At 42.0% G+C, this 61,793-nt stretch overlaps 3 protein-coding genes across 3 annotated transcripts; 2 read left to right on the top strand and 1 right to left on the bottom strand.

The window, feature by feature from the left end:
- Positions 1-1,151: 1,151 nt before the first annotated feature.
- On the top strand, positions 1,152-11,944 carry SAMD13 (sterile alpha motif domain containing 13). The gene is made up of 3 exons (XM_009274158.1): positions 1,152-1,238; positions 5,346-5,457; positions 10,777-11,944. The coding sequence occupies exons 1-3, from the start codon at positions 1,186-1,188 to the stop codon at positions 10,918-10,920; spliced, it is 309 nt and encodes a 102-aa protein (XP_009272433.1). The 5' UTR covers positions 1,152-1,185; the 3' UTR covers positions 10,921-11,944.
- An 8,521-nt stretch (positions 11,945-20,465) lies between these two features.
- On the bottom strand, positions 20,466-46,533 carry LOC103894871 (uricase). The gene is made up of 8 exons (XM_009274345.1): positions 46,474-46,533; positions 27,294-27,512; positions 26,396-26,512; positions 26,192-26,270; positions 22,743-22,929; positions 22,113-22,236; positions 21,610-21,693; positions 20,466-20,603 (listed from the first exon to the last, which is right to left on the bottom strand). Exons 1-8 carry the CDS (start codon positions 46,486-46,488, stop codon positions 20,466-20,468), a joined length of 963 nt encoding a protein of 320 aa, XP_009272620.1. The 5' UTR covers positions 46,489-46,533.
- DNASE2B (deoxyribonuclease 2 beta) lies at positions 29,634-39,664 on the top strand. The gene is made up of 6 exons (XM_009274144.2): positions 29,634-29,752; positions 33,635-33,812; positions 34,993-35,074; positions 36,111-36,272; positions 37,784-37,981; positions 38,552-39,664. The coding sequence occupies exons 1-6, from the start codon at positions 29,640-29,642 to the stop codon at positions 38,905-38,907; spliced, it is 1,089 nt and encodes a 362-aa protein (XP_009272419.1). The 5' UTR covers positions 29,634-29,639; the 3' UTR covers positions 38,908-39,664.
- Positions 46,534-61,793: the final 15,260 nt, after the last annotated feature.

The following is a 61,793-nucleotide window of genomic DNA, read 5'->3' as shown; positions in this document are numbered from 1 at the left end:
CGAGGGGACCTGCCGCAGGTCGGCTGGTGCGGTTGTCGTTTTGCGGTCACCTCAGGTGAACCACGAAGTGGTTTGAGGGAATGCGTTGAGTTATTCGGTCAGCGGTACAGGAAGAAGCATCTTTTCGATTAGTTTGTTACTGTTTTCTTGGTGCTTTACGTGCTGCTAGCTGTATAATAAAGGGTCTTTTTTCTTCTTTTTTAACGGCAGTATTAATTGCTATCCTCTATTTTTGCAAAGTTTTAGCTGAAGAGCATGATTTCCCTATTCTGTACTTCCCAGAGCTCCGTGACATTTCACTGGCATCCATTAATGCTACAGCAAGAACATCCTGAGTCCTTGGTCAGTTCTTTGGTGCTCTCTGAAATAGAAATGGCTTGCTTGAGAACAGAAAGAAAAGGCTCGGGTCATTTCTGCGTGTTCCGTGGAGCGGTGGAAAAAGCTGTGTGGTGAAAGTACTCCAGCATGCTGTGAGGAGGGAAACAAACGGGATTTTCTCCTGTGTCCTTCGTATGCTCCTTCTCCCTTTCAGAGTTTAGTATACCATACCTATAGAAGAAGCTGTGCTAGCGCAGGAAGGATGGTCTTATGGATAAGATACTGATTTAGGCCTCAGGAGTTTGGGGCTGAATTAGTAACTCTGCTTACCAGCTTTATGTGTGAGTTGGGTATAAGTCACTTTGTGCTCCTCTGTACCCCAGATTCCCCATTTATAAAACAAGGCTATGGATTTCAAAACCTCGCGAGGGATAAGATCATACGTCTGTTTGGATCCTCTGTATAGCAGGGTGACTGAAGGCATAATAAGCCCTCTTGATATCTAGCTATGTATTGCAGGTCAATCTCTAGGTGTATGAATATATAGTTTGATCAAAATTGTATTAGTTTCAAAAAGGATCAAATGTAATCACCTACCTTGATTTTTCAGGCATGAAATATTTCTTGTGTTTGAAGCACAGGTCAGCTTTTCCTAGTTCATTAGCTATTATCCTCGGCTTTGCCAGGCTTCTGAGGAAAGCAGTCTTTGACAGCACCTTTGCTCTCAGGTGGAAACGTGGTTGTGTCCCTGTAGAATGCTTGTCTCTGTTACACTATGTTGCTCTTTTCATACTACCAATAATTAAACACGGCTTTTTTCCCCCCTATTGATCAGTTGCTGAAGTAAAAGAAACCTCTATCCTCCCCATGCTAACTGTTGACATGGAAAACAAGGAAAATGGCTCTCTGGATGTCAAAAAGTAAGTGAATCCATAGTGTTCAGTTTATGTAAACAGCACATGGATTTTGATTGTAGTTTTCCTTTGACTTAATGCGGTTGGCAAGGGTGGGCACCTCCATCTTCGCTCATTTCAAACCTTCCCTGTTCTCAATAACTTTTATTGTATTTCAACTTCGAAATAGAAGAGTCTCGGGCACGGAATTGATTAAAAGTGGTATGTGGGAGGACTTGTATAGCAATGGAGAGATGCAGAAGCCAGTAACTTAAGTTAGGGGTGTACCTTTCTCCATTGATTTCTCCTCTCAACCAGAGACTAAAGCAAGTGGTAGCACTGTAACCAATACTCTACCTCTGCTCACCTGTCTGCTACGGTGCCTGATGGCGAGAAGTGTCCTGTGTGGAAGTCTCCTCTCTCTCTCTTTCGGTGAGGTGTACGTCCTTCTCTGCTCACTGCCCAGCCATCTAGAGCTGAGAAGTAGTAGCAGCAGCATATGTCTTTGGTGTCAGTTCTCTTCTGGAACAGATATTTTAAGCTGTTCGCTGGAGAAGCCCTAAACTGCTGGGGTTTTACTTCAGACCTAGGGTGGGAATAAGACAGAGACATGGTGTGCACTGCTCTACAATTTTCTTCAGTGTGGTAGACTGCAGGCTAAGGGGTAGGAACTGTTTTGGAGGCATTTCCGTATCCTTAAGGGTCAGCATTAGGACTAGCAATTCTGAATGAAGTTATGATCTGAGAAGTGGAGTTCTGTGTGGAAAAACTTGGCCTTGCCGCTTTAGGGTTATAGAAGCCATGCTGAGATAGATATATACATATATAGATACATTAAAAAAAACCCCCACACATAAAGAAAGGTACCAGAGTTCTTAGTCTGTCCTCTCAAACTGCAACACTTCTGCAAAGCTGCACCTCATTCTTCTCCTTCAGATCTGTTTTCCATAAGCCTTCCAAGAAAACTTGACAATGCTTAGGCTCCCAGGCACTAGAGTAATATAAATAATACTAATTATAATGGTCACTTCAGGGTGCTGATAAAACACCTGATTATGACACAGCATCAAAAGATTTGATGGCAGCCATTAAAATCAGCATGCTCCCCCTTCACTTGAGACATTGGTTACACCACACCAACATAAAATGCATTTCCCTATTTGGCAACTATGAATAGATTATACCATGTGTGTCCCTCAGAAGCCACCTTCAGCTGGCAGTCTTGCTTCTACAGTGAGGACTCCGGGAGGGGGAGAAGGGAGGCAGTCAAAGCAAGGACAGTTTGCATTTAATCGTTTTCCCCTGAGGCTTAGGTGATAAAGGCTCGACTACTAATTGTGAAGGTGGCTTTTTAAAACTGATGGGGATTGTAATTAAACTGATCAGGAGCTGTGGTTTCTAAATGAATGTATACTGTATGTATGTGTGCATATCTACAAAGGAAGTATTTGGCACTTTCCTGAAGTGGTTATAAATAGCTTGGATAAAATCTGTTTGTTCGCAGCTATATCCTTTCAGGCCTTGCTGCTTCTGCCACATGATGGCAATAAAGGCACAGGGACAGTGGTGAAAAGCAGACAAGCCTAATCTTTATTCACTATCGGTGCATCTAGTATCTCATTACAAAGCCTAAAATGCCAGTCCTCTTAAGATTTTACAGCATCCAGGATGTCTGGCATAAACCGGTGTATGGCTAAGCCATGGCTGCTAGGCGTTCCCTTTTCCTGTCTAAAGAATAGAGCCATGTGCAACAGCAGGGCAAAGAGGATACTGTCAAAGTCTAGAAGCCAAATGAGCATCTGTGTGGGTAGATAGACTCCAACAGTCTGCCACATGCCTTTGAGTCTTCTGCAGCTGTAGCTGTGGAAATTGGCTCCACTTGAGGTCCAGCATGATGCTATTCCTTGTGGCAGGAACTTGCAATTATTTCCTGTGATTAGTTAATGACTAAGGTAGAGCCCCTGAAGTCGTTGCAGTTGGGCCTGGGATGGGGCTGGACCAAATTGTAGTTCCCTACTGGTAATAGAAGAGCTACATGAAGAACTAATGCACCTGGGCTGAAATACAAAATTGTGGGAAGGAAGGTTTGGGACCATGTTTAGTTTGAAATTAAAGTGTTTTGGGAAGTAAGCAAAATATGGTTAGGAGGTACTTTTACAGATTGAATCTTTTATTTGCTGTTTAGAAAGAATTAAATTCAGTATCTTTTAGGATTTATTATATTTTTTTAAAATACTGAGTTGTTGGGGTTTTGTTTGTTTAATTTTAAGTAGAAGATGAGTCATTGAAAGTGATAGTCTATGTCTTAGGGAAAATGCAAAGATTTAAATATAATTCTTCAAATGCTGCTTTTACAAATATGTGTAGGTTTTGTGTGGTGCTTTTCACATTTTACTTCTTAAGCCTCAGAATGTGCACAACACCAAAAATCTTAATTGAAAGGCATTCTTTGATTTAAAAAAAAAAAGCGCAGCTCTGATAAGGCCAGATAGTCTCATTTTCAGTTTTGCTGAGTGTTGCCCTTCTATGTAATCACAATCAGTGAAGCGATTCATGAAGTCAGTCATTACTTGATGAGAAAAAGTAAGAAACTCTGGCCCTTTGCTCATTGCTCTGAGATATGTGTATATTCCATGTGATAAGTGAAAGAAACTGCTTTTGGAAGGCCAAGTGCAGCATACAGTGTGATATTGAGGTTGCAGTGTTGAGTCTCTAGGGCCAGAATTTTGTTGTCATATTGACAGGTACATTCCAAGAGTTAGGGGAGAAGCAAAAATCATTGTGTTCATGAGCCCTCCTTCCCAGGGCTCAGCTAGTTGTAGAAATTGGGATGTTGTAGAAACAGCAATGGGAGGCACTACATGTGATTCTGTTAACTTCTCTTCATGGCTGGTTGGAAAAATGGTTGGCCCTTGATTCACTCAGTTATTTTGCTGAAAGACATACAGGTCTAGCCAAGACAGAGGTCATGACAGTTAAAAGAGAAAAATTTGAAGGACAGAATAAAAATGCTATCAGGAGAGTATAATCTGTGTTTCTTTTCCAGCTGGTGCTGTTGAAAATCAAAGTCCTGCCTCTAAGCTTCAGGATCTGAAATGGACAGGATTCTGACATCTGCCCTGATCTGTACATTTTCGATATTTCTTCGTTAGCATTATGGTTAAGCATGCAGAACAGTGGAAAATGTCTGGCATGAATTTTGGGACTTCTAGTTGGAGAAACATGTTAAAGAAGTTCTTTATTTTGATGTCTTGCTCTTCATCCTCCCAAATTGCTATAGGAAAGGCAATCAAGCTCACTGTGTGTCTTTTTTACTAAGAATTTGCAGATACACAAAGGTTATTTAAGATAGAGTGATGGCAGGTTGAGGATAAGAAATGCAGGAGAAGGTTAGTAATATGAATGATTGGTTGTTTTTGCTACTGTCAAATACAAAATTTGATACTGTCAAATGTCAAATTTGCCTGAGGTCAATCACAGAAGGAATTCATTCTGATTGAGTTTAACAGATGTTTTCTCAGATTCATAGCTATTTAAAAAGTCCATAGATTTGTCCAAAGATGAGTCCAAAACCAATTTTGGGAAATTTTCTGTATTGAGCAATTAGTGCAATCATTGGTGCCTCTCTTTTTTTTTTTGTTGTTGTTGTTGTTGTTTTGCAAGGTAAAGATGGTTTCCAGTAGTTTCTACCCATGTTACAAGGAAGCACAGTCTCATCTGGGAAAAGAATAATCCACATACTGCAATTCTTTATACGTACTTGGTAGATGAAAACAAGCTGCAGTCTTGAAAGACAGGGATTTGGTAGCTCAGTCATGGTAGTCTTTGTTCTCCAGCTGCAAAGGCAGCACACTTGCAGGAAAAGATCCTGACTGATTGCCTTTGGCTGATGTGAAGGTTCATATACTTTCTTCTTTTCTGAAGGGAGAGGTACCTCAGTTGTCCCCAGCATCGGGTCTTTGAAATGGAAGAGAACAGGAGTGACTGTTCTGTATTGGGGCAGGGGGAGGTGTGCCGAAGGATACTTTTCCTGGAGGAACAAGGAAGGAGGGGATGTACATGGGATGTGCACAAAGAAGCAGCAGACGCTCTGCACACACTTAGTGATTACTTGTCTGGATTTGCACTTTGCAGTTCAGTAGAGAACGGGAGACCTCCGGATCCTGCTGACTGGGCTGTTATCGATGTTGTGAATTATTTCAGAACAGCTGGATTTGAAGAACAAGCCAATGCTTTTCAAGAACAGGTAAATCTGTTAGGAAACACCTTTTGACTGCCACCAGTTTCTCACATTGCACATTTTTGCCATGAACCTGGTTATATACTGTTAAATGGGAGTGAAAATCCCACATTAATGGGGGGATTTGAGTCTGTTATTGGGTGAAAATCCATGGGACTATGGTCTTTGAGTAATAATATTGTTCTACAAGGTATAGATAATGGGTTGCAGTTTGTTTAAAAGTGTCATCTGAAAGGTGAGGAATCTAAACAAATTTTCTGGCTTGGACTCAGTCTCCCTATACAACCCACTCAGTTTCACTGTCGTCTTATTTAAAATGTGAATGGTAATTCCCTTCTTCCTTCGTGTATTTTGCAAATACACTCATGAATATTTATAAAATCTGGGGCTCCTAAGAAGCAAGTTGCTTTTGAAGACCTAGGGTAAAAAAGGGGCTGCTGTGTTGCGTTGAACTTGGCAGTGCAAGTGAACAGGGAAAGGACAAGTTGGCAATAAAGGGAAGAATCTTTTTAGGCACAGGAGCAGCGTGTTTGTAGGACTCAGTGTGAGAAAGAGGTTGGGTCTTCATTTCTGGGCCTTGTACCTGCTGATGCTAATGGATGGCTTCTTTTGGTAGTTTTGATCAGCAAAGAGCTTAACAGTCATATGGCCCCTTGTAACTCACCTGTCAGCACACTGGTATGGTGTATTAGTGGGGCAGGATAGGGAAGTTGGCTTACTTGGCCTACAGCCCAGCTGTTCCATAGAGAAGGAACGTACACCTTCAGATTGTCAGTTCAGCACCTTCCCTGGTAAGTCTATAGGTTTGTGTGCAACTACCAGGAAATTAGTTACCAACACTTGTATTTAGTATCAAAGTAGATGGCTTGACTTTCCAAGGCACTGAGATAGTGCAAGTTGTTGGCAGCTTTTCAGGGAAACAGTACATCCAATGTGAAATAACGTTACTGTTGGTCAGGTTAATCTTGCTGACCTTCAGCACCTGGACAGTGAAATCCCATCTGATTGTAATTGGTAAGTATAACAGAGTATCTAAATTTAGTGTATCCATTCCTTAATACCAGCATCCATGTCTCCTCAACAGCCCTGGAAATGTGGCTTAAAAGACCACACAGGCGAAGTAATTGCAGCCTCTGGGTTTTTTTCCTCATACTGACAGATACCTCTGACTTTCATCAAATATCTTAACCTCTCTGCACCTCAGCTGGCTTGTCAATAATACTGCGGTAATTACTACTGATCTTGCAGCAGCAAGGTGAGGCTAACTCATGAGTTTTGGCAAAGCAATTTGCAAGAGCCTGATGGAAAGCAGCATAGAAGTAGAGTGTAAAGGTTTTATTAGTATTCTGCAGTGAGGGCAAATGGCTTCAGGAGAATAGCTGAAGTAAGCTGCTTTTTAGCAATGTGTTGCCAGGGCTCTGCTAGAATAGCCATGGGTAGAAATGTGGCTGTGATTCTGCTGCCAACTTCACTTTATGCCAAAGCCTTGGAGACAGAGGCTGACAGCTGCCACCAAGATACGGCCAGGAGATGTGGGGCGGACACTCACAGCAGAAGTCATTGCCACTTCTTTCCCCCTCCATTCCCTTAGCAGCATGAGGAGGAGCAAGTGCCTGGTTCTCCATGCCAGCTCTGCCAGCCCATTGCCTGTCTGCACCAGGAACAGCCCCAGGAACAACCCTGTCCCTCACCTCTTATCAGTGGTGGTGGTCTGTTTCCTCTACACAGTTTACTAGCCACTAACTTTAACTCTGTGTATTTATGGTATTCGTTACCAGGATCTCCCAGGCCTTCCAGGTATGGCAGTGCAGTCAGGTTCAATTTGAACCCTTAGCCATCCTCTGTCTATAGAGTGACCAGGTGTGCAGCTGAAGCTCTGACCATCTCCGTTTTTCTCTGCCATTTGTACTGCAGCTTGCCTGGGCCCCAGAAACCTAAATTCGTTTCATCTGCTACTGCACTGAATATGTACTGGAGGGGGAATGAGGTTGTAAATGTAGAGGAAAGTAATCCATTTCACCTACAACACTGGGAAACTGTTTTTCACTGAACTGCTTCAGTAGGGGAAGCACAATGTTTTCCTTACAAAACATCCATAGCCCAGAATGTAATCATGAGATCTATTATCACATGCAGCTTTTACACAACAATAACTGAGTCTACACTTTCTTTTGATGAATCTGAATACATCTGGACTCACCCAAAGCAAGTGACTCAAAGAATTTTTAAGACCTGAATTTTTCTTACAACATTTTAAGGAAAATGAGAAGACATTTTAAGGACTGCAGAATGTTTTATTAAAACTATATTTTAAGTGCTGGTAAGAAATGATGTTTGTACGATGACTATACATTATTCCTTCTTGGAGTTCCACTGATGTCAGCAAGTCAAAAGAGCTCACTGATGAAAACAGATTCAACTGAAAGATGTTGCCCAATAACAAAAAAACATAACATCAGCAAGCAAATCAGACAAGCCAAGAAGTTGGGGGCACAAGATAACACTAGAGAGAGGCAGATCAGATGCAGGATGAGGGTGTGAACACCTTCAAAGAACTGCTGCCTGCTAGTACGTGGCTGAGCTTTCTCTAGGAGCCCTGGGAGCACAGGGGGCTGTGGCTCACTCGAAGACTGAAGCTGTTTGCCATATCTCAAGACATGCTAGCGCTATGCCTGACCTTCATTATTGCCCATGTAGCTTCTTAACCGTTATTATTGCAGTAGCCAAATAAGCCCGAGTAACCCAATGGTAGTTTGCTGGCCTCGCTGCAGTGCCTTACCGGAAGGGAAACGGGTTTGATGGTAGGTTGTGTCCACTGCTGCTTTCTAGCAGAGCCATTGCATGGAGGAGTATGTGGGCATGCTGGCTGCCATGCCATAATCACTCATTTCTACCCGGATATGTTTAGAGAACCAGTTTTCTATTCAATGAAAGCCTTAGTAATTACCAACATTTCTAGAATCCACGAGGAGCCCTGTGGTAGAAGAAGGGAAAAGAATAGATGCTTTTTTCCTATTCTTGGAGTTTCTCCTGTTCCAGGTACTGGATTTACTTCATTTGGATCCTACCAAGTTGGAGGCTGTTCTTCCTCCATAGCATCGTTGAACAGCAGCAGAAAAGACAACTTCAGATCAGTCATAACAATGAGCAAAATACTCACTGGTGTCAAAATTCCCACAGAAAGAATTGTGATAAATAGAAAAGAGAGAATAGAAACTGGTTTTAACCGTTAACATTCTCAACAGTAATTGGAAAGAGGCAGCTGCTATAATTGGGTAAAAAGTTATTGGAAACTTCTTTCTTTTAGAAATACTGTTACATTGCGCGCCTCTGGGGGATTAGCAGTCATATCTCTTGGGGAGATTTTAAAGAAATTCCACTTTCAGCTGATCTTTGACTCTGTTGTGGCTTGTCCATGTATTTTGTATTTATAAACTTTATCAAATCATAAGAGAGATCAGTCTGGACAAATTCATGCTAATATAAGTCTTCCTCTTTTCACGTTGAATTGTAATCAAGGACGGGATCTCTGACATTTCCAAGACAACGTTTAATATTTCGAAGGAAGATGGTGCAGTGGGATAAATTGATGTGTGATGTTCATAATATTTATCAAAATACAAAATTTTGGCAATATATTGTCATGGACAACAACAATATATGCAAGCATTTGAACTGGTTGTTGGCTACTGATAACAAATTCAACATTTAATGGTGTGGTTTTTATTAAAAGTAAAAAAGAATGTAACAGCAGAGTGAAGTCCGGTGCAGGAGAATGCCATAAGGCTATATACTTCTTTGGGCTATGACAACATTGGGAGGTCTAGCTGTGTTGAGACACCAGTCAATGCATTGTTGTGTAGGTGTAGCTCCTGTTTCCTGAGTAGTGCAGTGTGATTGAACTGTAGGAATGTGTAAAGAAAAGGATGGTCCCATGTCTAAAATGCAGATGGGAGTTGAGAGATGTGGATTCTTTCTCTTCCATTTTGACCTTTGAAAAATCATTTACAGGTAGTTTTCAAACATACAACAAGTTTTGAGGTGGAAAAAAACCCAAAGCCTACAGGATTTCTAATCTAAATAGGTCAGACAGCCAAGGTTTGAGAGAAAAAAAACCCAAAACATATCTGTGATTTTGTCCTGGTTTCGGCAGGGATAGAGTTAATTTCCTTTCTAGTAGCTGGTACAGTGCTGTGTTTTGGATTTAGGATGAGAACAAAGTTGATAATGCACCGATGTTTTAGTTGTTGCTAAGCAGTGCTTACACTAGTCAAGGACTTTTCAGCTTCCCATGCTCTACTGACTGAGAAGGCTGGAGGTGCACAAGAAGCTGGGAGGGGGCACAGCCAAACTGGCCAAAGGGACATTCCATACCGTGTGATGTCATGCTCAGTACATAAACTGGGAAAACTGGCTGGGGGGGGCTGCTGCTCGGGGACTGGCTGGGCATCGGTCGGCGGGTGGTGAGCAATTGTACTGTGCATCACTTGTTTTGTGTATTATTATTATTATCATATTATTATTATCATTTTATTTCAATTATTAAACTGTTTTTATCTCAACCCGCGAGTCTTTCTGACTTGTGCTCTTCCAATTCTCTCCCCCATCCCACCGGGTGGGGGGGAGTGAGCGAGCGGCTGCGTGGTGCTTAGTTGCCGACTGAAATTAAACCACGACAGATTTAAAAGTGGGAATTTTAAGCAGGAACAAGTAGAGGTTGTTGAGACCTAAGCTGGGAAATTGCTGCTTTTAGCCTCTTCCTTTGTAAATGGAGGAGGAGAAGTTCTCTCAAGAGTGTTGAGCTCCACAGTTAGGCCCTTCTAAAACTCCTGATTGCAGGAGTCTTTTTTCTTTTCTTTCTTTCCCCCGCAGGAAGCATGGGAAGGTTGGCCTATTAAGGAAGCACCTGAAGTTGTTAGCAGATACTGACTAGTCCAAACTTGCATATTGCTGTTAATGGTAATTCTTCTGAAATGCACTTCATAAGCCACCTTCTTAAGAGTATCCTTCCCTTAATGGCTGATAATGAGGCAATCTGTGCATATACCTATTAATTTGAAACAGATTTACAAGGAGGGAATTTTGAAATTAGGCTCATTTGGGTTTTGTGCTTGACTAAATAGTATTTATGCCTCAGTCAGCACAGGTGAGCACTTGAAAAGCAGACAGTAGGATTTAGCAGCTCTAAACATAGTTTCAGGAAAATAAAGGCTACTATTTCTTTTCTCATTGCTCCTCTGTAGTAGTCTTCCGTTTGTTGCATGACTGTTCTCATCTGTTAGATTTGTACATTTGTCTTTATCAACTCTTTAATTCTTCTTATAGGAAATTGATGGCAAATCATTACTGTTGATGACAAGAAATGATGTACTGACTGGACTTTCATTAAAACTGGGGCCTGCGCTGAAAATCTATGAATATCACGTAAAACCTCTACAGACACAACATCTAAAGAACAACTCTTTATAGCGAATTGTCTAATTGGGGTCATGTTGTGCCTCAAACAATAAATAAGCAATTTGGTTTCATGTGATGGAACTTTGTAAAGAGAGAATATATCTATTAAGAATTTAAACCAAATTACAATATATATCCTATTGGATAGAGTTGGCAATATACTATATACGGAGTCTGAACTGAGAGAGGTGGTGTGTATTTTTTACATAGTACATAATGATTTTCTCTTTTAGGAATTGTCAATGAGCATGTTGAGATAGCTACATCACTGTATCCAGAACAAAGGGGAGGTATGTCATTCTCATTTTTGAGCCAGACATGTTCTTGATTTCGTGAATTAAAATACCAAAAAGAAAAACCAAACCCAAATAAAGTTTACATGCATCTTTGGGAGAGAGAAACCAGTTAAAGTAGGTTTTGGTTTACATTAAAGACCTACTAAATTTACTACTCATAATTTTAGGATGGGACTGATGCTTGCCAACTCACCCTTTTTTGCAGAGGGTCCTATTTTGACCTTATTAAGGTTTACTCGTGGTATGCTGCAATGTTTAAAGCTGTACATACAACTAACATAACCCCTTCAATAGCAGAAGGCGTTGCTGACAGGTGAAACTGGGTTGTGTATTTTTTGCTGTCCTTTAAATTTTCAGCTTGTTTTCACCTGTTTTTAATAGTAGTTCTATGTAAAGTATAGTTGGTTTTAAAAAGTTTGTGTTGCTTTGCAAAACAAAAAACCTTCATTTTACTCCTTTTTTAATTTATGATAACTTGTTTTCTAACAATATGCAGAAATTTGTACGAAGTAAAATTCTGCACATTTTTAATATTGTCTGTCATTTGGTGTTGTAATGGTTGATTTTTTTTTTTAATGCTTTACTTAACGGTTTGAATAATTGTTTTAAAAACTGAAAGAAGCTGTCTCGTCACCATACATCTCTGTTAAAAGAGAGTCTTGTTCAATCTGTTTGTACCAGTTCCCTATTTGATAGGTTGCTTGCTATATCCCAATAAAGCATTGCTTATGTTTGGATTCAGTTTACTTTACAGATCTTTTACTTTTTTCTGTTTCTTTGTTGTGGTATATTTGAGCTCCTGTTTTTCTCCATTTTCCCATTAAAAAGGTACCAAAACCTACTTAATATTCTATGTTCTTGTGATTACTTTTAACACCACCTACCAAGATATTTAAAGATTTCATTATTTTTGCCTTTCCTTATCTAGTGTTATATACCGCTGAAGGAGAGAATTTGAAGCCCTGGTCACAGCTCACCAGTAACATCTGTGCTTCTCTTACCCCTTTCTAGAGCTGTCAGTGGTGCGGAGGCGCTGTGCTGGCCCTGGTACAGCAGGGTGATTTACCCCAGAACGCCTGGGAGATAGCCCACAGATGGTGCTAAGCACTGTCTGGGCTCACCATCTTCTCAGGCCCAGAGAGCTTTGCGATTACCCCTGGAACTCGGTAAACCCCCCAGATGTGGGGTTGCATCAGTGAAGCTGAGCAAAGGAACTGGGAAGAAGGAAATAAGCAGGAGAGTGTGGAAATAATAATAAGTGGAAATGGTGCGGGAGGAAATGGTGAAGGGGTGCAGCTGAGATGGGAGAAGGTAAGAGAGAGTGGTGCTTTCTGCCAAGTGGGGACAGGATTCAGGGAGAGGAAGGAGAAGCTCCTGTAATCTCCTGCCTAGGTGGTGGCCCTGCCTTCTCTTCTGACTTGGCCAAGTGCAAGGTGGCTGTTGATGCTACAGTGCTATGAGAGTTGCTTATGGTTTCTGGTGTTGAGATTTGAGAGGGGATAAAGCCACATTAATAGCTGTGCTGTAGGTAAAGCTCACAGTATATGGTATAATACGTAAACTATACAGCAGTATGCTTTCTTGTATACTTTCTAACCTTTACATTGTACATATTTATTTGGAATTTGGGACACATTATAGGAGACAGGGATGTATTCACCATTTCTCCTTCTGTCCCTTGTACTGTGCTCACTTCAGGTATTGGTCTGTTAGTAGCAGGTTTGTAAGTCACAGTCTGAATTCTGCTTATGATTTTATTTATAGTTTGGTAGCGTCCAGAGATACCTACTGGGAGTAGGGATCTTCTGGAAGACTAGATTCAAATAGAGAGCATCTTCCCTGCCTTGGGGAGTTTTCAGGTACAGTCTGTATCAGGCTAATTACAGGCTTCAATTGAAAAATTATACATGAAAGTCCTAAATATTTTAATATAGGAGTAGGAATGTTTATGAAAAGGATTATGTGAAGCAGCTGCCTGTAGCAGTCCGGAGATGCCTACCAGCCCTATATTTGTAGAATTATTGGTGGAGTAGAACACATAGTGCTATGTTGCTGAAGGATGAATTGAATATTCTCTTTTTCCCTATTTGCATGTTTGGTGTGGTATTGACGCATTTTGTAGATCTATGGATGACACAGAATTAAAAATAAAACATATTTACTCCATCAGGGAGTAAAAATCTCCACTGTACAGCCATGAGAGCTCATTTGGCAATTACTGAGCACTGCTTTCTTTTAACATGTTTTAATGAGCAAATGAATTGTGTTCAGAAATGTCCAGATTGTATTCCCATTCTGATCAGCACCGCTAACTGGTTCATGCAAGTAGAGGCCTAACAGAAAGCTCGCTGCAAGTGTGAAAGGGAATTTGGAGGATGTTACTCAGAACTGTAACAATTTCTTTTTACTGTCCCTGATCTTTATTGTAGTTTCCTACTGTTCTCTGAGCTTTCTAATGCTGCTGTTCTCTTTGTGCAGGTGACGGTTCTGGTTTTTGTCTGTGATGTTCTCCTTGCTGTTTCTGGGAGAACAAAAAATCTTTTTAAGAGACTGGAGGGTTTGAAAGAGGAAGTCAAAGCCAGATTATTTTTAGCTACCATTCCTCTTGCAGAAAACACAGCTGCTGTTGAGATGAGGAAGTGACTGATGGGCATTACTGGATACCATGTCAATACTGCAGTTCTGAGACTCGCAGAGCTATGCAGGAATCCAGTTTATAACATGCCCTTAATGTGCCTGCAGCTAGGTGAGTCCCTCTTCCTTAAAAGCCCTCCCTGTGCTTTGGGTGGTGGTTAAGCTGCCAGGTGTCCAGCTGCTCAGCTGATACCGTGTGTGAGTGTGACAATGGTCTCAGTGCTGCAGGTCGCCTTGCTTTCACATTGAAACAGCAATTTAGAAAGTGGCCTCCTTCTCCTAGAGGCAGCTTTAAGGAGCAAAGCAGCAGTCAGCTCCCCTGCCCCGCTGCCGGTCAGCACAAGAACAGAGACGTGCTGCAGCCAAGGACCTCCTATTCCATCTCCATCCTCTTCCCTGTCCCTCCTCTTACTCTTTTCATAATACCACTAGTGCAGAATCTTTCATAGCACTTCTAAAAATCATTTGAAAGTGTTACGGTATTCCTTTTGTGGTATGATGGTTGTGAAATATATATTGGTATTGTTCATCAGCCCTGACGTTCGCTGTCCTCTCAAGCTGTAGATACACAATGCATAGCATGTTCTCTTTGCATCCAAATATAGTGCCAAGTACCACACATAAAGCACGTATGAGGCAACTGTCGGCAAAGTAGGCAGGCTGCGGCTGTCCACCAAGGTCATTTTCTCAACCCAGAGAAAATTGTTCTGTCTGCTTGCTGATGTCTCCCATCCCTGTGTGTTATTGTTCCCTTTAAAACAGTTTGCTCTAATGTGCTGCGCTTTATCAATTTGTAGAAAATTCTCTGCTCTTATAATTACAGGACAAGACTCGGCAGCTGTAGCAAAGGGAGTAGCCACCCATGCATCACTCCTGGTTAGAAATGGCCCAGGCAAACATTAGGCCCTTGCTGTCAGTGATTACTTGCTAAATGAACTCTTTTCTCTTTTCACTGCTTTTTTCAACATGTTCAAATTCTACCAAGTCCTTTACCTCTTCCTCTTTTTAAAAATTAGCATTTAATTGGTCTGTTATCTTCAACACTCCTCTTTCCACTCTCACACTTAAGTTACAATCACAGATATTTGAAAAGCAGAGGGTCTTACTTTCTGTGAGTCCAGGGGAAGCTACAAATTCATTGCCCATATTTTTAATGGCAATATTGTCTAAAATTTGAAGGCTGAGTCTGAGCAGGACCAGAAAAACACCATCTCGCTTTGTCTCCATTCTGGTTCTTTAATTCCAAGTCAGAACAGCAGTTTCTTCCCTTCCAGGAATGGGTTTTGGCCCAAAAGTCATGTGGGAAATTAATTGACTGTAAATGCGTACGTGAACAGTGTAACCGTCCCTGGGTCAGTAGGCAGCAGGGTGAATGGAGCGGTATAGAGAAGGGTCTGCTCTACTCACCTTCACCTCAGGGACGATTTACACAGGCAATGGATTGGCTTCTGCTTCGTCTAACAGAGAACGAGACTTGGTGCTTGGGGGTGTCAGCCAGGAGAGCCCATCCATGTCCCGTTCCATCGCACCAAAGGTCTCCATACACCGTCACCTCTGCATTGCTCAGTTTTGACAGCAGCTTCCCCCAGGAGAGGTGCAGAGGGCAGTGGCTGTCATTAGCCCACTGGCAGCCTGCAAGGGCAGTCGCCATTGGAATAATGGGCAGGCTGATTTAATAAGTAGCTTTCATTCCTGTTGGGAAAGGCTGTGTTCTTTTTAATATGATAATGTAACAAGGTTATTACATTTTTTTTTTCCTTAGCCCCTATAATTAGGGAATTGTTTGTTAAATAGTTTTCTTGTGATGTTCCTTTGGATCCCAGATGTGTATTCAACTTACTCCCAGAATAACATTAACTGGTAGATGCTGTAAATTTGGGGAATGCAACTGTAACCTCGAACACCTGGAGAGCCCAAGGGGAGTACCATGAAGACTGTAAGTGGCCCTTGGTCTCCACGTGAGAGTTTCATTGCTACTGAAGGCTGCTGGTGAGTACTGGAGACCACTGTTGTATTTATCTGCTGCACTCGAGAGCATCTTTGTTAAAGGAACAGTCTGCAGCTACAACTGCTGTATCATCAGCTGGTCTGCTGATAAGACAACAACAAATGTCTTGGCACTGGAAGGCTTGCACTCATCTCAAGATGTTCTCTTCCCCTTTTCAGATGATTGCTATAATCCAGCTGCCCCTCTATAAACACTCTGCAGTACTTGCTATGTTGAGGATGCCCCTGACTTTGTAGCAGCTAAATCGTACCCAAAAAGGGAGGGAAGGCTCATCATTTGCACCGATCTCTGATTCAAGAGTAACATTGCTTTGTCTTGTACTGGTGGGTTGCAGCAGGAGGAAGGAAGTAAAGAATAAGGAACTTGTAGCTGAGTTTGTTTCCCAGCTGGTAGCCAAACCATAGGAAGTGTGGAAGCGGGTGTGTGCCTGGGTGTAGCAACCCTGTTTCACAAGGATACTCCTCTTCTACACGTGCCAGTTTGCCTAGGCTTCTCTATGTGGAAATATGTGTAATCTAGAAGATTTGGAAACGTTGTAGGAGTACAGGGCCATTAAAACTTGAGCTCTTGTCTTTTCCAGTCAGATGTAGATGTTAATGTGGGAATTCATGCCTAATGCCACTCTTGAGAGGTGGCAGAAGCCCCCCTCAGTACTCAGGCACTCTGGTTTCTGCTGTTATGTTTCCCTCTGCACCAAAGGTTTCTCTACCCCCTTCTTTTTCTAGTTTTGAGTCCCTCCAATATTGTTTTTTTGGGTTTGTGTTTTCAGCTCTGAAGTAGCCAGATAGGAGAGAGACTTGTCCTCACCGATTTTTTTATTTTCTGTTCTCTCCCTTCTTTGATTTGTCTGGTATTTTTTACCTTTACTGTATTTCTCCCTCCTCTTCCCTCCCCCTCCCCCCCCCATTTTTCCTGCTTATCTTCTAGTATCTCTTGCCTCTGTTACCTTATGTTCCCATTCCAGGCTGGCCCCCCTGTGCACCTCCATTCATCAGGACCTGGGCTACAAATGCCTGTCCCCACGGGCAAGCATTTACTTGCAGCAATACCTGACCTGCTATGGTCAGCTAACAGGACTGAATGATTACCTTTGCTTCTGCCCGCCAGGTCTGTGAAGTACACCTCCAGCTCTCTCTGGCAGGCAGCAATGGGGTGTGTGCTCCTTTCCTGGTTCTCTCCACCGCTTGTTTTTTGTGAGCCTGGCAGAGGTGAACTGCTGTCCTAGTGTGTAGTTTGGGCTGGATCTTGAAGGGGACATGGCAGGCTTCAACTCAGTGCAGCTGAGAGTTTGCAAGTCTGTAATAAAACTATGTAACAACTAACCCCAGCTCATGTTGTTTCTTGTTTGATTGCAATCGATCAGTCATACACCAGCTGATCTAGTACGTGCCATTTATACATATATTTTTTATATATATGTGTACATATACATATGGGACTAGGTGTGTGTGCATACACTCAGGTATATGTGTCTTTTCTTTCTCAGCCTGCTATGAATGGTAAGGTTCAATCTCAGAATCACAAAACCGTTTATATCCTACTTACAGCTGAGATGTGAGCTGACATTTTTGGTTCTATAACTGGAGACATTTAATAGGTTTCCTTTCTAGATACAGCTGTGCGCTTCCCAGGAAGATGATTGGCTGTTGTATGTACACAAATAGCGGGATTCTAACTTCAAAAGTATTTATATTGAGATTTCTAGCCAGAAAGGGGTTTTTTTGTCACTTTGTCAGCTCTGTTCAACTTAGAATCAGGGTTCTGTACTCCTGATAAAAGCGAGATTAAAAAAAAAAAGAAAAAGACAACTTTAAAGAAGAAAAAATGCAGCTGTAACAGTTAATAAAAACTGACGTGTTTAAATGTGTGTTGGAAAGCAGGTAGCCTGAATATATATAGAATAATAGAGCCAGTGAAGATGGATCACTTGTACTGACCCTGAAGGTGACATTTCACCTCTGTTTTAGCTACTGGCTAATGAGTTTAGCTAGTGCATTTGATCTACGTGACGTTGGTTGCGCAGGGAGCGTGATCAGCAGCTGAGGAGGATTGCGGTTGGACTGTCCTGGGCAGCTGTCACAATTGAACAGAAACAGGATGTGAAAGAATCGGACACTAAAATGATAGTAAGATGTTTGTGCACTCGAAATACGCTGTTTCTTGGTAGGAGGCTCCAGGTCCTATAAACTACTGGCATATAGCCCAGGACCAGCAACGTCCATGTCATCAGCAAGAAGATGTATTTGAAATGCCATTTTATGATCTGCTAGCTGCTGCTCATTTTCGTCAAATGTGATTTCATCAGCAAAGCATCACAGCTGCCTCTGAGTAAAACACAGTAAGCAACTTGAATAGCTCCTCAGGACAGGAACTGGGAAAAAAAAAATCTGTCTCAATTAAAATAATGCAAGTCCGTTGCGGAGACTGAATCTAATGAAGCCAATGGGAATTTGGTCAGGTTTCAGGCCCAAGTAAGTCTGGCTAAGTCCCATTTTCAAGAATGATTTATGCCATTGTTATCTGAATCTAACTGCCATATGGAAAATTTGGGCTTCTTCTGATTGCCTAAGTACTTTCTTTAGAAGCAGTCTGCCCACGTAAGTGACTCAGGTTTGCAGTGCTGGATGGAGCTGTGCTGAGATGCCTTTAAAGACTTCCTGCATGTCTGCATGTCTGTGGAGGTTTGTAGAAACGACATTGCATGAGCGTACGTGTGTGCTTGTTGCCACAGAAGAGTCTAAACAAACAACTGGTTGCTGCTTTGTGTCCTCATTCTGCCATGAAGGTTAGTCCACTACTACCTCACAAGCCCGCCCACAAATGAAACGCAGGTAGTGACAATAGGAAACCTTCCGCCTAATGCAATGCGTTTCTCATAAGGTAGAAAGGAATTGGGTTGTGAAGATCTGCCTTGTTTAGAAAGAGGTAAGTATTGAAATGTTCAGCCAGATCCTTTTTCATCTATTTTTAACAATTGGTAGTGAACTGTCATTTGGAACAAGACCGGTCGCTTTTTGAGGTAAAATTGGCTGCACTAAAACTTATTTCTTTTACTTACAGTGTTTGCATTTATATGTAAGCCGTAAATGGTTTCATTTCTTATTTAGTAAACAGTCAAATACTAGTTTGCTTTTTGATGTTGCTCTTTATTTGCCCTTAAAAGATACATTAATAAATTACAAGCTCCTAAAAATAGCAGAAATAGCAAGACGTAAGCCCACAAGTACAATACAACACAGTCCAACAAGGTAAGAAAGAATGTCCCCAGCAAAAGCTAAGTGTGTTGTAAATAAAACTTTCAGAATTGGCTAGTGACCAGAGAACAGCATATCTGGGACAGATTGACTCTGTGGTATCATTTGTCCTGTTGGTTTTCAGGCTTGTGAACAGTGTCTTCCCTTTGCATCTGTTATGTCCTGCTCACCAAGGCAAGTTCCTATCCTGCAAAGCACCTCAAAATGTCACACGGCGCAGGACATGTTCCTCGTTTCCGGTGCCTATGAATTTAATGATTGTACCCAGAGGAATGCTGCGGGTCTGCCTAAATTGGGAAGGCGCAAAGGCAACCGAATTGCAGTTTTCAGAAGTACCTCTGGGCACTGCCCATTGGATTTGCGCTCTGTCACATGGAGTCTGTGAAAATGACGCCCGGAGAAAATGAGAGCGGTGGTTAGAAGTTGTCAGAAGTTGGGCAGGACTTCCGCTGCAAATGCGGTAGCCGCAGTATGCCAGATGAGAATTGTTGGCTGTATAGTTTTATCTCTGTGTTCAAAGCTCTCACCTGAGGTGACTAAAGTAAGATACGCATTGTTTGTCTGTCTAGCTTTCTCCCTGCCCCTCCCGAAAGTAATAGGGTTACTTAAGTTGACTCTTGCCTGCTTAGAAGTCATGATGAGATTATTAGACTAAAGAAAACTATTTAATTAATCTTACAGAGATAGCCCAAAACCTCAAACACCTCAGTGATTAATATAAAAGTAATTATATAGTAACTGTATAGCCTGACGAGTAGCAGCAGCAGCCATGCAGTCAGAATACATGCAGAGAAATTAGTCAACAGCTCTAACTATTCACACTACAAAGGAGATATAATAGATACTTTTTTTTTTTTTTTTCATTTCCTTCACAAAGAAATCGGTGTCTGACTGATTCCCTATTCAATTACTGGGTCAGAACCTCAGCTCTGTAGATCAGAGGTCATGACAGGTTACGTCAATGAAAAATCTGGTCTCGTGCCTGTATATGCATTTTACTAAAGGAACATTAATAAATAGAATATACAGAGTTGCTGGTTTTGCACGTCAAAAGCATGTTACAGACATTATCGAATTAATTTTTTCATTAAGAGGTCTGGGAATAGCTACTTTAAAAATTAATTGACTATAATGTTTCCAGCTGGGATTTTCAAAATAGCGTAGGGGATTTTAATCTGCAAATCACACTGAGATTCAGGGTCAGACTTTGATTTCTGAATTCCTGAGGGTCCTTCAGAAATCCCAACCCCAGGAGTTCATAGAGGGAAAAGTAGTCAGCAGTGGAAGAGGCCAATAAGGAGTATACGTTGATAGGAAAGCCATACTGTTAAGTTTATCAGGGAGATGTGAGCGTAGCCAAGAGGTTTATTTTCCCTGGGCAGCTGCCAGTCCGAACTGACTTTGCCTCTCATCTTTTAGCATGTGCCCTTGTGCTTCTAAGAACTTCTTCCTGCCAAGCGTGCAAGTGCAGGAGCCATAGGGAGCCTCCACTGGAACCAGAACCTGAGGGGGATGAGCACAAACACAGAGGTCATTTCTGAGACAGGGACGTACCAGCACCGTCACAGCAGAAACTGCAGTTATTCACCTCCTCTCAAAATCATGCCCAGGCCCTTCCCTTCCCTTATGAATATCAATGCTAGATTTCGGTGTTATCTCAAGTGAAAGTGGATCTATAATGTCCACCTGAAGGAGGGCAAGCGTAGGATTGGGTGGCAGCAGAATCACAAGACTTAGGGAGGGAGGCTGGAGCATAAACAGACTATAGACCATTGATGCAAAATGGAATAACCCAGCTTCTCTCTGTCACGTGAGGATAACGTAACAGACTTGCAGCTGGACCTGGCTGTCAGCTAGAGCAGCTGTGGAGGGAGGAGCAAATATATCTCATCCCCTACATCGCTCACCCTCTGCCTGACCCCAGGCTTATACCTTGTCCACTGTTGGACCAATCTGTTTTGGCTCCTAATGGCTACAGAAACATCCCTTCACTGCTCCCTTAGAGTGCTGGTCTTCTGTCACCTAGGGTTAGCCTATGGCCCTAGTAGCTGACCTACTTGTAACCCCACTGCACCAGGGATGCTCCCTGGCCTCAGTGGTGCTGCCAATGGAGCAGAAAGAAGAGCCATAGTGGGCTAGCTTTTCACACTACCTGGCTATGTGAAAGGAAGCCGTGACACGTTCTGCTTGGTTAAAACTGCACAGGTTGACGTTATCACTAAAAGTCAAATTCAGTGGAGAAAACAGGAATGATTTTGCAGAGGTAGTCTCCGTTACAGATCCCTTTGATCTCCAAAGCATTCCACTGTGCTGCTTTAGCTTTTATCAACAACACAATAAGGCAATTATCCTTCTTCTGTAATCAGTGTAAATCTCTTTTAGAGGTAAGGTGGAGCCGGGGGGGAAAGTTTGCTCCCTTTAACTCTGTTCTGTGCAGAACTGCTGCTATGCTTTAAGGCCAAGTATTTCTAAAGAGTTCAGGCGAGTTGTGTTTGGAGCATTTACTTACTTCTTTGTCATTGGTCAAGCCTAGATTCTTCATGTCGACGACATTATAAAAAACGTTGTTCAAGATGACTTCTATGACCTGTACCTGAAATGATGAAAACGGATGAGACAATGAATTAGGGCACCTTCTCAGCCAACAGCCTGGCAATCTTTTCACTCACTGTAAAGAAAAGCAATGCAAGTCCCCCACCCCCCCACATGTACAGTTGATAAAATGCAATCTATTGAACCTGTAGACAATGTTGTAGCACCCATTTCACTTTCACTCACGTCTTGTCAAGCACTGAGTGATATTCTCCCCCATTATGTTCACAGCCGGGGAGCAGCATATGAACTTCTCAGTGTGTTCATATTTTTTTCAGACCGTCTAGCTGTACCACCAAACAGTTTCCAGTCTTACTTAGAACTGTCAGAGGAAATGATAGGCTCATTTGGGTCTTCTCAGTGGTCCGATTAACATTTATTATTGTTTAAGTAAAACATTGACAGGAGGAAAGAAGATACCTGTGACACTTTGGAAAGGATGAGCATCTGGATACGGTTGACAGTCTTCTGGTAAGAGGGTGAATATTCCCCACAGTCGGGTGGCCCAGAAAAGCCTTCAAGGATACATTCACGGATTTTGTTCCTAGAGGTAACACAGATTCTTACAAAACCTTGTATCAGCTGTCTCCATCTAGATCCATAATGTTTTACTGTGGTTTGTTTTTTTTTTTTTAATTTTCTGTCTTTTCTGACAAATACATAGCACATGGGATTTCATGGAAGAACAATTTCTTTGTCCTGTCACCTCCAAATTCCAGCCCCCCCAGCTCTATAATTCACAAATAGGTGTTTTGCTAAAAGTATTTAACAAATTAGTTGTTAGCTTGTTCTCCTAAAGTGTTCTGTACTGAACACTGAACAGTGTGGAACTGTCCATTTAAATACTGTCCATTGATGCACCATCAGAGAGAGGAGTACCCCCCAAGGCGTGCCTCTCGCCCCTGGTACCAGGGGCTTAGCGCCGCCTCTGAGATCTGAGAGTGGCTGGTGCACAGCAACTGCGGATCTGGCTCTTACACCTGCTGTATTGTATAGAGGGACTTTGGGATCATAGATTAGGTAATAAATATTATTTGATTTGACGTATACCATATGCAATCAAAGTCAAAATTTCTGCATTCGCCGTATGACCATTTGCAGAAGAGCTCTCCACATAAAATCCTGTCGTTCCTTTCAGGAAGCGTGGTGTGTTCATTCTTATAGAAGCCTTCAAATCCAGACTGTGTTGTCTTCATAAGTTTCAGATCTTTAATTCCAGCAAAAAGAACCAGAGGACCTGTGATCCAAAAATACGAGACAATATGAGCTCCTTTTCAGGCAGAGAAAGAAATCTCTGGAGCACACTGGCAGTGACAGCTCCAGAGCCGTGAAGCGGTTTCTCCAGGACTCATCATGTGCTTCTGTTGCAAGCCTAGCTACTTTTAAAAATTTTCTGTACACTGATGTTAGCAGAAAGGTAAGAAACAAGACAGAAACTACTGAAATCAGATCTCAATCTAGAAAGCAGAGAATCCCATCAAGTGACCTGCAGTCAAAGAGAGGTTAAGGACACCCTTTATCTCAGCTCTTTGGAGCTGGGACGTGCAGCAGGTTGGCTCTGACTGATGTCAGTTCAGGGACTACTAATTGCTCTTAAGGGAAATGAAAGAGGCTGCTAGGGCTGCGGAGGGCAGGAGAGGTGAGGTAAGCCTTTTCTAACAATGTAGACGAGTGTAGAAACTCTGTACAAAGACTTGGAGCCTCAGTCAGAAACTCGCTTTACATACCCAGCCTGTTGTGAGCTTTGCATGCATAAGAACGAGAGGGCGAGGAGCCAATGCAAATCCTTGCAGTTCAGCTAATTAGCAGGAGCTGGCGCTGATACAGATGCCACCCACAGGTTCAAACTGACAGTGTTTTTGCTCTTAGCCACTATTTATAAAATGTGCTGTTGTAGATCACTGCTGCATGGGTGGATTATCATCCTCTAGAGACCAAACAGTTGTGTCCTGAACTTATTCTTCTGACAAACCTTTTGGATGGCAGCTAAACAATTTCAAGCAGTCAGGCATTTAGAGCACACTAAACTGGTAACTGAAAATTTCACTGACCAGAGCTACTGAAAAAGCTGATTCAGAAAAGAGAAACTTCATGGCACGCAGGCTTATCCAGAGCCTGTACAGACAGTCACTGGCTGAAGCCCATGCCGCAGTTTCTGTGCTGCTCTTGGTGCTCACACTAGGGAGTTCAAAATTAATCCTTGAATACGTCTGGCGCATAGTAATCCTGCCTCTGACTGGGAAGACTGACAGACTGTCTTTAAACTGTGTCTTAGCAGGAATTTGTACTGGAAATAATTCCACTGTGATGGATATTTCTAAAGGACATGATTGTTTAGAGGTTTGGTTTTTTTTAAACTGCTCTGTCACTGGAAATTATCAAAACGACATTTTATCTATTTCTTCTCTTGTTTACATTCATTATTGTTTTTGAAAGAGTCCAAAGAGGTGTATCTATAATTTTGGCTACATCCCCCTGTTATTTACTAAAGCTTTAAAAAAAATCTAAAGAAGAGACTGTCCTTGGACATGATATTCCGGGGTTTGTTCAGATCTTGATGAATTCATTGCTTGGGTATAAGATTGTAATACACAGGTATTAATGTAATGCAGATACTGTCAGTGAACCTGGAGGTATATTTATCTCATATTCAAATACACAGCCTTGTTTGAAAGAGCTCCTTGCAATGAATGATTTACTGAACGGCTGGCTGATTGGCTGGCTGCATAGCAATCGACCTGAAACTCGCACTGAAGAGTGCAACGCCTAGGCAAAGTTCTCGAGGTGAACAGCCCGTGCTGTGCTTTCAGCATGTTTTGTGCTTGTGCTGTCTTCAGTTGTCAGATGTTGACTCTGCTAAGTTACTTGTGATGTTTTCAGTTTCCAAAAAACTCTGAGCCTTTTATCAGCTGATACAATGGCAAAAGATAATCCTATAATTCTATTAAGCCTCGCTAGGTTTCTTTTAATGATGAGAAAAGTGTTGAAAGATAGGAATAACTGAGAAATAAATTTATGTGTCTGGCTGATAGGTGCATAGGAGGATGCTAAAGATAGAGAAGGTTCTCTTATAAGAAAAATAAAAGGGATTTGAAAATCTTCTCTTTGGTTATTGTTCACCTAGGCAGGGAATCCTAAAGAAACAGCTAACGGGCTACATGAAGGGAAGGCTAAGAAGGAAAGGCAGTTTCTTCAGTAAGCCTTAAAGGCTTTTTGTTTGTGTAGAACCTGAAATTGCAGAATTTCATGCTGAATTTTCAAGGTGATGAAAAATGTAATTCAATCTGTACATTAAGAGCAGCAGCTTTTCAAGAAAGCAGAAACCCTCTTTCTTCAATTTTTTTTAATTCAGGTTTCTTTCTTAACATTTTCCAGAAACCTCAATACTATTGAGGCTGCCAAAAATACAGCAGTAGTTAACATGACTAGGAACATTAAAAAAGATTAGGCCAAGAGGCACTGGAGACTTGTATGGGCTCTCTCTTTGCTCTCAGCAGGAACACAGGGACAGTGCTCAAATGAGCCTTTCAGAACTTGTGTCCTGTGTGCAAGCGAAACTGGTCTTGCCACCGGTCCTAACACTGACACGTTAGGAAAATAGGGAGAGGGGGCAGAACGGGAAATAGTTCCAGGCTACATTAGGAAAGTAATAGATAGATACCGAACTAATGCCTAAAACCTCTAAAGCCGCTGTGTGAAATAATGTAGTGGTCTCAGCTCAGTTCCCAGTAGTCTGAGAGACGGGTTAAATGAAACACCAACACAGTGAGATTGAACTCGCGCTCTTGTGAGTCATAGCAAGAGATAATTTTTACATTCCCTTTGGAATGCCAATTTATGGACAGACAGTTGAGCTTGAAAGCCTATGTCTTTTAAGTATCACAAAACTCTTAGTGAAGCCAAACGGTGCTTTGTTTACACATGGCATGCAAAAGTAGTAAGCACACTCTGAAGTATTTTCATGTGAAAAATTGTTTGCACGTAGACCCGAGTGCTCACAATGTTCAAGCCAGCCTGACTTGCAGCGATGAAATTGCATCTTTCTTAGAAATAAAACCAAGGCATGCTGACAGGGTTTTGAAAATAACTGCAAACTAGGCAATTGGCCAACAGCAGTGTGGTTTCATGATATATTCTCTATAGGGTAATGATAATAGTGAGACTGCAGAATATAGTATAATGTAAAAAAGTGAGCAGACCATTCTCAGAAGGCTATTAAATCCTGTGACAATACATAGCAGTTCTGTTGTATGTGCTGTTGGAACTAGTATATGTTTAGGATATACATACAAATGTGAGCTACATTAGCTTTTCAGCCATGTCTCAGATGAAGGAGTGCAAAATTAGACTATAAAAATATTCTTTGTTTTAGACCTCTGGAGAGGTTTGGCTATGCTGTAAGGCCTGTAACACCTTTCGCTATCTCTAAAGCCATCTTCATCTCTCATCGGCAGAAATATTTACAGAGAAGTAGGGGAAGTTGCAAATTCTTTTCTCACCATTTCGGCACTGCTCAGCTTCACAAAAGCGGATCCCATCAGGAACGTATATAAACGAGTGGATGTGGGGAACGCCATTCTGCAATTTAGAGCAGACATGTAAGTACAAGTGCAGTAAATAACATCTTAACGTGAAAACATGAACCAAGAGTGTGACAAATGGCTCCAGCATAAACAAACTGAATGCATTAGTATTTTAGATACCTCATGTAGACGTTGCCATGGTACTTCTTGAATATAGGTTTTGACGTACGCCACTTGGCAAAATGTTGTCATGAAGTGGTTGCAGATATCTATAGCGAATTGTTCTAAAGTTGAGATCTAAGACAGCAAACGGTATTATTAGAAAGAAGCAATTACCTCGTGTACAGAAGTAGATTGTTCTGATTGTTGTGAATGTTTGGGAAGGATCAATGTTGTTAAAAATACAGATTTCTCTCAATTCTGGCTTTGCGCACTGTGCCTAGTCATTTGATCCGCCTGTAGCACACGCTGCAAATAGCAGCTACAGAGTCACATCAAAAATCTCCCGTTCTGTGGTATAGCGAGCTGCAGTCCCTGGACTGAGAGAAACTGCTACAGAAGCCTTACGCTTTGAGGATATAATGCTGAAATAATCATAGCAATATTCTGATTAAACTTTACAGGCTAAAGATGGGATTTCATTACTGAGATGATAGAGAATTTGCGCTCCAGATTGCCATTACGATAGACGCAATTGAGGGAGGTAAGTCAACAGAATTAAGAGAAGTCTCACACACTTTGACACCTTCAGTTTAAAAGTGCTATATAGGAATAATGCAGTATTTTGTGCTATTAAATTAAAAAAAAAAAGATGGATCTTATATGACAAATCTACAAAAAATACTGCTAGCTCTGTGAGAAAAAAAGGCTTTGGAAAACTGAAGAGGAGTTTGCAGGATAAGCACTGGAGGAGGAAAAATTCTCTCCCAAATCACTGAAGGTGACTTTAGTGCCGATCTGACATGCTCATGGGGGGAGAGATTCTTTTGATGCATTTTGAAAATAAAAAGTTAGTATAACAAACACTTCCAAACAAAGTCATAAGAAACAGCAAGGCTAGTTAAAAAATAAAAAATACCCCATTTTTTTTGGCCAACACAAGGACAATATTGTTTATGGTGTCAGTAGGTATCACAAGAGAGTTGTTTCCGTCCAGGTACTCTTGAGCAGAAGTCAGCCGGAGATGCGTGCACACTTCCACTTCTTTAACAAAGTGCTTCTTCCCTTCTCTATGAAGGCGAAGGAACTTAATTGTGTTCCTGCCATATTCGCAGTTGAGGACTTCTACATCCTTGATCTGCAGAGAAAATACGTGACAGTTGTAAGGGAACTCAGTGGAAGCCTGGGTTATGCTCAGTCAATGAAACATAACCGATGTTTATGGTCTTTATTTCTGTGGTTACCTGTGATGAAAATATTTCCATTATAAATTGCAAAGTCCTGATGGGAAGAAAAAATGCTTTAGGAAGATATTACTGCATTAGTAGCAGCTGTGATAGAATTTTAACATTTTATGGGGGGCAGATCATTTAACGTGAGTAACAGCGAACTAGTCTCTCTTGTTCATCATCTTTGGATTACTCCTGACTATATGGACCTTCACTGAGTCCTCCCTCCACCATCTCTTTCTGAAGCCAGAGTGTCCCAGTGCATTCAGTCACCGCAGGTACAGCCGTGCAGAGGGCAGGCAGCATTCACACCCGCGCCCTCCGCAGCCACTCCACCAGCGCCGGCTCTGCCAGGCTGGGCGGCGCCTCTCTAGATACAGCTCCCGATTTTCCCTGGCACCAAGAACAGACTTTCACTGCCTCCTATTCCTCTGGCTCCCAGCTCCCACAACCACTGCCAGGCTCCACATGTGCGATGCGCTGAGCCCTCTCCGTTTTCATGCAAAGTGCGGTCAGCATCCTTTAGCAGAGGATTAGTTATCGGAGCCCCCCGTTAGCAGGCAGAGCCCAGTGAGTGCTCTGTGTCCCCAGGGCTGCCCCCCGTCAGGCACGCAGGGGCGCGGGGACCTGCTGCTCCGAGGCCGAGTGGAAGCGGTGGGTATCGAAGCAATTCTTCCGTGAGGGGTGGGAAGGTTGCTTTGTAAGCAGGCAGAAGTCCCAAACAGAAAATGGAAGCGGCTGTCACGTTCTTGGCATGTTGTGTGTTTTATTACCCCCTCTATGCATGTTGCAATTCCCGAGAGCAAGAAGAAAAGACAGACCGAGCTGGGCTGGTCGAAAGCATTTCCTCAGAACTGTGTGACAGGTATGATCTCCCACAAAAGGGATCAGGAGTGAGTCTGAGCAGGTCTTGATCCACACCTCCAAAATCCTGGCTTTCTGGGATCATTGGCTTTGTTTGCGCTAAGCCCTATTCAGTGTTATCCTGCTTCTGTCAAACACACCCGATTTACACATCTATTACAGCGTTGGAGAGGCTATACTAGAAAGGAGACAAAATAACGTGAAGGTTGTGAGGATTTCTGTTATGCTAAAACATCCAGAGCTTGTTGCACTAGACTTTCCCTGAGGCTGAAATAATCCCATACTTGGTATCAACATCTTTTAATGTAAATCAGCACCTTCTAATGTAAGCATAATGAGGAAGGAGAAAGAATATTTTACACACCAAAATATAAATTGAAGCTTTTTATGTGTGAGTTGCTAAAAGATTATCAGATGTAAAATTGCTCGATTCAGACATGTTTCTTCCTAAGAGAAATGCTAATGCACTTAAAAGATAATTAAAAAAAAAAACCAACTAATTGTAAGTAAATTACTGTGGCTCAGAGATCAGAGCATTTTCTCTGACTGTCAGTCGCTGCGGGCTCAATCCCCACTGACAAATGAAGGCCCCCACCGCCAGAGCCAGAACCGGGCAGGGCTCAGCGCTTCACCAGAAACCCTCTTTGCAGGAACGGTGCAAAGGCTGTGCTCGCTACAAGGGCTGGATGGAGAAGTAGTGAGATGGAAATGATTTTGTTTTGCTTGTCTGAACACCGAGCTTTTTTCAGATAGTTGTAAAAAATTCATATGTCAGTCATGCAGCACTAAAAAGAAAACAAAAAGGGTTTCAGTATCTGCAGGTTTTTGGTTTGTTTTTTTTTTAAAGCAGAATACCGTGAATATTTTAACTAGCCAAAATGCTACCTCCTGAAATACGAAGGTAAGTTTTCTCAAAAACATAACCTGACAACTGTCGTTTTGCCTTTTTGTTGCCCAAAGAAATCCTGAGCAGCGGCTCCCGGCAGCCCTGGCCCCGCCGCCGACAGCTGTCCCTGCAGCGGGAGCCCAACTTCCCGGGCTGGCTCTGCCGTCCCGGGCAGCCGCCCAGGGTGTGCTTACTGCATCGTACAGCAGGAGCTGACAGCTACTGCAACACAACTTCTCCTTTTAGAGCCTACTCAGCGCTCGCCCTGTGCAGCCGAGAAACCAAAATGCCTGCGGGATCTGCATGGGGTCACCCTGCTTTGCTATTGCTTCTCTCCTCCGTGCCCCTGTGGGCAGCTGAGATCTCCTGCAGGAACGAAGACGGAGAGACAGTCGATTGGTAAGTAAATACCGCGCAGGGGAGAAACGCTGGGTGAGGAAATAGCACCTGAGATTAAACCGCGTGAAGTAGGCAGATCACTGAGAAGTAATGCATAGCGATCGCTGTTTTAATCCTGTTTGCCTGTGAGTAGTAGCTGGATTTTGCATTTGGAAAGCCTAGGATAAGTTATTGAAATGTGATTTCATTTCACTGAACCAACCACCCTACTGCATTATGACTAACTGCAAAATAATCACCGGTTTACACAGCGTTCGTGTCTCATCATCAAAGGGAGCATAACCTGTGTTCGGGTGCCAAGGCTGCGCTCGCCAGCGGCAGCCCCAGGGGTGCCCGGCCCGGGCCAGGGCTCCAGCACGCGGCTCATCTGGCTGAGGGAACTGTGCCGAGCAGAGAAAACATCCGTATCTCGCCCTTAGCCTCGTCGCTCGTACCCGAACAGCAGCGTGGTGGGACTTGTCCTCTTGCTGCCGTCGCCGAGGGGGAGCGGAGGCCGAGCTGCCCCGGGGAGGGATGCGGGAGAGGGATGCGGGAGAGGCGCAGGGCGGGGGCGGCAGTGTGGGAAAGCACCATCTGCGCCTTGTGACTGAGGAGCAGAGGTCATTCCCTGCCGCCGGAGCTGCCGGCGCATTAGAGCTGGTACCATCCCACTGCCAGCAGTGAGCCCGAGTTTGGGTATTAAATGATTAATTGGATTAATGCGCTTTGAAGATGAAAAGCGCAAAGTATAATGACATAATATCCAACCCAGGTTTAAAAAGTGAAATGAGGGCTCTTAAAAAAGAGCACGGAAGCCTCTCAGAGATAAGTATCAACCGATTTCAAAAGAAAAGTGGCTTTCTCACGGAACGATGATTAGTTTGGATACAAGTGATAAAGAAGTAGGTGCTATTCTTGCACGTCCCTTCCCTTGCACACAGAGCTAACTGCAGGGAAGGCAGGGGCTCCTCACACCGCAGGCAGGCTACTCAAGCAGGGGCACAAAGCCGGCTTTGCTCTCTATTGGCACAGCATCAAACATATGAGGGTCCGGTCCATCCCTGTGACTTGTCACCCTTGCCAAGGCTCTTCTGGACAATGTGAGTTTTTCAGGAACCAGATTCTTAATTGGTGCAGCTCCCCAACTTAAAGGTGTAACAAATTTCATTTCTCCGCAAACTGCAATTATTCCTTGCAGAATGAGTCTGTGTGTGCTAAAGGTAAAAAAAAAAAACAGACCAAAACCCAAACAAACAAACAAACCAAAACAAAAACCCATTTACCATCTATTTCTTAAGTGAACACAATTTTTGTATCCAAATTCTCTGAGAAATTCTTTCAAAGCTGTGACTAGGAGTAATTCACCTGTGCTGCCATGCGTGTGAACACCAGCGACGTGGGACCCGTTCCAGATGGGAGCAGGGGGGTCTGCACAGGTAAAAAGCTATGTTCTCTTCTGCAATTTTAGCAGGGAGGACCTGAGGGATTTTCTTTCCAATGTGCCATGATCAAATGAAAAAGAAACTTGCCTATCTGCAGGGGTCATCTTAGTTTATTGACAAGAAATATTCAGCTTTTGCCTGATTCTGGATTTGGTTGCTGTGAAGCTGATAGGAGAAGCAGAACTGAAACTGCTGAGAAAAGCTTCCTCTTAACCAAAAGATGTCGATGCCCTTTCAAACAAACAGCACTGCGGGTTTTATATTCAGTTAGCAAGAGCTTTATGCGAGTTCCTACTATTCAGTGGTTTCATCCTGCAATATTCCATAATTACTCGTTATTAGTATTCACGCACCCTTTCATTTGCCACTAAACCGGAGGAACCACTTGCCTTATCTGACCTGATGCCATCTGCGCTCCCCAGCTGTGCCTGCAGTTCCTACCCACACGCAGTGCCTGGGCTGGCAAAAGTCCCCCCCGTGTTTTCATTCCACTCGGGAGCTCGTCCCGTCATCTCTGCTGCACCTCGTGCGGGGGCTACCAGAGCAAATGGCCGTAGAATCGGCTCTCTAAGGAGGGTAGAAAGTCTTTCCTTTATTCATCCAAACTCACTGTATTCTGTGGGAAGCTTTTCATGCAAGTAAAAGCCCAAACTCTGCTTTCTGAGAAGTGTTGAGCCAAGGACTGAAGCCACGGATGGACATTGTTTGGGTTTTTTTGGGGGGGCGGGGAGGGGGGGAAGAAGTAAAGATGTGATTATTTGTAGTAAGTTTGCGTTCAGTCACAAGCAAACAAGGTGATAACGCTAATCGGATATAAGCCGATTTGCTTTTTCTTGGTTCTCAGGAAAATAACTTTCAGTCTGCTCCCACAAATGCCTAAGCTCTTGAGAAACTTCCTGTGCACAAATAGCAGTGAAGACTTTTATACAACTTTAATTGCTAATAAACTCAGCTGGCTTTCTGGAAAGGGCCAAAACATGTATCCACTGGGAACTGCCAGGCAATTTACTGATAGCTCAACTACTAGCATTTCCGTAAGCGTACCTGCTAACACCCAGTTGTCAGGTGCAAGGCTGTGAACACCCCGAGACCATAAATCTTCCGATACATTTCAAAGCAGTTTGGAAAGGCTTCGTACGCTAATTTCTTCATCAGCTTGTACTACTGTAACTACTGCTAGTCCTCTCCTTTCCAAATCTTCATTTCAAATAAAGGGATTGTTGTGACTCCTCGTGCACGGACAGCTCTCCCCAGCCTTGCTGTATGAATCACTTCCTTCTCTTCTCTGTGATCTGTCATCAGCAACAATTTCCCCTGAGATATTTAAGGAACATCACTCAGTCAGTGGCAACGCAGGTGGACTACCAGGATCACCAGTGGTGTGTGTTTCTCTTCTGCCTGTACATGTACGTTTCCCACGGATTAAGTGTTCCTCTGGCAAAGTGCTTTCCTACCACTTCTTACTTGCTTTCGGGGATGCCTTTTTTTGACCAGTTTGAGACTGTAAATCAACTGGGCAAGGCTCGCTCCTCCTGATATACTTGAAGCGTTAAGCACAGTCAGGCTGCGTTTTTGGTAAATAGTATAGGATTGAAAATAATGCCACTCAGTTCTTACTATTGACATAAATAACAAATTACTCAAGTACAGCACTCAAAGAAAGTGGCTCAATTAATTATATTGCAATTAATCCCATGGACTTGTGCACTGGGAAAACCTGTTTACTTCATCAGGGACATTAATATGAACGGAGCCATTTACTGACAATACTGAGTACTCTACAATTTTGAAAAGATTTGTGTTTCTGGCTAATGGTTTGCAGTCTGCAACAGTTCAGCAGAGTGTGAGTCTGCTATGAAAAGTAGGATTGGAACAACATTATCACATGGCTTTATACTTATTTTGTGGTATTTTTATACATATTAATGTATAAATATAACATTATGCATTTTTATAATTTTAATAAATAATTTTATCTATTTCATATAAAGTTGTATTTATATAATATAAAAATGTATTGGTAGGAGGTGTCTGGGTTGACCATGAGAATGTCAGACTGAGTTTGGGACCTGAGGTTCTCTACCAGAACCAGAAGCAATAGGGATTTGGTGGCTAAACGGGACTCCAAACCAGGGCTCCCTCAAATTCTTTCAGGGTACCAACAGCAGTCTGGCCACAGCAACAGGAGTTTGGTGCTGAATCAGCCTCCCTTGCTTGCAAAGAAGCAGAACAAATTTGTCTGCAGCAGATACTGTGCTGCTGAACTGGTGCTGGTCCCTGCGCCGGGTCACCTTCCCGAGGCTGAGACGTCCACACCGCACGCGGGTGGCACTGGTCCCCCTCCGGCGTAGGCATCCCCGGAGTCACCCTCCTCTTAAATCCTCAGTTGGGAAGGAGATACTGATTCACACATTCAAACAGGATGGTTGTAAAAAAACCCAATTGCTCTTCACTGTTGCAGGTTTGCTCTTTACAAGTTGCCGAAACATGCCAAAGGAGAGATTCCCACGCTGGGGCTGGAATACATGTACATGGACGCCCTGGCTCCGCAGTGGCAGCTCGGTAAATACCTCGTCAACATGACACAGGGTGCTCTGGGACAAACACTGAAGCAGCTATACGAGACGTACAAATCCAAGGCAAGTGGCATTTAATTATCATTTTGTTAGTACGCTTACTTGATATTGCATGCAAATGAAATTAAACCAGCCAAAATAAGCACATAGAGGTATGGGCGGACCTGACCGACTAGATCTACTAAAACACGTCAAGGGGAGTGTCTTGACAGCTGGGCAGATTATTTGCAGTTTTGGCTACAATTATAAATTATCCTTGAATTTCTAATTTCTAGTCAAGCCTTTCACACACTTAAAGTATTGCCCATCAAAAAGATGAGCGTTGGTACATAGTCCCTTTGGCGGCTTCTCTGCAATTCATGTTGAGCAACGTCTGAAGCTGTGAACTGGCTGTGAACTCAGACCAGGACCAGTGGTGACTGTTACAGACACAGCGATACGCTGCTTGTTAGGCCTTGTTTTTTCCCCCCGCAGTCAGACACCTCATTTACATTTGTGTGAAGCGATTATAAAATACCGCAAGATCTGCCTATAGTTATTTTTTTACCATCTACATAGTATTCTTGGGAGTCTGGGTGTGTCTTTGCATTTCTGCTGCGGGCTACTGGTAGGGTGTCATTAATTTTTATGTAGAAGAGATTCCCAGAAGTCAGTCAAATATTGGCAATCCGATCAACTGTCCGATTCCAGGTCTTGCTGTAATTGTAATAAACTGTTTACAAACTCAAAATACATTGGGAGGGGAAACACGTCACCGCTCCTTTGAAGTTCTCTATTCAGGGGGAATAAGGTGTGGCCATATGCAAATATTTTGCAAAAAAGTATTAATGCTTGTCCTTCATAAGAACACTTGTCTATTTTTCCTCAGCAAACATTTTCACCGGATCTGGTTGCTAAATCAGAGAGAGGCACAAAAAAAAGGGGGGGAGCACTTCTTTGCAAGCGAGTGCCCAATAAACCCATGTAAATTGTCTTAGTGAGCATATTTGACCCCTTAAGGAAGGGCTACTGCAATGATTGAGAGAACTTCCACTTTATATTAACCGGGACCCTAATGCTGAGTCTTCAGGTTTATTTTACTGTCACTTCTGCGGAGACTGTGTCAGCTGCACTGGGAGAAGGATTAGGCTCGTGATGTTCACACAGAGAAGTCCTGAGTTCTTTTTTCTGTTCCCAGCAGATGTTCACTTAAATGCCTTCCTTTTACTGAATGTCATGTTTCAGAATGTGTGTTTTCCTGCAGAGGAACAGCATTGCATATGCGATATACAACGATGAGGTCCCTGAATCAGACTCCGATGGGTGGAAAAGAGGACACACCAAAGGTACGGGGAGAGTCCCAAGCTACTATTTTCTCCTTTCTAAAGTTGTGGATAGCATCTACTTGTCTGTTTGTCTATCTGCATATCTAAAATTCCTGCCTAAAGCAAAACTGGAGAATGATTTGCATGATGTGTGGTTTGTTGTATAGTTATACATGCTGCAGCTTCTGTTTTGGTTTTGCTATGCCTGTGCTGTGTTGAACTCTTAGGGCTTATGGGCCCTTTGTTTTCAAGAGTTGAAACTCATCTAGCTCCTTTTGGCGAGCACAGACCACATCGTCCTGAACCTAATGGCAACAGCAGTACAAGATGTGAAGGGAAAGGCACCCTAAACATAAACCCCTCCAAACTCTCTCTCTGGGGCAAGAAACTGCTGCCAAGATCATGGAAGTGCTAAAGTATGCAGTTAAAGTAGAGCAAGACTTCAAATAAGTGTAAACTTCAGTGGAGGTCTAAATGTTTCCTTGAGGAAGCAGATGGGGTTTGCCCAGCCTGACTCTGGGATGAAGATACTTTGCAGGGCTGTATTTCCAGGCTGCAGCAATAGGGACGGCTCGGGAGCTCGGGAGCAGAGCACCCTGCTGCAGGGGGAGGCATAGCCCGTCTCTCTGCTGCTTCCCCGTGGAGGAGAATTTGGTCTGGGGAAGAAGATGCGGTGTTGACAGAGTCCATTTCCCCTTACACAGTGAATATATGAAGGGAAGGAAAATGAGCAGTGGGGAGAGGGTCACAGCCTCTAAATCATCAGATTTTTTGAAGATAACATTTGAGCAGAGAAAGAGAAAAGGTTTTGAAAAGTATTTTTTTTGAAGGAAAAGTGGTGACAGTTTGAGTTAGGCTATGCAGGAGAGAATTAATGCAATTTTAATACGATATTACTGTCTCCTATAATTGATTAATCTACTCTAGAGCCAGTTTACTGTAGACATTAACACACTGAAGCGTGGTGTCTGCAGCAGCAAATGCAAAGTAGGACACAGATGTATCATCTCAGGGCTTTTTCCCCCTTAATTCATTTGCAGTAACTTTTCTTTGACAGGATTTCTGCTCTTGGACAAATCACAAGGCTTCTGGGTGATTCACAGCGTGCCCCTGTTCCCTCCCACCCCTGAGGATGGTTATGAGTATCCAGCTACTGGGGAATCCTACGGACAGACTGCCATCTGTATAACCTTCAAATATGACCAGTTCACAGAAATAGGTATGAAAAGCTTCTCCCTAAGAAAGCCTTTGCCCCACCACACCTCTCTGACTGCTTTCCTTGAGGCTTCGCCTCAAAAAGTGCTTGTTCTTGTCCTTTGTTGTCAGATTGGGAAATGAAGCGGGGCCTGGAAACGGCGTTCTTGGCTTCAGTTATGTTTACCCAACAATTTCCTGTGCGAATGTGGGAAATTCACTCTTCCACTCTGTCTCCATCTCCCCATGGGGACTATTGGGATAACAATAGTCACAAGTGCATATCAAGGGTAAACTCAGTCCATGCATGCAAAATGCTTTGGAGATATAAACTTAATAATTTTTAACAGCAATCGCTCATTCAGCTGCAGTCGTCTGCAGTTCTAAAAATGTAAGGCAACCACTGCTTGAGCTGGAGTAGTAGCCTTGACACGTCAGAAATATGAAGTATGGAATAAATATCACCCAGAATTTCCCCAGGTACCTTTTGCCACATAAAATACCGATACTAAAAATAATAATAAAAAAAAAGAAATCTATACCCATAAGATTCAGAACAATCTGACAGTGATATCTGGTACTGGAATCCTGAAAAGGGACTATCAAAAGGCGTTATAAGAAATCGTACTGGTATGTTCCTTAACACTTTTCACACAGTTTGTCACTCTCTTCTCAGTTAGAAGCCTCAAATGGTGTTAATGAAACACATAAGCTGTGCAAATGGCCAGGCTGGCCACACCCCAGAGCTATCTAAACCAGGTTCCTGTTTGTGGAAGCGCATCTAGGCAAGTGTTTAGGGAAAGAGGACAAGAAAATGAGAGCCATGCAGTAATGCTTTTCCTGCGCTGTCCTCCCAGCTTCTGGTAGTCTGTGGTTCAGGGGTTTCCTGAGCCGGAAAGACTGGAAAGTTCCTGATGGACTGGTCTTCCATGAACTCATCTAATGAGCCCATTTGTTCCCTTGCTCTTTACCATATCCGTGGCAAGGACTTCTACAGTTAAGCTGCTCACTGTACAGAAAAGTCATTTTCTTCTGCTAATTCAATCCAGATGCTGAAAGTCAAGCTCTGTTCTCCCTAAAACCAAAGTAGACCCTTTGGCAGCTCTTCTGTTTGCATTTGGCTTGGCATCTGTAACTGACTGGAAACTACTCCTGTAAGTACGGACAGGCTTGAATTTACTATGCCGTCTGAGCGCTGTGTGCTTAGAGGCTTGAAGATGAGCATGGATGGAAGTGGCAGTGGACTGAGACCATGGGTTAACAGTTCTGCTAAGAATAATGAGGTGCAAGTGGAAAAACCTGGGCATACTCTCCCAGCCCATCTACGTGCTGCAGGGCCAGTCAGAATGCAAAGCAATTAAACACGGTCTTGGTTGCCAAAATAAGATACTTTGACACCGAACTCCGCCAGGAGATAGGCTGTGAAGATTAAGAAGGATTTAGGTTTCCTTTCCAAGGCAGAACTTTACTCTCTTGATTCCTTCGCTTTAACCCATTTTAATTCTGCACGCGTTCATTTCTTTGGGTTTTTCTCAGACCAACAAATGCTGAGTTATAATCCAGGAATCTACAGCTGTTCCATCCCTAACATCTTCCAAGCTGATCTCCCAAATCTGCAGAAGCTCTGTGCAGGGTCCAGGCTGCCCTCGGTCCCCTTGCGCCACCTCTCCAAACTCCAGTCAGCTCACGGGGAAACCTTTCTCCACTTTGCGAAGTCACACTTGTACATAGATGGTAAGAGAACCTGTTGCTCTACCTATCACACATTCTCAAGTAAGTAATAAATGATTAATGTATTCTTTCACAATTAGTATTTTCTTCGAGGGGAAAAAAGAAGTTCAGCTTCAGAAATAAATGTAACAGAGGGCAGGGAAAGGTGTCCCATCATAATATTCTCTCAGCCCCACAAAACAAAAAGCTGTCTGGTCCTTCAAACACCTTCTTAAGGTGTTCAATAATGGGATTTTCAGAAAACTTATTTCCTGCTATTCAACAGTAACAACAAAGAACAAAAATGGGGTTCGAATCATCTGCTTTTTTGTTGTTGTGAAGAAGGCTTGAAATTTTTTTTCCTTTCCTTTTTTTTTTCCTGTTGATTGTTTGTAACAGGTTTTCCAGGAGAAGGAGCAAAAGTAGAAATGAACTTCTGAAACAAAAGTCAAAATAGGGGGAGGGGGCAAAATCCCTTCTGCCCCACTTTATGCATTGGAATTAAATGAGCCCAGTCTAGGTGATGCTTTTCAGTCCCCTCTTAAATGAAGGAACGCGAAAGACTAATTTCCCACACCCTGTGTTATTCAACAGATATCTACGTGGCCTGGGTGGCTCAGGAACTGAAGACCGATTTGTTGGCTGAATCCTGGCAGCATTCCGGCCAAAAACTTCCCTCAAATTGCTCTCTCGACTACCACGTCTACAACATAAACCTAATAGGGACGCCATTGAATTCCACCTTTTATTCCATTAACGATCATTCCAAATGGGCTGTTTCAAGGGAATACAAAGATCAGTGGACCTGCATCGGAGACCTAAACCGTGCTGCCGAGCAAGCTTGGAGAAGTGGTGGGTTCGTCTGTACGCAGCACGAACACATCTACAAAGCCTTCAGACATTTGATAATCCACTACGAGAGTTGCACTGATGCTTCCACATTGATATAACGAACCGTTCCTCCCAAACAGCACAGCCCCTCGTTACATAGAAAGCGTAGGAAACGTCTCCCTTGAACTATATTTTCACTCTGAAAAATGGCCCTGTCAGTCGCCAGATGTGTTAGACCTTCACCTTCTTAGCTATAAAAGCAGACGGTTTGCAGGTAAATTACGGCTGTTTTTCTCTGGGTGCTGGACCAGCAGGCTCTGCGTGTGCTGAGCCACGCTCTGCTCTCTCCTCGGCTCTCGGCCGAGACGCTGCTGCACAAGGCTGCACCAAAGCACATAGCTGTGAGCAGCCGTGCGCAGGCGTCCCCAGGGGAACTCGTGAGTGGTGCTGGACGTGGGATGGGAGGAACAACGGAAATCTGTCTCGTTAGCTAGGTTGTCGGGGCTGGGCAGTTAGCAGGAGAAAAGTACCCCAAAATGCTTCAAAATCGCCCCGCGTTCCAGGCGCCGTTGAGATCAGTCACGGCATTTCTGCTCAGTTTGGGGTGAATCTCTTAAAGAGCTGACATAATTGGATACAGACAGGGAGACAAGTAGATCTGTGGACAGGAAGGCTTCATTTTTACATGATTAATTTTTAGAGAAGAAATGAGCTTTAAATCATTTGTAACCAATGGCTTGGGAGTATTTCCAGTGCTTTTATTCATGTACAGCAATCTTATAAACAAATAAACATGTCCAAAATCTGAATAAGCAAAATAAATTAAGAGCGAAAATGGTCTGTTTACAGTTTCCCTCTCCCATCTTTATGGTTATTTGTGGTTGGTTACAATGTTTTATAGCTGCCAAAGGAAAAATGGAGACAATTAGGAAAAAATTTAAAAAGAAAAGAGAAGAAAATATTTGAAGGAAGATGTTATTTCACCTACATTTTCACACTACAACAAACGTGGCTGTTAATTTTCAGTACCTCCAGTCTCAGGCTTAGGACCTGAAATTTGCGTGGACTTGCTACAAAGACAAAGCTAATTTGCAAAATCCTGATACGCTCTTGGGTTCAGCAAAAATGTATCTGTATTTAACACGTTCCTAAGTATATTTATAGGGTTATATCTCACTTGTATTTTTTTTTCTGAATTGCTAATATAAACTCCAGTCTGAAGAGTTGGCTGTCCCGCTAATATTTCTGTTTTGCTGTGTTCATAGTCCATACCACTGATTCTCTACAACAGTGTCTTAAAAGGAAGTAGATAAAAAGAAATGTCCCACAACCGCAAGAAGTTGTCGAAGATTTCCTTCCCTTTTCACCCTGAAAAATCAACCAAACAACAAAGTGTACAAAGTACCAAACAAATTAATTTCAGAAAACATTTGTGCATGCTTCTTGAAGAAATAAAAATAATGTATCTGGCCTGCTTAATGAGGAGAATTGCCCAGGAATAGATTTTATATTTAGTCAATCTGGATTGAAGGCAAACCCGAGTCTCATAGCTCAGTGAAAATAATGTAGATAGTTTAGATATTCTGCACAAAACAGGACTTTTTCTTTTCCCTGCATATGACCAAATAGCATTGGATAAATAATTTGCTTAATAATGTTTTTTCTCTGATGCTTGTCAAATTGTTTTACATATCCACTTTTCGTTGTTTCACCAGCTGTGGTCAAGCAACACCTATTTGTGGCAGTGAAAATTGCCAGTGACACAGAACGCTGAGCAGTGGGAAGGTAGGACATCGCTCAGATATCCAAGATAAAATTCGTTTCTCTTGTCCACCTTTTCATGGCAGACACTAACCTAACCTAACCTGTCTGAACTCTTATTGTCTTGCCCACGCATGACCTCAGTGTACAGGAACGGCGAGAAATCCTTCACTGGAGACACTGCTGGTGAGGTTCACCGTGGTGCATCAGAGGGCACCTGGGCCTATGACACAACCTGTATTTCTTCTGGTAGATGCTCAGCCACAGCATTTGGGTCACAGAGTTCAATAGCAAAGAGCCTCCATCCACCGGCTGTCACAACGGTGTTGCTATAGCCCTTCTCCCCAGGCTAAAAGTCAACCGTCCATCGCTTAAAGTCAAGTGCTGACTGTTATTCTTAATTATTTGATCAATCGATAGCTCTCATAAAGCTTCACAAGACTACTTACAACATTCCTCTTTCATTATACCCAAGATTGGTAGCCTCCATTTTAGCTCTTACTGCCTTTTCATGGCAGACACTAACCTAACCTAACCTGTCTGAACTCTTATTGTCTTGCCCACGCATGACCTCAGTGTACAGGAACGGCGAGAAATCCTTCACTGGAGACACTGCTGGTGAGGTTCACCGTGGTGCATCAGAGGGCACCTGGGCCTATGACACAACCTGTATTTCTTCTGGTAGATGCTCAGCCACAGCATTTGGGTCACAGAGTTCAATAGCAAGAGCCTCCATCCACCGGCTGGGGCAACGGTGTTGCTATAGGACTTCTCCCCGGCCAAAATAAAGTCAAGTGCTGACTGTTATTCTTAATTATTTGATCAATCGATAGCTCTCATAAAGCTTCACAAGACTACTTACAACATTCCTCTTTCATTATACCCAAGATTGGTAGCCTCCATTTTAGCTCTTACTGAAGAGGCATAAACAGCAGTGGGAAGATGGAGAGAAACGGTTGTACCATACAAAATTACAAGCACCTAAATAGCCAGGTTGTGCACACACTCATTTCAGTGGTGTAGCAATAAAAAGGCTGCAGTTCTGGTTCCCTCATTTTTTGACTGTAAACATTTTAAATTCGGTTTTGCTTTCATTGTGTAACTTCCATATTTGCATATCCTGGTATTTCTACTACACACTTTATGAAACATGGGCAGACTCTTTGCTTCTTGAAAGAGACTGATAATCAAGATAAACCATACGGATTTTTAAAGGGTTTGTAACTGTCAGGCTTCTTGTGCCTGACCACACGCCACTTACTCGACCTCACATGCCCTCACAGCATGCACTGTGATCAATCGTTGGTGTGAAATATTTATTTTTGCATATTTTATATATATATTCATAGAGTTTTTAGTTTTAAAATGTGCTGTTCTTTTTCAAAATGCCATATGCTCAACAAACATCTGCCTGTCCCAGTGACTCCGTGCTGCCTTTGCTGCCCACTGCGACCCTTTTGACTGGACAGACCTTCTCCTGCGGAAGGGGACATCTAGCGCTGCCCCCTCTGCGATTTCAGGGGGACCTGCCCAGCAAAGCTGATCCTGCAAAAGGGCAGAAGTCTTGGACCCTGGCATGGAGAGGGGAGAAAGATGGTGTCTCGTCTGGAAAGCCAGAGTCTCTTCTCCTCAGCGTGCAGGTATGGCTATTCTGACCTTTGGGCTCTGTTCTAGTTAGGCTAAATGAGGATGTTTATTATACATGAAAATTGTTTGCCGAGGGAGTCGGAGAGGCCAAAAGCAGACATTATTAATCCACTAAACTTTACTGTACTGCAGCCAAGTTTGTAACAAACACAACAGCAGAGATCGTTGTTCGGTATAAATTGCCTTGTAATCATTTCCACAAGCCGAGACTTGGTCCCAGCACGCCTGACAAGCTCGCAAGGGGCAAGAAATGCAATACAGCCTCTCGAAATACACGCCTACCACTCGCTCACCCACCAGGACCTCTCCTACCCCCGCCACGGCCACTGCCACTGCCATCCCAGAGCAAGGGCACAACTCTGTCTCCCTGTCATGGCTCCAAAAGATTCCCTGATGATTTTTCTGTAGACCCCTGTATCCCAACACATGCTTCTGTAACACCGGTTAACTGTGGATCGTTAGGGTAGTGGTTTGCTGTGTTGGAAGAGTGCAATTTTACACAGACTTAATGCAAGAGGTCAAAGGATTAGGCATTAGCCTCACTAGAAGAAAAGCTAAAAAAAAAAAAATGTTTGGAGGCATAAAAACTGAAACTGCGTGAAGTTTAATTCCAGCTGGGCAATTACAGTACTGGAAAACAGGCACAGGCGTTGCAGCCTGAGCCCACTCCAGAGGGCAGCCTTTATGGTGGGATTGCTTCTGGTGTCTCCACAACGACTGAAAATACACTGAGCCCTCACGGTGGGAGTGACAAGCAGTGTATTGGGGAACTTCTCAAGGACACCTGGGGCTCCGTGCCAGCTGTCTGCCAGCAAGTCAAGGGAAGCTTTGGGAGAAATTTCTCTGACGAGCTGGGAACCTTCCCTTCTCCAAGGCGTGCTAACTTAGCCTGGCACTTGGACTTGTCACAGAGGTTCGCAAGGTGTATTTCTGAACCACAGCAAGGTCTGCTTCAAAGGGTGCTAGATTGCAATTTTTAAAAGTACAGAAGTCCTGCAAAGCCCAGGAGGTTTTGATCGTCTCGCTGTCAGTGATGCCCATTCTTCCGGCTATCCTTGCACCACCCACGCTGCTCCCCTCTCAGCACACTTTGTGTAGTTTTTCTGCTCTTAAAACGGGAAGTTTCCAGTAAACACATCTAATGTAAGTGCCTGTGTCAAACAGGGCTTCCTCAGCTTGCCTGCGGTGTGAGGGGAGAGGGTTATTTTTGCGAAGACGTATGGGCCTCTCTCATCCCTCTCTCCTGTTTAAATATATACGCTCCTGGCAGTGAGGAAATGCTCAAGAACATCATTGTGAGAATTTAAGGTATCAAAGCATCCTTGGCGTTATTAGCATAGTCACATAATTATCCCCAGAGAAACTTACACCCATATATTAACACCTATAAATTATTGTGTGGATATCTTTTATACCTTTATTTTCAGTTTCTGGGAAAAATACATCACTGGGTACTTAGTATAGTAATTATTTCCAAACGTGTAAGCTGCCTATGCCCTGGGTAAAATGTTTGGGAGACAAAGTAGCGCTGGCAGTGTCTTCTAAAAGCTCGGTGTAAGCCAAAGCCTAACTGTGTTCAGAATGTGATGCAAGAATATGATGCACTTCTTCAATTTCACAAGAGATTTCTTAAAAAGACAAGAATTTAAAAATGAGAATGGAGATGAATCGAAATTTATGTTAGGCAAAGTGTAGAAAAAACCCACCCTTGTAGCGGGGAATAAATTCTTCATAGTACAAGGCAGAGAGCCTGATCTGAAATTTCAAGCTAGGATATCAATATCAGTGTTTTCTAGATACCCCGATACCCCGAGTACTTAGCCATATCCAACACTTTTCTATTTAGATTGGAGATACCAGATTAACGGCCTAATCTGCTGAATTTTCTCATAATCCTTAAACTGGCATGAATGAAGTAAAAGAAACTGCATATGAACTCAGAAATCAGTTGTAGGACTTTCAGATCTCGGCCTCAGACAGGAGCTAGCTCATAATACAATTTTTTAATACAGGCCCATTGTATGCTTATCTTTATGGTTTTTAACTGATTTATCCCAGTATTAAAAGTATGCTATTCTATGCATATTTGATATGTTCATTTTACTCAGACTGTTAAATACAAAGCATTAGGACTGAAAAAATCTATTTTGCTTTTTATAAACAGCTGTTACACTTTTACTCAAGTGATTTTAGTAAATCTTCTTGATTTTATTTTTTTCAGTTGAGTTTGTTTGACATTTCTACACAAGGTATCTGATGAATATTCTGATTCTCCCGTAAGAGGGATAAAAGTAAGGAACGTTCTTCGCCTCCTGTGACCACTTTGCAGCTTGGGAACTGCAAACTGATATTCAAATATTCAAAGCTTTACCGGAGCACAGCGTAATATTTAATGTTGCCTGCTAAAGTGCTGGCGATTGCTACAAGTGTTTCACTGTAGTACACTTGTACTAACATTGCCTAATTTATTAATCATAGAAATTTGCATGCAAATTAGCCATACTTTGTAAGCTTTGGCTTACACCGAGCTTTTAGAAGACACTGCCTGCATCATAATACAGTAACCCAAAAATCTGTCTTCACATGTATTTATGCCTGCAAATAAGCATGTCACAGTACAGCAGTACACGGTTTCCCCATTACATTCCAAAGCCTGCCAAAAGCTCACTAAAAAGCCGTCTGTCTTCACATGTATTTATGCCTGCAAATAAGCATGTCACAGTACAGCAGTACCCGGTTTCCCCATTACATTCCAAAACCTGCCAAAAGCTCACTAAAAAGCCGTGTCATCAAGTGTTTTCTTTTTGTTCCTTACTTCTGATTTTCTAAAGTGTGAGAGTATTTAGCTCCAAGGTTTTTTTCAGGTTTCCTTTTTGGGCTAAGATTCTGCCAGCCAAAAATCAGTATTTCTCTTGCTATAGTGCAGTTTTTAATGTATTTTTGTACTGGTATGAGTATGCTCATCACCACTGTCCACCACTTCACGTTGGGGATTAAAAATGCCCTGAGCTCAGCACACATTTCAGGAACTGTTTCCTTCCCTGCTTTGAAACCTGCTCCATTTCACATACTGACCTTGTAAATCCTAGGCATTGTGCAAAGGAAGTCTGCATCTTTTCCTCTCTTGCTTTCTAACTACTCCAAGTATTTCTTTCATGAAAGTCAAGGTGAGGATGAGGGAACTGATAATTTTGCATGGGACATTTTGCAAGGAAAGACCACGGAAGAAATGCTGCACAGCAAACAGGGACAATTAGTACGGTTGTGTTCGCAGCCGCCCACCAACCTGCCCTCCTCTTTACTGCCAAAAGACGTGAGGAACCAAAGAAATGGGAGCAAGGAGAGCTTGCAGCAGAAATGGAGAAGAGGGAACAAGACAACTGAAGGTGAGCAAGAGAGAAAAGGCAAGGGAAGAGCAGAAGGAACATTAGGATGGGCGACACCAGGGAGGTCAGAGACCTCGAGTTTGGCGACAGAGAACCATTAGGAGTTAACTGTGCAGAAATCCAGTTAACAGGATGTTTCATTTACTATGATAGTTACTGAACATTTACCCATTTTACAGATATAGCCTCCACAGGCTATGCCACAGAGAGTTAAAAATGAAAGGCATAAACTGAAGTGACTTAGCCAAGTATTAAAAAAAACCCCAACAAACCAACATACGGAGAGAAAGTTGCTATCTGTCTGTTACCAAACCTACAAGAGATGGGGCAAGGCAAAGTCAAAAGCATTAAATATGTAAAATTAGGAGGGAGAAATTCATAAGCTAAACAGTTTGAACCACACGCATTCGAACAACATGCTCAACCATTTTTTTTAAAAAGAGGAAGCTACTGTTAAGGTTTAAAGGTGATACAAAAATACAATGAAAACAAGAGATGCAAAACATTCACAAGAGTAACTGCGGACCATTTCATTACAGATCGTGACACTAAAGCTAGCTTCATTCATTCTTGTGGCATTGAGACCTGCAGGCAAAAACATTAATACAAACACAAAAGAACATAATCAGAACATAAATAGTGATAAGCAAACTGATGCCATTAACACTTTGCTCTTGGGATTATTATTACAGATATATCTACAACATACAGCCTTTTATTCTCAGGTAAAAATCAAGCTTAGTTTAGAAACCTCCTCAGTTTTACGTTTTCTTCGGTTTCACCTCTGATCCCACTTTGCTCTCCAGCACTAAACAAACCACGATGGGTCTAATATAGTTGTTTCTCACTGCACTGAGTCAAAATCAGCAAGCATTCCTAAATATTACTTACTGTCACTTGGCTCATGGTGGCCTGCTGTTTGTCACCTCCTGGTCTTGGATCCCACAGAGGAATAATGGCAGTATAGAAGCTGCAGCTCTATAAAAAGTGTAATCTTAATATCGGAGGAGGAGCTAGGCATAAGGGGTTGGCCTCACAAATGTAAATATTTCATAATTTATTTAGTAATGTGGCTTTTATTTTTCCCCCAGGCAAAAACTTTAATAAAGGAATAGGTCTACTGCAACAAAGGAAACAACAGCAAAAATAGAGACAAGGACACATCCTAACCCCATTAATATCAGTGGGAATTTGCCTTCATCTTCAGTGGGAACAGAACTTCAAAGACACAGGAATCACCCATAAAACCTAAAGAACAAAATCTGAACCTTTCGTGGTCTATGTCAGAAACTGTGTTTAGAGGATGATAGTGTAGTCCCAACACAGTGGAAATGTCCCCAGCAGGAGTTTCATACCCTTGGCTTGACCACAGCCTTGTCCCCGGCATTGCCAGGGTGGCCGATAGGACAGATGTCAGAGAGGCCACGTGCGTGGGCCATTTCTTTGACAGAAGAACCTCTCTGAGGCAGGACCATGCAAGAGCTGGGCAGAGATGAACCTTCTCTTGGTGAACACTGCCTCTCTTGCTGTTCATGGCTTTACTTTCAGTGCCCAAATCAGGAAGAAGTGGTATCCCCACCTTTAGAGGTATTTTTTTTTATGTCTTAGTAATTTAAGATATTCTTTCAAAGCCTGTCTCTGGCAGAATGAAGACTGAAAGCTGTATCTCCTCAGTCCTACCTTGTGTTGTTAGCACTGAGGAAGATGAGCGGTGTGGATAGAAAGAATCTTTTCTTCTCCAGGGAGATTCAAGATCTCCCTCGAGGACTAAGAACACATCCTGGGTGCACTCTGCCTGCTAAATGCTGTGAAAAACCAATGTGGGAAAGCCAAGATGAGGAAACTCATTCCCAAGCATCTCTGCCGGTCTTGTTTTGGTACTGGCGCCATACAGCAAAGCAGAAATCAAAAGAACAGAGGTACCATTCTTCTGCCAACAGCAGAATTAGTTTCCCTCTCCTTCCTTTGGATGGCTTCTTATGCTTCGTCCATTCCCGGGATTGCATAATAAAACACAGTATCAAGCCACTGTATGATAATGTGCGTAATGTGCAACCCGCAGAGGTTGTTACACTCTTGATGGGTGAGTTCATCTGCCCCACAAACACACAGCTCCTCATAGTCCTATTTTAGCTCTTTAAGAAAAGTCCCCCTCTGTCCTTCGTTATTTGTCACCAAAATAAGTCTGACAACAAAGACCCTTTCAAATAAACCAAATTCCAGATAATGGTAGGTGTTTCAGGAAAATGTTCAATGGGAGTGTGTACCCTAACTAAGGCCTCCTCGTTAATTTAGAATTATATTTCATATGGGATCTGCACCACCAGTCCATTGCAGGTCATATCAAGAAAAAAATGACAAACATTTTCAGAAAAGCCCCTTTGAAGAAATATGTTTACCATATGCTAATATGTCTGTGTACTATACGGCAATGATTTTCAATCCCTGGGTGTAGAGAGGTCTATGGACAACCTTTAAGAAAGACACAAATATGACTACAAAATATAAGTCCACGCATACTTTCCATACATTAAATGTCTTAAGGAAGCCTGTGCCTCTACTGGAAAACTATAGGGAAATTTCAAAACCTGTGCTTTTTGCAAGTCAGACCTATATTGTATGTCAAAATATGCAGTTGGGGTTTTGTGGTTTTACTGAGAGAGAGCATTGCTCAGGATCCTGCAGGAACAGAGGACTTACGGTTTCAATATTTTTCTCAGTAAAATGCAGTATTTCTTTAATGCTAAATTCCTTTGGTTTCTAGTGCCCTCATTTTTAGCAATCAGCATGTATACAATCAGTCTAAGAAATGAGGAATGAAGCAAGTGGTTTGGCTGCTTTGAAAATCATACAATAATGCTCTTTGAGATGGTGGGCTTAGCTTGGTAGTCCAACTAAAATGACTGTCCGCTAGACAGATAGTGCAATAAAGGTGAAACACAGTATTGCAGATGAGAAACTAATCTTTATTTCGTGGTCCCTGTCTTCTCTGGGTATATGAGCGCAGCGCTTTGCGGGATCAAGTGACACTCTTAAACGTAACCCTATTGAGCACAACCAATTTGATTAGATTAGTTAAACCAACGTGGTAAAGGCAAAGTGGAACTGAGCAGCTTCATGGCCCTTACCACGTATACCATAAGCATGGCATCTTCCCTAAGCGAGGGAAATTTCAAGAGCTAACAGCATTTGTAGTAAGTCTAGTGTAATTTAAATGTAGTATCGTATGAAGCATGACAATAAGATCTACTGAGTAAAAACCAGAAGAGCTAAACTCTGGACAAATTTATGAACGCACTGCACAAATTAATACGTATTTGTGGAAAGTATCCAGGAGAAGAGAAATGCGTTTCTTCTAAGAGGATGTAGGTGTGGCTACAACAGTGTAGCAAAGAGATTAAAAAAAAAAAATCCTGTTGAGGCTGGGTTCTTGTTATGTTTGAAGTAATAATTAGTCTGGCGTCAAGTTTGAATGATAACTATTACTTTCTTCACACAGATTTTTCTAAGCTTGAGAGACCAGTTTTCAAAAGCTCTCTAGCAAAGCTATTATGTTACCAGTATTACTCCATCAGAAGAAACTGTTAAGGGATGATCAGAAATACTGAGGGTGAGTCCTGGTTTTCCAGTATCTTCTTGGGATTTGGCTTCAAAAATGACAGTCAGCTTTTCTGACAGTAATCTCTCATAATTACAGCTGAAAATGATGCAATTGGCAAATTCTCAACAGCCTTAGAAATTGGACCTGATACATTCAAAGGCATAAGCCTTTAAAATATTTCAGAGACTCTTTTTGCCAATATTCTCAATTAGAACTCATGTTTTTGTTCTTAAAGAACAAAAACCCGTGCTATTTCTTTCATTGCTGATACAGTTTTGTATGTTACTGCTTTGAATTTTCTGTTTTGAATACTCCCAGGAGGAGGTTGTCACTGCAGATGCCCCAGACTCTGCCAAACGACTGGCTTTCTACTCAGCTCAGCCATTTCCCTCCATTGCAGGTATCAGATGCCCCAGCTTACTTCACCATAACTCCGATTTGCGTTTTTTTCTTCTTTAGGCTTATTAAAAAGCTAAAAAACCCCAACCTCTTGGACTGAAAAGCAAGCCCTTTTACCAGAACAGATATTGGGATTCCTTTTACTCCAAACTGCCATGCCACTGTGTCCCAGACGGCTTAATACTGAAAAGGATTCCAGTAAGTCTTGTTTATGGATGTATGAACATTCTATATATAAAGAGAAACTTACAACTGAAGAGCTCTAATACTGTAAAATAAAGCATTCAAAAGTGAGGAAATACAGAACTACATTTGCCTGTGCAACTTTGATTCGGCCTGTGTATGGCTGTCCTTTACAACTGGACCATCTTTCGTTTCGTGTACAAAATCTGCAGCTTTCTCGGATAATGGGTGGGGGTTTTGCTGGTTTTTAATCCTTTTTATTAAGTGTACAGTCTTCTGGTATTATTTATTGCTCATTAGCCAGCTCCGTCCCAGAACGTAATTCTGTCATGGGAGTTTTGGCTCCCTGAAGTATTATGGTTCTCATGTTAAGTCTAGGATATGTAGTAGCGGTACAAGTAAGATGTATGCCTATGGGTAGAGGGGTAAAGAGTATTTACTAACAACAGACTCAAACTGTTCATTTCCTTCCTTCTGTGGCTTCCCTTCCGGTATAGTATAGCAAGTTCTGCTCCTAAACAATTTTTCTGCGTTTAATATATTGTTAGTTACAAGATCATCCTGGCTTCATGCTCAGCCTTTACCTAGTAACAAAGCTTTTCTTAAAACCCCTTGAAATGCTTTTCACCATAAATACATAGTTTGGTTTCTGCCACACAGTTCTCTGCTAGTACTATACATATGTAATGTCTTTTCCAAATCACAGTAGGTGGACACTTGGTTTGAGAATACACGGGAACATCCAGTAGCACTGAAGTTTTAGGTAGTGACTGTTAAAAATTCTTGGAAATGTAAGAAGTATTTAAAGGCCAGATGGTTCAGGAAGCTAACAGGAGATTAACTGGCACCAGAATGTGGGACAACAAGAAGAGTGAAGAGGGTTATCTGCTGCAGTTTGCTTTTTGAAATGAGAAAAACAGAAACAATTTCTGAATGCAAACATGAAGGGGACAGCACTTTTCAAAGAGTTTTGAACTGCAGAGAGTTGTGGAGTTCCTGCCTCTTTGTAAAGCAGGATAATACCTAGAAACACAACCAGTAGGTGAGGGTACCAGACCGACATCTCGCCTGAAACAACAAAATTACCTAATTTAATTTCTGCCAACAGGCATAATGGAATGAAAGATCTTGAGCCCAAAGGAAAGCAAATCATTGTGTCCCCAAAAAGATGGACTGCTTCCTCATGAGATGGTGCTAAGGACAGGCTGCTTTGCATGCAAAGCTGGAGAGGTGCCCAGAGAAACAACAGCATGGCCAATGGATGCGGTTCGTCCTTGTCAGGGTGGCAGTCTGTTCCCAGGACTACTAAGCAAAATACAGCTGAGCGAACAAGCGAGAACAAAATTTTAAATATCAGCCTCAGCCTGCACAAAAGCCTGGAAAATTATACATTTAGTTGTAAAAAAACCTAGAATGACGTGCTAAAAATCCTCAACAGAGACCTGCAAAGAGACTACAATCATCTGAGCAGTATTTTCTAGTTAAGTTTTAAAGAAGTACAACAGAACTTGGTCTTGATAAGTAACTTGTGTGCAGGATCTAGAGCAGTTTGCGGGGATCTCCAGCAACGCCATCACTCCATCTCTCAATGATTCTGTGGTTGGCATCGTATCAACAATATCAACACTGCAGGTTGTGTAACAAGATAACGATGCAACCCTTAGGGATGAAGGTGGAGGTGCTGGTAGGATGACAAAGTCCCACCACCCACATACAGTAAGAAATAATTGAGATTAGGTGAGGCTGCAGTCAAACATGAAACATTAAAAATACTGTTTATTAACAATCACAGAACCAATTAAACTGAATTTATATAAACTATTTAATTAACAGATTAGAAAGTCTGAAGTGACCTGTGTGATCTTCTAGTCTGACTTTCTGTATAATGGACAGCAGATTTCCCTGAACTAGTTCCTGTCTGAACTAGATTGTATCATTTTAAGGGGGAAACATCATATCTTGGTACAAATATCAACAGAAAAGTTACCATAATTCTTGGTAACCCTCTCAATGGTTAATTTAAATTAAGATGGCAGGTCTTGGATCTTTGTCTGCTAGAGCTAAGCCATGTATTTTTAAATGGATATTTACTACATAGAAAGGTACGTAAAGGGCCCCTATTAACCTTCTCTTTGATAAGCTAAATAGGTGGAAGTCCTTGAGCCCCACATTAGAAGGACAGTATCCTCATCCTCTAATCATGTCTCATGTCCATTCTATGAAATCCCTCTAATTTTTCACTACTCTTCTTGAATTTAGGACACAAACCCCATGTACAACATTCCAATTTGCCTTGCATCAGTGCCAGATACAGAGGAAGTATAAACCTCTCTATTCTTTCTCAGTATTTACTTGCTTGGGCGATCAAGAGTTAGATTCCCTATTCTAGTCACCCTGTCAGAGAAGTAGCGATTGTGGTCTATTAGTCTCCAACTCCTTTTCAGTGACTCTGCTTCCCAGGAGAGGACTCCCTGTGAGATTTGCTGGGCCCTTGTTCTTCTTTCTAGAATACATGTTCTGCTTATTTATCTGTGTAGGGCAAAGATGCTTTTGCACTAATTTTGTAGAAGAATAAGGCACAAAGGGACTTATCAGAGGTTACCATGAAGTACCTGTGAAGAAGGAAACCGAGGACAGGACAGGTCTCCTGAATCCCATACTGGCACTAGTACTGCATATTTACATTTGAAGCTGAATTGCAGAGGCCATGACCAGATGCATTGTCAGCTGATGGATACAATCCTGGTATCAGCCCAAATGCTGTCATTTCTTTTCAGATGCGTTTAAAACTCCCCTGGTGAAATAAAAGAATAGGGCTTGAACCATTTAGCCTAACCCTCTCCTGCCAAAGGTAACCATGTCGTACCTTCTCTTTCATAAATCCCACACAAACTTAGGAAATAAAATATTTTCCCAAGCAGGAGGAAAATATGATCAAATTGGAAATAAAGACAAAGGAAAATATTATCTTAGCTAATTCTTCCTTGTCATCTTGTATGGTAACTTTTACCGAAATGGTGCTTTTGATGCTGTCCTGTCTCCTACTGTAGGGAATAGCGATAGTCTTCAGCGTCAGCCTGTGTTGGGTAGAGCACCAAACTTGCTGAATCACGTAGACCAAGCAAAAGCGCAATTGTAATAGAAGGTCTAACTTAAGACCAGATTTCACAATGAGTTTCATTTCTTCATTCAGTCAAACCCTGTGCACGAGACAGGATTGGCTCTGACAAGCTTCTACTGTAAAATGCTATAAAAGAGGCTGAAATCTAGGCCAGAGCTAGGGATAGTTCTTGGGAAGCTCTCTGGGTTTCCTGGAGGGCAAGGTGTGGCTCTGTATGTGGGAGGTAAACGCCAGTGATTTTCTGTTACTAGTAATTAGGTGCAGCTTGAGTTTCATTAATAAGAGCTACACATGCATACTGGAAAAAAGAGTTTATCTGACACTGGGATTATTACATCTTGCCAGCTAAATGTCTTACAATGTTCATTACCTTTGTTATTTTGTGATTAGCACTTATAAACATCCGAAAGCATGTTCATATTTCACCAACGTGTAAGAAAAAAAGTTCTGCCACTGAGAGTGTCTAATGTAAAAGAGAAGGAAATCTCCTGGTGAATCTCCAAATTATCCCACCAATCTGTCTCGTATTTTGGAACTACTTCTTGTATTAGCATTTGTTTTTATTAGCTTTAGTCATTTTGCTTTTGATATCATTTATGATGACTACCAAATATAGAACTATGCTTTCCAGAAAGTTATCCTGAGGTGAACACCCAGCATGGACATATCAGTCTTAAAAAATTTGATAAACCAATAAAGAAAGGAAACAGAATCTTATCAGGGGAAAGGGGCTGGGTAGCCTTAAATAAAAGAGGTACTGCAATTCTAGTGACTATTCATCAAAATTTAGCAATACAAACAGTAAAAAGCCCCTGTAACGTAGCTAAAAATGTCTGTTAACTTACATTATTTAAAAAATCCATTCATTGCAGTCTCTAACCAGGTACTACCTGAATATTATGGCAGATACCCTAAAATTCTCATAAAACATTTTAGAGGGTTTTTTTTTTCTCCATTTTGATGTTTCATAGCATCACAGGTTTTCAGGCCAGAAGAAAGCACCGTGATTCTCCAGCCTGACCTTTTGCACAGTACAGGTGACAGTTAGATCAAGTGATGTCTACATAATTTCCAGTGGAGCTAGAACATTTCCTTTGGAAAAAATCCACTTTCTTGATTTAAAGATTTCAGGTGACAAGGAATACTTCCCAGGCCTATCTATCTAATTTTTTTCCCAAGGCTTAGTTAGTCTAAGGCGTTTGTTTGTTTGTTTTGGTTTTGTTTTTTTTATCAGAAAATGTCTCTTGGCTCAGCCTTCAAACACTACATCTTTTAAAAGATTTGTCTGCTAAACTGAAGATTTCTATGATGACAATTATTCTCTTTACTTATGTAATTCCGGGTGAGTTAGCTCTTATGTGATCCATCGATGGGACAAAGAGATTAAGCTTTTAAAGTCTCTTCTGTAAGAAGGGTTTCTAGATCCATGTTTAAACTGTTTAACCAGTTTGTCAGGTTTTGTATCGATATCAGGCGGAGACATACTGCTCCACTGACGAAACCCCTATTGCTACAGTGCTCCCCACATTTATCCACAAGGATAGCATTTCTGTGTGCTCTTAATTGCTTTTCTGTATCGCTACTTTTCAGAACGCAGTCCTCCATCAGATAACTGATCTACATTTTTCTTTCCTAGAAATATTAGCCTACACTTAACTATATTAAAGTGCACACAGTTCAAGGCAGCTCATCTTACCAAAGATTCTGGTAACACTGTGGAATAAATCCTTATCATGTATCATTTCACAACTTCTGTTTCTTATGCAAATATTATCTTACAAGTTTGTAAACTAACTAATATGTGTTACTGGCCATTTATAAGTACTTCTGACTTATTAATAATGCCAAGTAGAAAATGGTCCTGACTATTTTTTCCCAATTTAAAATGTAAAGTATCTACTAAGAGCTAAAGAGTAATGCAGCCAGACACTGAAATGTATTAAAATAGAAGAATATTTAAGCAACATACTTTGCTTAGTTGTTGATAACGTGTGTGTTGATACCATGGAGTTAAGAGTGATCTGCAAGGAGAACAACAGTTGCACTTGAGGTATTTTACTCTGTAACAAAATAGTTATCTTATTTCTATAGTAACACCTACAAATTATGTTGCAATAATTTTGAACAAGGAGAAAATTCTTAGATATCTGCGGGCAACCTGCAAGCAGAAAAAGAAGCAAAATTATTTGCTATACCAAGTTCTATTTATTACAGAGAAATTATTCCACTACAGCACAAATACGCCTTAATATAAAATAACAGGAAGTCAATAAATAAAATGAAAACACAAAGTAGCATATTCTGAAAAATATCTGGCTAGAAATGAGTCATACGCTAACGTTGGATAAACTCTCTCTTCTTCAGTACGTGAAGGAATGTTTTATTAAGGTAGCCCGAGCTATGTGTAATTGCCACTAGCAGAAAGATACTAGCACTACTTCCAACCAAGAGGACCACACCCCCCAAGAAACACAAGTTTTTCTACATTCTCACGAAGTTGATGAAATGTTGCCATTGACTACCTTCCCTTTTACAGGACAATTCTTTAGAAAAGGACAGTGATCTCCAGAAGCAGCAAAATGAATTCAGCAAAATACCAGGTTGGAAACAGTAGATGCTTCTTCAGCACTTTGCCGTGGGTAGCTATTGGATAAACTTCTCAAAAAGTCTAAATGTACCAAATTACAATTTTCTTGTTTATAGATTTTCTGCTTGGGGAAGTATTCCAGTTTTCTGCGCTAGGCGCTTAAAGCTCCAGCAAACTCTTTTATCTTTTTTGGGGCTTACATACAATTAATCCATTATCTAGTAGTTTTAATCTACTAACTAACCAGACGTGCTGACAGATTTGTGGGAAATCAAACGCCCAGTATTCATCAGGCTGATCTGCCCAGATTAAGATAATGGCCAGCTATGCCATCTTGATAGGTCCTGTGGGAAGGAATTATTGTAACATTGGTTATGACTACATGTTTAAGATTGTGTTGACATCCATACATAAAGCAGCTGTAATTTTTTTAAACTCTAATGAGCTTTAAAACTGGACACTCACATGCAGCAGACTATGGAATTTCCGTAATTTTTAAATAATACATTTGCAAGTTTTTTTGCAAGAACACCACATAAAATACCTTCTTTTTTAAATGCTCTCCTTTGCTTCATTTTTCCTTAGATTATTTAAGTTTTGCTCTCTCAGGCTTCCAAATGCTTGACTTCTTCTTCTTTCTCACATACACACACATACACATTCTGAGGTGTCGGACACAGACCATTTAATGCATCAGTAATCACTGCTCTTCACACGGTATAGCAAGAGGGTTACACTAAGCTGAACTGCTGCAACTTCAAGAAGGGGAGGATGGAAGAGCCAGGGAGCTACAGGTCTGTCAGCCTCCCCTCGGTCCCCAGGATGATTGTGGAGCAAATGCTCCTGGAAGACATTTCCAAGCACCTGAGGGACACAAAGGTGACTGAGAACAGCTGGTGTGATGTGGCTTTACCAGGGGCAAACCTTTGATGGGAAGACTGGCTTGCTGAGCCAGAGGAGGAAGAGCAGTGCGTGCTGTTTACCTTGACTTTAGGGAGGTCTTCAACACACAGTACCCACAGTACCCTTACAGTCAAACCGGTGAAATATGGAGTGGAAAAATGTACCACAAGGTGGATGGATAATCGGCTGGGCTGTGGAGCACACGGGTGTTGATCAGCAGTGCAAAGTCCACCAAAAAGGTGGCTGGTTACTAGTGGTGTTCCTGAGGGACCCATACAGGGGCCAAAACTCTTACTGTCCTTATTAATGACCTAGACAAGGCAACAGAGTGCGTTCTCAGCAAGTTCTGGTGCGATGCCTGTTGGGGGCAGGGGACTCAATACTGTGGAAGATAAAGCTGCTATTCAGAGGGGCCTTTGCTTTTTTTTACCATTGTTTGCTTTCTTAAACCTAGGACTTTTTACCCAAAAGCTATAAAAAGCATGAAGATCGTAAAGAAACTCTCAAAAGCGAGGGCATTACAGAATGAAAACTGACTAAGAAAATTTCATTTGGTCTCCTTATTCACCTATAGCATAACAAACTTTAATTTCGTTTTAGGGACAGACACTAAGTCTGCATTCCTCATTTGCTGCATGCTGAACTTGAAATATCTGGAATCTGATATCCAGAATGATCCTGAGCACGATGAAGTTAATTGTGAACCTCATTGAACATAGTTGTGGTTTGAACGTATGGTGCTAAATATTCTCAAAATACTCAGCTTTGGGTGCCTTACACGGGGCATTCTAAATTCATAGATACATTTGATAAATTTTGTTTTGACAAACTTGTTTAATTTTCCCATCTGTATAATGGACATGATAGCTTCTTTCCAATAAGCACCTTAATGTTTGTACACAGCTCAGATACTGCAAAGAAGAGTAACCCAAAAAAGCATATGAAAATAATTAATTTTTGTGTCGAGTTATGGGATGAGGACAGGCATTGGGAGCACATAGTAAGATCTAGCGGTCATCCTGAAATGTTAAATACCCAACTTTATTGAGCATGATCCCCATTTTATCCATTAGAGAGATTGCCCTAGGTGACTGAAAAATACTGACATTAAAGACTGTAAACAAAATCCACTAAGGAATGGGCCTGTAAGTCCCAAACAGATGATCTTGAAAACTACCCACACAGTTCCTGCATAGGCACCTTGTAATTTTGCTTTGCTCCCCTACATAATGCTCCCCTGCAGAAACAGCTCTGGGTATGCCTAAATCTGGGAACAGTCTGGAAAGAGCTAAGCAGTTTAGCATTTATTTCGTGCTTACACCTAGCTGGATGACCAAGAGGCTTTTCTACAGCAGAGATCCCGGATGGCTTGGTACAATAACACATAACAAGCATCACAGGCCTAGGCTCTCTACAAAATACAATGCAGGCTTTCTCTCAAAAAGGGATGGTATAGATGCCCATCTTTCGTATGACAGCATATTGTGGTGGGCCCACGTTCAACTCCTTCCTCAGTTAAAGAGATGTGGCCTCAGACAGAGATTCCCCTGCCACACGGAGCATCTCCCACCGCTCTCTGAATATTCCACCCTGGTGAGACCACATTACCCTTTCTTCACTGTGCAAAATGCCCAACAGAGCACTAGGCCAGGAGGGTAAAAGGAACCAGACTCTTCAGCTCAGTGATGAGGGCGCACACCTAGAGACTGAGCCTGGTTACAATCCATTCTCTACAGCTTGTTTCTGCTTTGCTGTGTAACTTCTTAAAGTAAACTACAGGGAGAATATTGAGACCTGGCCAGGAATCCAATATTCCTTCCTTTCAGGAAGAGAGTGCCCCAGCCGCTAGCTATTTGGTTCAGCATTTTCTGTATCTTATTCCACATGCAACAATAGCTTCAGTTGGAAGAATGAAGAAAGTTCTCACCTCTGCAAAACCTGCAGGCTTGTGGTTTGATTGTTCCATTGAAAGGAAAGATCTTAGTCTGTCTCCCGAGGCTGGAAAGTCCTGTCTTCTGTATCAAGAGTGAACACTTTTAACTTTTGAACTACCAGTTAAGGAAAGCTACTATCACCAACCTCGCTACACAGTCAGTGCTGTTAGACAGTCCCTGGGAATGCCTACCAGCGAGAGCCTGCAAGCAAGAGTGCGAGGAACGTCTATTTTGAGGGGCCTGGTAAGGCTCAGATGTGATCAAAGCTGTACCAACTGCTCTGCAGTCTCAAGGCTGAGGTGCTTACAGGCATAACAAAAAACAGACCTGTGGGGTACAACTTCATTATCTACACAGCACCATGAAGGGATGGGAGAACTAGCTTTGAATGCAAGAATAAGAAGAGTACGCTTGTCTTAGTTCAGTACTCTGCTCCTGCCAGTTAGCCCTCCAGGGCAGCTGAACAAAGGATGCCTGCTGCAACAGCATGCAACCACACTGCAAGGCCCCAACTTGTATTTCCGCTCCGCGTTGCCTTGTGCCGTTAAATGTATGAGCCCCTTTGACTTAGCTTGGCTACCAGTACATAGCACTAACTTCTACACTTTAGGTATATTCTTCACCACCAACAGAAAGTTCAGAGGGCCTAGGGATCCTGCAGAAAGTTTTGAGGGCCGTAAATGTGGACCTCAACAAAGCTAGCCCTTGAGGGAACCTTGAGCTACCTCACTTCTTACTCATGTTGTGACCTCGTGTTCCTAGTATTTCCCCTCTCCTCACCAGTTTTAGATCCATGACAACACTGTTTCCAACTGTATAACTTGGGGAATTTTGTCCTAGAGGAAAATCAGTCACTTCTCCCTTGTCCTCTACTCCACTAACACACCAAGAATCCTTAGATCTGAGACATTACTTTACAGAAACTGCGCTCGTGAATCTTGTGATCTTCAAATTACTATTACCAATTGGTGGTTATCTAATAACAGCCACAGACTTCTGTTTCACTGATTCCGAGGGGAACTGCTTCGCCGTATTAACAAGGCAATGTAACTACACTCAAAATGAATCAATTTTAAAAACATATACAACAGCTTTTTGTTTTATTTTTCAAGTGAAAAACAGTATTTGGTAGGAAGAAAGAAAGAAGCCTGCAGGCGATATCTCTCTTCCAACACAGACAACAGTTTGTTTGGTTTGGAGCACTGCATTTTCTGGGGCATTTTGTTCAGTATAATAAACCTTGAAGACAAGTAGTATGTGCTCTCTACCTTCAGGTAATGAAATTAAGAACAACAAAACAGGAAAATAGCAAAATGTTGGTTATTACATTTAAAAAAAAAAAACCCAAAAAACAGTTCTCTCATAAATTCTTGAATTCAGAGGCACCTTACCCCCTTTTCTCATCTCCTTCCATAAATATTTTCTAACTTCACTTCCTTTCCCCAGCTGAATTTTTGTCCTTTCAACTTAATCCCAAGATATTTTTCAGTTGTTTAAAATGACAGAACAGCAAAAAACTCCAGTCCTCTACCAGTACAACTCAAAATGATGCTTCCATTACTGCCGCTGGGTCCGTGGTAATTTACAGAAAGGTTTCCTCCAAAATTCCTTAGTGCTGACATGGAATAAATGTCTTCATTCATCACTCCCCACTGGAGAACTTACTTGTTGGTTTACACAAATCAAAGCTACTGGTGTTTTCTGTTTGTTGGTGGTTGTTGTTGTTGTTCTTGTTTTTTAACCAAGCAGCTTCCAGAAGATGGTTTCCTGGCAATGCTACACTAGTTGTAAAAAAAAAAAAAGAAAAGTATCCTGGTTAAAATGTTATTTACACAGAAGAGAGTTCATAGCTAAAATAAGCAAAAGACACTGGGACCTCCTCTATGAAGAAATTAAACTAATATTATGCATGCATTTATTAGTTGGGCGTTCTATTGAAGCTCTAATGGTACCTTGTTAGTGATCTTATTTTTACCAAGTCCACAATGTGTTTCTGGTGTCTTTTTATTGCCCCTCCCCTGCCCTAAGAAGTTCTTGTATTACTGTGTATCATTATTTTGTTCCTGTGAGTCCTTGGAAGAAAAGCCTTTGAATAATATTAGGTTGTCTTCCCTCTCGCTGGGGGGGGAGAAAGATAATGTGGTTTTTTTCCACACGTAAGCACTCCGTGAGCTTCACACAATTACACTGCACACCAGTTTGGAATGATTCCAACAGAAACACCACTCTAAGTTATTTGTAGATTCAGTTTGCAATGGTGTTTCTGTTGGAATCATTGCAAACTCACACTACAAGTAACTTAGAATTCGCTATTAGCTCTGCTAACAGCAGCGATGAAAATCTCCACTAATGACTTCTAGAGATAGATACCCTTGCAGTCTCTGATATTTGAATCGGCTAGTGAGGTAAAGTCACAGAAAGTCCTTGTTTTAACAAATTCTCAACTAAATCCCCCAAACTTTAATTACCATGGAAACTACTTATCATTAAGGCACTAAGGATAGCTGAAATATTTTCTCTTGACAAAAATGGGAGTGAGGCCAGAAAAATATGGGATTGTGTTTAATGAGGCCTTTGATCTTTCATTTGCATCTGTGTTAAGTAGAAATAACCACAGTGAAGCAAGTTGAGTTACAGAGTTAAATTCATTTATAGGACAGACGTAGGTTTGAGAGATTGTCTAGTTCAGGTTATTTCTAGACCTTTTTCCATTATCTTCATGCGTTTATGTTAACAGATTTCTTTTTCACTTTTCTAGTAAGAGAAACTTAGTAATGCAAAATAGTATTTGTATATAAAATTAGACGTATTCCAAGCCTTGAGACAATCCTTGGGACAAATGGAAGTATCAGTCCCGCTGAGGCTCAGAATTTTGCAGTCCGAGATTAAAAATGCCTCTAATTTCGCCCAGGCCTCCCAAAATCCCCGAGTACTCAATTTCTACAAAACAGAGTATAGTCTTCGCTGTGCAGCAGCACTCGCACACCTCTAAGCTGGAGAACCAGCTCAGGAACAGAAAACCTCATTTCTAGCTTTACATGAACTAAGTATCTTTAATTAGTTGTAGGGGTTCTCGTTTCATTTTAACCTAAGTTTTAACAGGCTTTAACGGAATAGAAATAATTTTCAGGAACATTACCATCAAAAACCCCTATGGTTCCTTTTAAGCAGACGCTCCCCAAACTTAACTGTGAGCAAATGTCCGAATGTGAAACGTGCACTGAGGAAAACACTGCTGGGTCATGTTGTTACCGTCATTTATGTAAACCCACCGCTGTGTCACGTTCGTTCAAAGCTTCCCATTTTGGTGTTGTTGGCCCTGATCATAAGTTACACTGCAGTAATATTTTGCATTAAATGCTCTCATCTTATCCCAAGGTTCGCTGCCTGCTGGGCAATTAGCTTAGCCGTGTGGCAGCTACCAGCAGCGAAGCAGCGGGCTACGCAAGCAGCTCAGCCGGGCACGCCGCCAGCGCGCCGCCA

The sequence above is a fragment of the Aptenodytes forsteri genome, unplaced genomic scaffold, assembly GCF_000699145.1.
Source record: "Aptenodytes forsteri isolate BGI_AS27 unplaced genomic scaffold, ASM69914v1 Scaffold59, whole genome shotgun sequence".
Classification (NCBI taxonomy): domain Eukaryota; kingdom Metazoa; phylum Chordata; class Aves; order Sphenisciformes; family Spheniscidae; genus Aptenodytes; species Aptenodytes forsteri.
The sequence above is the reverse complement of the archived record's forward strand: the minus strand, read 5'-3'. Positions and strand labels throughout refer to the sequence as shown.

Bases quoted from the DNA above. Each gene is read 5' to 3' on its own strand.
- SAMD13 (XM_009274158.1), top strand. From the start codon at position 1,186: ATGCTAACTGTTGACATGGAAAACAAGGAAAATGGCTCTCTGGATGTC. The intron at 1,239-5,345 runs GTAAGTGAATCC...TGCACTTTGCAG, and splicing joins GGCTCTCTGGATGTCAAAAA to TTCAGTAGAGAACGGGAGAC. The intron at 5,458-10,776 runs GTAAATCTGTTA...TTCTTCTTATAG, and splicing joins CCAATGCTTTTCAAGAACAG to GAAATTGATGGCAAATCATT.
- DNASE2B (XM_009274144.2), top strand. From the start codon at position 29,640: ATGCCTGCGGGATCTGCATGGGGTCACCCTGCTTTGCTATTGCTTCTC. The intron at 29,753-33,634 runs GTAAGTAAATAC...TCACTGTTGCAG, and splicing joins GACGGAGAGACAGTCGATTG to GTTTGCTCTTTACAAGTTGC. The intron at 35,075-36,110 runs GTACGGGGAGAG...TTTCTTTGACAG, and splicing joins GAAAAGAGGACACACCAAAG to GATTTCTGCTCTTGGACAAA.
- LOC103894871 (XM_009274345.1), bottom strand. The intron at 26,513-27,293 runs GTATTTTTTATT...TTGCTGTCTTAG, and splicing joins TGTTGGCCAAAAAAAATGGG to ATCTCAACTTTAGAACAATT. The intron at 21,694-22,112 runs GTATCTTCTTTC...TCATCATTTCAG, and splicing joins TCCTTTCCAAAGTGTCACAG to GTACAGGTCATAGAAGTCAT.